At 40.6% G+C, this 72,089-nt stretch overlaps 2 long non-coding RNA genes across 2 annotated transcripts; both read right to left on the bottom strand.

The window, feature by feature from the left end:
- Positions 1-43,628: 43,628 nt before the first annotated feature.
- Positions 43,629-44,489, bottom strand: LOC110014256. The gene is made up of 2 exons (XR_002289376.2): positions 43,818-44,489; positions 43,629-43,742 (listed from the first exon to the last, which is right to left on the bottom strand). It is a non-coding gene; the product is annotated as an uncharacterized LOC110014256 (long non-coding RNA).
- Positions 44,490-50,238: 5,749 nt separating this feature from the next.
- On the bottom strand, positions 50,239-50,922 carry LOC110016579. Its single transcript, XR_002291909.2, has 2 exons — positions 50,641-50,922; positions 50,239-50,565 (listed from the first exon to the last, which is right to left on the bottom strand). It is a non-coding gene; the product is annotated as an uncharacterized LOC110016579 (long non-coding RNA).
- Positions 50,923-72,089: the final 21,167 nt, after the last annotated feature.

Raw genomic sequence — 72,089 nt, 5'->3', positions numbered from 1 at the left:
GGTCCATTCATCAGAAACTCTTACCGGTGTCTTTCTCAGTATTTCTAGGGTCTACATAAAATTAGATGGCATGGAGTCAGGTCTGAGGGAGCCGATACACTTATCGACAGAAATGGTAGATTTTGAGCCCAGGCATCAGTCTCATGTGAAAGATAGACTGATGCGCTCTTGTCTTTACTTGACCTTGTGAAAACAGAATGAAGTCATGACTTTGCCATTTGGCCCTCTAACACCAAAGCTGTCACCGGCAACACCTAAATAACACGCTCTTTGACATACGGCCGAGTCTGAATTCTTCCCCAGCCCCTATCCTTAACCCTACATTTAGCCCTCCAAACGGAGATTAATAGAAAAATACTGTCTTCTAATTCGGACTTCACTCCCACTTGACTCATCAAAAGTGGCTGGTCATCCACATTAGCCCGTAGGTGCCAGCACTCGGAAAATGCATAACAACATTAGTTTTATGTTGTTTATGATGTTAATTCCAGTAAAATGAACTTAAATGCTTGAGGATACCAAAACATTTTGGACAATTCCATGCTCCCATCCTTGTGGGAACAGTTTGGAGCGGGCCCCTTCCTTTTCCAACATGACTGTGCACCAGAGCACAAAGCAAAGTCCATAAAGACATGAATGGTCTGGTGCACTAAACTTGACTGGCCTGCACAGAGTTTTGACCTGAACCCCACAGAACACCTTTTGGATGAATTGGAGCGGAGTCTGAGAGCCAGACCTTCTCCACCAACATCAGTGTGTGACCTCACCAATGCGCTTTTGGAAGAATGGTCAAAAAAACCTATAAACCCACTCCTCAACCTTGTGGAAAGGTGGACCAACGTCAAATTGAAATCTATGGGTTAAGAATGGGATGGCACTCCAGTTTACAATGTGAGTCAAGGCAGGTGAGCTCAACCCTACTCAACCCTAAAGTCCCTTTGGCTCCCCAGTAAATAAGCAAGTTCAGACAGCACAACAGCTCCAAAAGCCCTAACATATGGAGCAATAGGGAGAAGCCAGGGGTAGGGAATGAATTTGGATTCTCCAGTGTTTGCGAATAAATCAGAAAAGTAAAGATCAGTAAAGCTGCTGCAAAAATCATAAAACTTCTGTGATATTTAGACAGCAAAAAACATTCTAAAGCAATGTATAATACAATTTAATGGTCTTGCTTTTCCCCCAACTCTCCAGCGTCAATTGACAGGCTGTTACTCACGAGATTTGATTTCATATCACAGAGGATGCTGCTATAGTCAATAAAAATGTTTGGATAAATGGTCTTTGGCAGTTATATATAGTTATATGTGCTGAACTTATGGTACTTCAGATGCACTGCAAAAACCAAATCTAAAGAATGAAAAAAAGACCCTTCTTTCAAGAAAATTTGTCTTATTGTCTGTCATGCAAGATAATGTTCCCATTGAGAAAGTTTTTCAATAGCAAAATAATCTTAGTTTTAGAAAACAGGTCTAAGATAGCTTTTTTTTTAACCACCCCATACTTATTTAAAGAAGGTTTTTTAAATTCTAATAATTTTTTACTTATTTCTAGTGTGAATTTTTTTTCTTCTAACTTTTAATAAGTCAATTTACAATAAATGGTTCTTGAGACTTGAATGTGAGTATAGACCAACTTAAGACTGTGATCAACATTTCATATATCAGTGTTAGCTGTGCATGTGACAATAAACCTCTATTCTATTCTTTTCTATTCTATTCTAACATGTTGTTCAGCCCCAGTCCTACTAACAACACACTGCAGCATGGGCAGTTCCACCAAGAGTGGCTTTTAGCAAAGAACATTCAGCACTGATTGACCTATTTTTGAGACTTTTCTTACCAACAATCTTACACTCTGCGCCTCACAGGAACATTGAAAACGTAGAAAGTTCAGCACCTGTACACTAATAAGTCATGTAAAAATTCTGCCTACATCATTCTAATTCAAGAGGTACCCAATTATTTTATCATCCATTTGTAAAAGTTCATTTTTTTTTTAAGAAATCAAAAATTTGTGCAAACAGTTTTCTCTCAATATATTGTTTGATAAACTGGCCGGAAATTCAGAAGTAAAAATAGGTTCTGGTTCTTGTTTGTCAGTGTAATCATGGGTAAATAGACACTTCCTCGCAGCAGCACAGGAAAATCCAAACCACAGCACATCTGGACAGTGTGGCATTGGGGCTGCTCTGACTGATAGTAATGACTGATAGTAATGATCCGCCTTTGAAGCACCACTGCTCTGTGACTGGAGTCAAAATGAGTTGATTTGCACTGGAGCTTTCTGTTCACACTTATTTTTTTTTGATTGCATGGGTATGCAGTTCACCAATGCATGGATCTCAAAGTCAATTGAGAAGAACATGTGTGGCCCCCAGAAACGGAAGAAACCAAAAGGGACAACCATAGGCCTTGCACTACAAGATGGATTATGCCAGTGACCAGCTGACTTATTGCTTTGAATTCAAGTCACTTGTATATAATTTTTAAGCTATGCAGTCCCAGCCTCTCAGCCACACCAGACCCATCAAACCTTTATAAAATTTAAATCTATAAAGTTGATAACATCCTGTCAAACAATCCACCAAGAGGTTACTTTGTTAACCAACCTGGGTGAAATTACTTATAATAATAATAATAAATTTTATTTAGAATGTGCTTTACATTTTGAGGAAAAATCTCAATGTGCTACAATGTAAAATAGAAATAACAATAGTTTACAAATAAGAATGAAGAAAAATAAAAACAATCAACAACAACAAAAGTACTAAAAAGCATTATTAAAAAGGAATGTCTTTAAGCCTTTTTTAAAGGTGTCGGACTTTGTGGGGCTCTGAGGGATTCTGGGAGGTTGTTCCAGAGTCGAGGGGCAGCAGCCTGAAAGGCTCTGTCTCCCATTGTGGTTAGCCTGGTCATTGGTTGGTGAAGGCAGTGAGTAAAATTTGAGCGTAGGAGTCGTGAAGTGGGGTGCGGGGAAAGGAGCTCACTAAGGTAGTCAAGGGCAGTTCCATGGACGGATTGGAAGGTGAGGAGACAGAGTTTGTAATGAATTCTGGAATGAATGGGTAACCAGTGAAGTGACTGAAGAACAGGAGTGATGGGGTCAAGTCTGCGTCTCCTTGTCAGAACCCTAGCAGTGCAGTTTTGGATGTGCTGAAGCTTTTCCAAGCTCCTGCCAGGAATCCCAACAAGGAGAGCATTGCACTAATCAAGTCCGGAGGAGATAAAGGCATGGATCAGTTTTTCTGCATCAGACTGGGTGAGTGAGGAGCGGAGCTTTGCAACATTTTTAAGATGGAAAAAAGACACTTTGGAGAGGTGACATATGTGATGATCAAATGTTAGATTAGAGTCGATTTTCACCCCAACATTTATTACAAGTGAAGAGAGCGGAATGTTGTGACCGGAAACCAGAATGCTTTTGATGGAGGATGTTTTGATCTCGTGAGGTGTACCAATTAATATGGTGTCAGTCTTGTTGTTGTTGAGTTGGATTGAGTTTTCAGCCATGCATGCATCTATCTCCTCCAGAAATGCCTGGAGGGCAGAAGAAGTTGGGGAGGGCCTGGGATCCATTTTTACATATAACTGTGTGTCATCGGCGTAGCAGTGGAAGGAAATGTTGTGTTTACAGATGATTTGTCCGAGTGGAGATATGTAGATGAAGAACAGTGTAGGTCCAATAACAGAGCCTTGAGGCTCTCCGCAGGTGATTGTCTGGGTGTGAGATTTGCTGTCCTGTTTGTGAGGTATGATTTAAACCAGTTGAACAGTTGAATTAATTAGTTGTTATTTGCGTCTCATTGCACAACTCTCTGAATCACAGGTGTCCCAAGTTTTCTTTCTGATTCCCACAAACATGTTGAACAATGGAAATTATTAAACTTTCAAAAAACAAGTGTCCATTTAGTTTTATTTTTTTATTTTTTATATTTTTTTATTTATTTATTTATTTATTTTTTCTTCCTATGTGTATAATTCAAACTGGCTTGGTCTGCATGAAAACCCCCAAGATGTACATGAAAAACTCCCCAAACTGCATATATTTCTTTAATTTAGTCAAAAAACGCAAGCAACAATGAGGGACGATCATTTGTAAGTTTCAGATTTCTTGTTGAAGTTTTGTAATTTATTAAATTGATGTCAGCCACGGCACTTCATCACAATGTCATTTCATTGTGATGAAGTATTGCAGTAATTAATGCAGTAATAGAGGATAAAGTAGATCTTTATCAGCATGTCAAGCTCCAAAAAGTCTGTAATGACAGGAAGACAATATCATTTAATTATATGTGTCAAAAACCAATAAATTCAGAGTTTCTCTTTTAACTTAATTAAACCCACACACCAACTTGGACTCAACTTGCTACTGCATACCCATCTCTGACTGCATCAGTGCAGGAAGATGCACGGCCTTGTACTAACTGACTTTGTTGAATAGTGGACTCCTCTTTGGGAATGAACCATTGCTGCTGTTGCTTTTTATTTTGCTTTTGACATTTCTTTTTTTTTCAATTAGTTATTTTTTGTTTATTCATGTCTTGTTTAAATCATATTTTTAACACGACAACTTAGGCCTCAATAGTTCCAAGAGTAAAAAATAATGTACAAGTACGGCATTTCATTTTCTTTGGTTTTCTATTGTTTTAACACAATGAATCAGATTTTTACCCATGTGCCTATGACACCAACAGTAACTTTGTGGTTTAAAAAATGTAAAAGATGCCAATTATTAGTGAACCTAAAGTTCTACAAACTCAGTGACTTAAAATTTTGACAAATGCATTAAAGATTTTTCCTATGAATTTAAGTTCGCCAAAGAGGTGATGATAGTTTCTTCCAGTCTGGGTGGCAGTGATACAGGACTTTTAAATCTGTGGGCAGCTGTGGTGCAGAGGTAGAGCGGCTGACCTCTGAGCAGAATTCTGCAGGTTTGATTCCCAGTGTATGCGAGGGTAAATAAAACAGTGGCTGTAAAGCACTTTGGACCTTCAAAGAAGGTAAAAAAGCACTATTTAAGTATACACTTACTATTTTAAATCTAAACCATAGGGTACCTTGACCAATACAATACTTTCTCATCTGTAGTTGTGTGTATTGTATTGTCTATGTTTTCTAGTTGTGTCAAACAGTGCTGGAATAGAGACAACTTTAAAACTCTTTTGAAAACTGAAGCAGAAGAACATCAAAGTGCATCTGATATTCCATTCATGGAAATGAAGTGTGAATATTGGAGTCTACATTTGTTTTACCTCTCACCTGTCATAAATCAGTTCTTAACAGCTTTCTAACTGTGGGTGGCAATAGTTCAGAGGTAGGACGGTCGACATCTGATCAGAAGGTCGCAGGTTTGGTTCCCATCTTTTTCTGCCCAAGTCTCCTTTGGTAAGACACTGAACCCCAAATTGCTCCTGGTATTAAAGCCTAATATAAGCAAATGTCATTTAACGTTTAGCTGACACCTTTGTGCAGCCTATGTTTTGAGCTTTGCACCAGGCCACAGTTTTGCTTCTGCAGTGCAGCCATTTTTCTCCGAGGTATACAGGTTTTTGTCTAGACTTCTCGTCTGCCTTTCAAGTCTTAATACTTCAGTTTTGTGGTGAATAGATGAATTTTTCTGAGGATGGATTTCATGCTGAAAGACCTCAAATTTGTGATGACCAAAAGAGTGATGTTAAAAGTGTCATTTCCCCTCTGCTTGCTTTGCAGCTCACTGTGGGAGGTCCACATTAACAACCTGGACCTTGCAAGACTACATGCATCCTTTCTGCTCGGACTTGCGAAGGCAACATTTGGCTCTAATATGAGTGATGAATCTTATTTCTCTTAACAAGCAGGAAGTGCTGTGCAGCCCCCTCCAACCTCAAAGAACGCTCACAGTAATGTCTGTACATGAGAACAGGCAAGAAAAGAGTTCTTCCACAGCAGAACGCCACACCTCGACAAGAAAAAACAAATAACTTTCTTCAGGATTCAACTCAGAAGTCCAAAATCTACTAAGTTGTTAATCAACACAAATTTGAAGCCAGGTGAGTGAAATTATCAGGCAGGAACTTTGGTGTAGGAATCAGGAGCTTTAAGGCAAATTTTCAACTGTTAATAAGTTAAAAGAGTAAGAACAGAAATTGCTAGGCAGAAGTGAAGGGTTTGAAGCTGGCATTTTAATTTAGTTTTTCACATGTTCACAAAATTAGCATAACGTCTTTTCCTTTTTGCTTTACAGTTTTACAAAGCTTTCCTCCTTTTTACAGCATCAATTACAATAACATCCACATTAAAAGTTGTACCAGTTAGGTGAAGAAGTCACTGAACTTTAAAAGCAACCAACAGATACTTGGTAACACTTTATTATAACTATCCGAATATAGCTAGTTAACAAATCAACAATAAACTGTTAGTTATTGAGTTATAAATGACTTGTTAAGTGACTGTTAACAGTTTAGTTTCTTAAGGATTTAGATAGACAGCACACAACTAACAAGCTTTTAGTTAGTGAGCTATAAATGACCTGTTACCTGTATATTAATGAGTTCTAACTTTTCCTTATCAATTAGTCAGATCATGAAGAAACTGTTAATAAATTACTTACTAATGACTGGTTAAGAATCAGTTAATATTTTAGACATGTTACTGGGACGTTATTATAAAGTTGCAGCTATTCCTCGTTTCTTAACTATTTGTAAAAGAGGATCATTTCCAACTTTATAATAATGTCCAAATAACATATACAAGCCATTACCTAACAATTAACTAGTATATTAACTCACACTTTACAGGTCAGTTGTTAATAGTTTGTTAACCATTTAGGGTTAGGGACCAATAGTCAGCATGTTTAGTTATCGTTAATCTTAACCTGAGTTAAGATGCACTCTTATTAGCACAAATAAATAGATTTAATGTTCACAAGATATTATTTTACAAATTATGAATGTGTGTCATTTCATTCAATAAAAAGAAACTTACCATGCATAGTTATCCACACAGACTTATTCCCTGAATTTCATTTTGTGTTTGCATTTTTTGCATCTCATCCGTCTTCTTAGAAGCCTTTTCTTCTGCAGCCATTTGATTAAGACTTTGTGTCTTCTTTTAGATTTAGTTTCTCCTTCGATAAGCTTTCTTAGCTCAGTGGCTAAACCAGGCATTATTTTTTTTGTCTTATTTTCCAATTTTCAGCGCATTCACCACACTATTCTTGAGCTTCAGTGACTAGCTGCCGCCAGATTTTGTTTGAATTGTAAGCTGTCATAAATCGGTGTGATGAGGATAAAACAAGACAATCATATTTGTATTCATAGGCTGGGGGCGGTGCCATGCAGCCTCCTCCATCATATCGGCTGGTTATCAACCTGTCAATCACCGTTGTAGGCCCGTTTTGATTAGTTGCAGCCGGCGACAACCTAAACAGATGCGCCCATCCTTCATTCACGAGTCACGTAGCAAGTTCTTATATTGACTTCAAGGCATAAAGATGAACACACGGTCTGGTAAAATGTCCACCCGCAGTGGGAATGCACAAACTACCGCGATAAATACAGGTGCTTTCGGAAGAAAGAGGAAAAAGTCAACAGCAGGAACTTCGAGGAAAAGGGAAACTTCAACTGTGGACAAGTTGGATGTGCACATGGACAACGACGGTGTCGCCCAAAATTAATGTATCCCCCCCCCCCCCCCCCCCGCAGTTTTTCTAGACTAAAACTGCTCATTTCTACGTCCAAGTTAATGAAACGTGCACAAGGGCACCCTTACTGTCGTGTGAACTTGCTGTAATTGCAGTATTTGCACTCTCCGCAAAGAACACGCTGGAGGAGCCCATACGTGTGTGTGTGTGTGGGGGTCAATGTTCGCCTTCGTCTCCCTGCGGCCCTCAAGATTCACCCTTCGTTTCACGTCTCCCAGATTAAGCCGGTCACTGACAGTCCTCTTTGCCCGCCTTCCGCTGCCCCACCACCTGCTCGTATCATTGACGGTGCCCCCACATTCACGGTTAGTCGCATTCTGGATGTCTGGCGGCGTGGTCGGAGATTCCAGTTTCTGGTGGACTGGGAGGGGTACGGGCCCGAGGAGCATTCCTGGGTCTCTCGCTCGCTCATTCTCGACGCCTTCGTCATAGATGACTTTTACCGGGCCCACCCTGCCTGCCGTCCTGGACCACCTGGAGGTGGTCGTTGGGTGGGGGGGGTACTGTCATGGTACCTCCGGGAGCCCAACCCCCCCCCCCCCCCCCCCCCCCCCCTTTCTCTGTTTCCTCCTAGATTGGATCCGGCTGTCGGCATTCTTCTCACCTGCAACTGTATTTAAGATGGCTCCAGACCAGTATTCATCGCCAGTTCATTTGCCCTCAATGGTGCTTACTTGGTTGACTCTAAGATCTCGTCAAGTTAGTAGTTTGCTCTTGTTATTTCCTAGCTCTCGCCTAATCCTAGTTTTCGATCTGCCTACAGAGTTCTCTCATCCATCCATGCCGACCTGGGTCCAGCCACAAGACCATCATTCTCAAGCTCATGGCCCTGCTCCACGAAACATCCGCGCTCTGACTCCATCCTGCCATCAAGCCCACTCCTCATATTTCAAGCTCCACTTACCTCCAAGAAGCCGCCCCGATTTGGCACCGAAATCCTCCTCTGCATCTGGCGTCCCCTGCTCCGGTGACATCTACGCAGCCCGTCACCAAACCATCAAAGACTTTCAATATTAAATCCATTCTCGCCACTTTCAGTGTCTGTTGTTTTGGGTTTCAGCATTTGGGTCTGTTCACGTTCCAGCCGAGCATGACAAAAAGAAGACAAAAAGGCAACACAGCAGGCGAAGAGGTAAGTGTAAAGAAAGGACAGCAAAAAGGCCACTCCCCTCATGTGTATCAGGGTGTCGAGCATGGAGACATCACATCCGTCTCTCTCTGAGTCTCTGTTTGTCTGTCTCTGTCTTATTCTATGTCTGTCTATCTGTCTTTCTGTGTTTGTATAACGTTTTTTTCCAAATGTACTTCCTGGTGGGTATAGTATTGTGAACTCTCCTATTGCCTTGTGTGTGTAATCTTCATTGCTTTTGCAACCACATAGCATCTGTGTTTGTGTCCCTGTGTTGATTCACTAATTGTATGTTTGTTGTACTTAAATTTCTATCTGTTTCAGCACGTCATCCTCAAGAGGTCATCAAGAGATACAAAAAAGTCCTAAAGGCATACAAGAAAGGAAGAAAGCTGAGTTTGGCATATCAAAAGTTCGGTGTTGACCGAAACACCATTGTCAGCAGTGGTCCGATCTGTGAATTGGCTGTGGTGGCCCCAAATACATACAAGGAGTGCCCACACGACTTCAGGACTTTTCAAAAAAATGTCTGGAAGTGATAAATAGTGATCCAAACCTTTTGAGGGATGTTGAACATTAAAAGAAGAAGGGAAAACTGATTCCTCTGTCGAAGAAAGCTTAGGTGTTGTTACTCTGTGGGATGGTTTCATAGAGTGGTTCAGTGTGGCACAGATATATTGAGTTCAAATTGTTCTAGCAATAATGCCAATAGCTTGTTATTTATTCTTTTTTTTTTCTGTGATGCACAAAAAGTTCCAAGATTCTGTTTTATTCTGCTGATCTGCCATGTGACAGCTCAGTATGTGTGGAAAAGGAATAAACAGTGTTCAACACTTCATTTGTGGTGTTTTTTGGGTCAAGTACGGTACACAGAAAAAAGCTATTAGTGAAAGAAGTTTGAGATAAAGCATCTGATATTTTAAATATTACATATTTTTGTACCTTGAGCTTGTTCCACCCGTTTGCTTTTCAAAAAAGCTTCACTAGTAGATGATTAACAAACTATTAACCACTGACCTGTAAAGTGTGAGTTAATATACCAGTTAATCGTTAGTTATTAGCTTGTATATGTTATTTGGACGTTATTATAAAATTGGAATTGATCCTCATTTACAAATAGTTAAGAAACGAGGAGTAGCTGCAACTTTATAATAACGGTTCAGTGCTGGTAAGAAAATAAGAAGAGGTGCAGGATTGCAGGCATGCTTAGTATAAGTCAGGATGAAACCAAGAATGTATGTATAGAAGCCTTCTGGGGTTGTGGTCTTCTGGTTATGACCTCAGCAGGTTCCTATGAATCAAATCATCATAATATATTTTAAAGTAAAAATTGGCCTCAGGGCAAACGTTTGTTTTTGCCAGAAATTTTCTGGCCATATAAAATTGAAAACAACAAAATATAAGTTGATATGATGCCCTGATAACAACATTGAAAGACAAAACAAGTCTACCACAAAGACTATTCCAGTTCACTCCTATGGTCAGGTTCTTAAGTATATTTGTGTGTGCTTCTGCAAGAAAACAAATGATAGGACCCAAACATTGTTTGCCCCTCCACCATTGCAGTTAAATGGACATACACTGTATGTCACCTAGTTAAAAAAAATGTACCTCCATGGGTTCATTTTAAGACATGAATGCTGTTTAGTTTTTAATAAAAATAAAATAAGAAAGGAAAATGCTGATTTTGTCACGGTGCCTCCGGCAAACCCCTCCTCCTCATCAGCTCCACCTGATGCCTCCAGCTGCGCCTCCTCATCCTCATCAGCCAGCAGACTCTTAAGGAGACCACGGACCTGTAACCGACGCTAGTTCGTTGTACTCCTATGGTGCATCTCCTGGCCTCTCATAGATTCTTGCCCTTGCCTGTCTCTTACTTACGACTAAACTACTCTTGTCTCCACATTCATTCCAGGACCTCGCCTACCGGAGGAACATACCTGATCACGGTTCACCTCTCGCCGTCTCGCTCGGACGTTCTCCAACCCCAGTCTCGGATCACGCGGTTGCTGCCAGCAAGACCCTCCAACCACTCCTTGGACAATCTGGAAGGATACTGGAGCTCAAGTCTATCCTGACCTTTTCTAATTAAAACCTCATTATACTCACCTCACTGCCTGTCGAGCCTCCCTCCGGGTTCCAGCACCTGAGTCGACCATGCTTGTTAATCATGACAGAACGAACTAGCCTTTCCTCCGACTCAGCTGACCCGGAGGGACTCCGCCTTGCCATCGCTCAACAAGGTATGTTGCTCAGTCGTCAGTCCGACGCCCTCTCACAAATGTCCGCTGCTCAACAGGAGTTATTCCGTCGCCTGGACAGCATCACGCATACCCTAGCCGGATTTTCGGCCCAAGCTCCTAGCCCCATCGCCGCTGCTACATCTCCCGCTTCGGATGACATCACCACCGTCACTTCCGTCTCCCCGGAGGAAAACATCCGGTCGCAGCCGGAACCATTTCACGGTGACATAGAAGCATGCGGTGGTTTCCTATTACAGTGCCGACTGCTCTTTCAACAAGCACCCCGGTATTATCATTCAGATCAGCGCAAGATTTCCTTAGTTGTCAATTCCCTCCGCAGCAAAGCTCTTCAGTGGGCCCAGGCCTTTTTGGCCACCCATCCACTCTCACATCTCCCCTTTGACCGCTTCATAGGTGAATTTCAACTAGTTTTCGACCAACCACGCAAACAGGAGGAAGCGACCCGGCGGTTACTCAGCCTTAAGCAGCGTAACCGTCCGGTGAGCGACCACATTATAGACTTCCGGATTTTGGCGGTTGAAGCGGGCTGGCCGGACATTGCCCTCAAGGGTGTTTTCTATCAATCCCTGAATGAAAAAATCAAAGATCACTTATGTACCCAACCCGAAGCGGATAATTTTGAGGAACTTGTGACCGCCGCGCTCCGCTCTGACATACGGCTCCGTGAGCGCCAGGCAGAACGGAGTTTAACTACACGCCGGCCTTCCTCTGACGTTCCTCACCGTTCCTTTCTGGTTCACCATCCTACGACCACTGGCGCTGATGCCTCTAGCAGCTTCGCTGACGAACCCATGCAGATAGGACATTCGAAACTCTCTCCTGCTGAAAGGCATAAACGCCGCAACGAGGGATTATGTTTTTATTGCGGAGATGCCAGCCACACTGTTTCACATTGTCCCATCCGTTTAAACTCCTGAACCCCTCGCTAAGCGACAGGTCGCGAGGGGACCTGTCGGAAAAGACCACCGAGCCTTTCCTGTTCATGCCTGTCAAGTTTTCATGTCTGAATCATGTCCATGAATGTAATGCCTTAATTGACTCTGGAGCTGAACACAACCTCATAGACTCTAATCTCGTTCGTCAACTTCAACTACCGGTTGAAGCTCTAGTCACTCCCGTTAAGGCTGCCAGTTTGGGGGGTAAATTACTCTCGAAAATCACTCAACGTACGGAACCTATTCAGCTGATTTCGTCCGGTAATCACCGCGAGTACCATTAGTTCTTTATTACCGACTCTCCTCAAACCCCGGTTATCTTAGGGTTTTCCTGGTTACGCCAACATAATCCCCAAATAGACTGGTCTAAATCCCGGGTAGTTAACTGGAGCACCTTCTGCATGGCTAATTGTTTACATTCTGCTCTTCCTACCTCAGTCGCTGCCAAATTCCCAGAACAGGAGGATGTTGACTTGTCTAAGGTTCCGTCCTGTTATCATGACCTCAAGACCGTGTTCAGTAAGTCTAAGGCCTGTGCTTTACCACCTCATAGGCCTTATGACTGCGCCATTGAACTCCTCAGTGGAGCCCCCCTTCCCAAGGGGAGGTTATTTAATCTGTCTGGACCTGAGAAACTCTCCATGGAGAGTTACATTCAGGAGGCGCTCTCTCTCGGTCACATCCGCCCTTCCACGTCTCCTGTTGGAGCTGGATTTTTCTTCGTTGAGAAAAAGGATAAGACCCTCAGACCCTGTATTGACTACCGAGAGCTAAACCAAATAACGGTAAAGGATAAATACTCTCTTCCCCTTATTTCTTCCGTCTTTGACTCCGTCCAGGGAGCCAACATTTTCACAAAACTAGATCTGCTTAACGCATACCATCTCGTTACGGTTCGAGAGGGGGACGAGTGGAAAACCGCCTTTAATACCCCTCTCGGACACTATGAATACTTAGTCATGCCCTTTGGTCTCACCAACGCCCCTGCCATCTTTCAACGGCTCGTAAACGACATTCTGCGGGACTTTCTTAACCGCTTCGTCTTCATCTATCTGGATGATATTCTCATCTACTCCAATAACCCCGTTGAACATCGTCATCACGTCCGGCTTGTCCTCGAGCGTTTATTGGAGAACAAGCTTTTTGTTAAATCCGAAAAATGCGAGTTCCATGTCGCTTCTGTAGCATTTTTAGGTTACATTCTCGAGGCTGGCCAAATCAAACCAGACCCTTCAAAACTACGAGCCGTGTCTGATTGGGAAGTTCCCCAGTCTCGCAAAAAACTACAACAGTTTCTGGGTTTTGCCAACTTTTATAGGAGATTCATAAGAAATTATAGTAGCATCGCAGCCCCACTCACTCAACTTACCTCCATCAAAGTTCCCTATGTTTGGAACAACGCTGCTGACTCTGCCTTCTATAAACTTAAAGGACTGTTTACTTCAGCTCCCATCCTCGTACAACCTGATCCTCACAAGCAATTTATTGTTGAAGTTGACGCCTCGGACTCTGGGGTAGGGGCTGTGTTATCCCAGCGTGAATCACCTTCCGGCAAACTCAAACCCTGTGCTTTTTTTTTCAAGAAAACTCAATCCTGCAGAGCGTAATTACGACGTCGGCAACCGGGAACTGCTGGCCATCAAGCTGGCACTGGAGGAATGGAGACATTGGTTGGAGGGGGCAGAACAACCGTTTATTGTGTGGACTGACCACAAGAACCTGGCCTACCTCCGTTCAGCCAAGAGACTCAACTCCAGACAGGCCCGTTGGTGTCTGTTTTTCGACAGGTTTAATTTTACCATCACCTATCGTCCAGGCAGCAAAAACGGCAAACCCGATGCCCTGTCCCGAAAATACAGCACCACCGACGGATCTGCTACACCACCCATTATTCCGGACTCTCTATTTGTGGGCAACCTCACGTGGGACATAGAAGCGAGAGTGCAACAGGCCCAAGGTGAGAAACCCGATAATACTAACTGCCCGCCTGGTACCCTGTTTGTACCCGATAGGCTCAGGTCTGATGTCATCACCTGGGGCCATTCGTCTAAGATCGCTTGCCACGGTGGTGTTCGCCGCACCCTCATGCTCCTTAAGCGCCGTTTTTTCTGGCCTTCCATGGAAAACGACGTACGCGAATACGTCTCTGCCTGTACCACCTGTGCCAGGGCCAAGTCATCCAACTCACCTCCTGCTGGTCATCTCCATCCTCTGTCTACGCCCAGCCGACCCTGGTCACACATCGCCGTTGATTTTGTCACTGGACTGCCTCCTTCTCATGGTTACACGGTCATTTTTACCATCATTGATCGTTTTTCTAAATCTGCTCATTTCATTCCCCTCTCTCAACTGCCCACAGCCACCGAAACAGCCCAGATCCTAATTAATTTTGTTTTCCGTCATCATGGCATACCATCCGACATCGTGTCTGACCGGGGTCCACAGTTCACGTCCCAGATCTGGAAGGCTTTTTGCTCCGCCCTCAGGGCCTCCGTCAGCCTCTCGTCGGGGTATCATCCCCAATCTAATGGCCAGGCCGAAAGGGCCAATCAAGAACTTGAGGCTTCCCTACGCTGTCTGGTGGCCCAGAATCAAGGGGATTGGTCGGATTACCTCGTATGGGTGGAATACGCGCACAACAACCATCCTTCGGCAGCGACGGGTATGTCACCTTTCCAGGCATCGTTGGGTTACTCACCACCCTTGTTCCCTACCCAGGAGCTCGATCTGGCGGTGCCCTCCGTGCAGCTCCATCTCCAGCGCTGCCGGGAGGTTTGGCACCAGGCTCGGACTGCTCTCCAGCGTTCCAAGGAGAGTAACTGCCAGATCGCGAATCGTCACAGGGTGGTGAGTCCCTCTTACCAGCCAGGGCAACAGGTGTGGCTCTCGTCTAAGAACATTCCTCTCCAAGCAACCTCTCGTAAATTGGCTCCCCGCTACATCGGACCTTTTCCCATCGACCGTATGGTCAACCCCAACTGTGTCCGCCTCAAGTTACCTGCTGCCCTCAAAATCCATCCTTCATTTCATGTGTCCCAGATCAAGCCCGTCCGCCAGAGCTCCCTTTGCCCGCCATCCGCTTCCCCGCAACCCGCCCGGCTCATCGATGGCGCCCCAGCCTTTACTGTTAGCCGGATTCTGGATGTGCGGCGCCGGGGTCGCGGCTTCCAATATCTGGTGGATTGGGAGGGTTACGGCCCAGAGGAGCGATCGTGGGTGTCTCGTTCCCTCATATTGAACCACTCTCTCATCGACGACTTCTTCTCGGCCCATCCGGATCGTCATCCTGGCCCGCCTGGTAGCGGTCGTTGGGGGGGGGGTACTGTCACGGTGCCTCCGGCAAACCCCTCCTCCTCATCAGCTCCACCTGATGCCTCCAGCTGCGCCTCCTCATCCTCATCAGCCAGCAGACTCCTAAGGAGACCACGGACCTGTAACCGACGCTAGTTCGTTGTACTCCTATGGTGCATCTCCTGGCCTCTCATAGATTCTTGCCCTTGCCTGTCTCTTACTTACGACTAAACTACTCTTGTCTCCACATTCATTCCAGGACCTCGCCTACCGGAGGAACATACCTGATCACGGTTCACCTCTCGCCGTCTCGCTCGGACGTTCTCCAACCCCAGTCTCGGATCACGCGGTTGCTGCCAGCAAGACCCTCCAACCACTCCTTGGACAATCTGGAAGGATACTGGAGCTCATGTCTATCCTGACCTTTTCTAATTAAAACCTCATTATACTCACCTCACTGCCTGTCGAGCCTCCTTCCGGGTTCCAGCACCTGAGTCGACCACGCTTGCTAATCATGACAGATTTGCACCAAATGAAGATGAAAACTAGAGAAAACTAAACTTTTCTCTCCGAAATCTATATTTTTTATATTCAATTCTTTTAAATGGGTTTGTGAAATAGATAAAAAAAACCTGAAATGTTGTTCCATGGTTGGCATATTTTATACCTGACATTGTGAAGGATTTGGGAACAATGAAGAGCATCTGATATGAAAAGGACTCTGATCAAACAAGCCTCTAACTGCACCTGACATTATCCAGGCATTAGCCGCTTTGCAACGGCACCATTAGGTGAATTTTAAGATATGCAAAGGTAACCAGACTTCCTGCTGTTGCATTATCTGCGTTAGCTATCAAGCACTTCCTTTGAAAGTAGGTTTTATCCAGTACATCACAGTGGCAACAGCACTCCGAAATTACATGTCCATTCTGATGCATCTGACATCCTGTAAATGATTCAAATTTATTTAAGGTTTCACCTTTTAAATAGAAAAGGTTTGTAGCTTTTGCATTTGCACACTTTAAAATTGCTTGGAAAAGAAAAGAAATATATATATATATATATATATATATATATATATATATATATATATATATATATATATATATATATATATATATTGAAGATTTAAATTTTCATCAAAAGCAACAGTTCTGGCATCTAAAGAAAACTTGCAAAGCAGACTTTGAAAACATGTTTTAAATTGAAGGGGAGATAAATGATGATCAATTTAGGAGGTAAACACACCTTGACATAAGGTTTCATAAGGTTTCATGGTGTTTGTGTCTGCCCTTGTTAATTAAATCGCAGAGCCATTGTTGTCCTTGATAAGTTCTTTTTGCCTTTTTTTTACCATAATTTCAAAAATTGAGAATAATTGGAAGGTAAAAGAAAAAAATGAAACATAAACAGTGGAGTAAACAAGCATGTTTGCTTGCAATGCCAGTGTGGTGCCAAAATAGGTTTCCCCTGCTAGAATATGTTGCGGCACGACTTCTGGCATCGTTGATTTTCTTTCGTAACTCTCATGTTTTGCCCCAAAAAGCATAAAAAGAAGGTGGATGGTACGATATACTTTATTCTGGGGCTTGTGGGAGTCAATTGTCATAATTGAATTTCTTCCATCATATTTTACATTAAACAACGAGAGGGGGCACAGGCCACTGATCCAGCCTGCCAGAACCTGTGCCTCCCAATAATTTGCAGTAGAAGCAAGGATGCTGTAGTTTGATTCTTGTTGTTATTTCTCCCCTCCTGAACCAATGTAGGAAACAGAGACACAGAAGTAGCAGCAGAAAGCATTTTTTTGCCGTTCTCATTAACCTGATTACTGATAAATTTTGTAGAGCTGTTTAAATAAATACATAAATCTGATCTCTAAACATCCTCCGTGTCTTCCATGCATTATAATGAGATGCAGTATACACAGACAGAAATGTGAAAGGATCTGCTGTAAATCAAAGTATTGTTCACATCGGTGTTTTTAAATGGCTTTCCGCATGTCTTGGTAAGTGTTTATCGTGTAAGGATTTAATGGAAATGGTGCAATTGCAAAATTGTGTTTTTTTGACATTTCTAAAATTTCGATAAAGTTTTGCGCATTTGTGTAATGGAAACACAGACTGCATTCAGCTTTCCCTTTATGTAGTTAATAACGCAGGCTCGGGAAAATTGTACAGGCCATTGAGAAAAACCATTCGAACATTTGAATCTAAGAACAGCTTGCATTTGTTAGCTTTTATTCTAATTTTAAGAGTTTTTCACTCCTGTTTTTTTTTCCTACATTGAGCCTGATAGACAAGGGAAAATTTCAAATTTCAAAATAAGAAGGAAAAGGACTTCACAGATGGCATGGAGGAAGTCTGCTGCCATTGGCTACCCAGAATCTGTCAATCAAAAGCCTCAGACGTTCAACGTTAGACCCACCCTCTTTTACTGTGGCATCTGATTGGTCAGGTAATAACTTGAATAACATGCAATAAACAAGAAATATCTTTAAAAAAATTAGGACAAGAAAGAAGATGTTAAGAAGAAGGTATTGGAGCAAGAATTATCAACCTGACAAATAATAACTCTTTATTTTTCAATAGAAGTCTATGGGATTTTTGGCTTCTTGAAACCAGCAGGTATTTCCTATGTGGGAACACAAGAAGGGAGGGTTAAGCCGTCCATTGTTTTTACAGTCTATGGTTGTAGTCCTAAAAAATAACTTGATAAACGAAAACAATTATTTAAAAAAAAACAGACTTTTTTTTTTAAGTACAAAAATATTTATAACGTTTGTGGACTAAGTTAAAGTAGGAAGAAAAAACTGTTTGTAGTTAATTACTTTTTAGTGTATAAAATGAATTTGCATGAAATACAATTATGACAAAAATACACCAAAAAATTAGAACATTCTTTAACACAATACACTTCCATAAAGACCAAAAGGCACTGGCATTAAAAAATAGTGCATTTGCACATAGGGGAAATATGATATTCTACTACAAAACTAGTCCAGTCAATTACAAAAGTTTATTACATTTATAACAGTAAATGTCAAAGTTTAAGTACCAGCCAGGATGAGCAGAAGCACACAGTGAGGGGTCACAGCTCTGAGGCCTGTGATGAATCTCATAGTTTTGTGTTAAAGGCCTTCAGCAGCTCATAAACTCTGAGGCGATGTCTTCATAGGAACTATTTGACTGTAATACAGTTTTGAAATGGAACTAGGAACATGTTTTTTCAGCTGGCTTTACTGGCTGATGCTGAATTTTCCATGAAGAGAACAAACTATAAAGGGAGTAATACCTTCATTGCTGTCTCTCTAAGTGAGGACTCTAAGGAGGCACAGCCTCCATCCAGCTCAGTTTCATTTTTCCAAACCCAGCTGTTTGCTATGTATTTAAACGCCCATAATGTAATTTATTTTGTTTGAGCGAATAAGAGAATCCAGCTAAAGACTTTCATACTGCCATATGTAACTTGCAGCACTGTTACTTTTTTGAATGAATAAATTACTGCTATCAATTTGCCTGTTGTAATTTAGTGCAGTCAAACAAATGAACCCACACCCACGCTAACACTCACAGTGGTTGCTCACACATCTTTGTCACCTAAGAAATATGTCACAAATTACTCAGTTATCTTGGGCTTGTGAGGAGGGATAACATGTGAGGTGCCTGGATTTATTACAGTCATTTGTGTGCAGCAAACTGGCTCAGAGGCAGCCTTTCAATGCATTTGTGGGAGCTTTGATCTTTTACTAATTTGACTCTGTCTGCTTCTCTCTACTTCTGGGCAGAGAGGAATCCTTGCTTTGTTTTTCTGGTCAACTTAGTAATTATCTTCTGGAGTTAGGGTTCTGCATGCTTTAGTTTTACTTCCTGTTTTATTGTGAAGGTTCTCCCTTCCTGTTTGTTGGGTTAAAACAACCTGCAACATCAGAATAACAACATAAGGAAAGAAAGACAACAGACCAAAGGTACCTTTTACGAGGAGAGCAAACAGAGATCATATCCAGCAACAATATCGGTCCACTCTAGCACATATTCTGTCGCCTCCTCTTTTAATAAGTTTGTTGGGTATTCCCTAAATTACACATGCGCTGAGCTCTAAGGGAGGGGAAACAGATAAAACACAGCTGCAGTGCTATCAGAAAACATTAATTGCAACATGTCCGTCTTTTCACAGTCTTCCCACATCTTCTTTGGACCTGCAAATTCTTTTCAGATGAATAACTGACACAGAGCGTCCTTTGATTCCGGTCTTGACACAGATAACACATAATTCTCATGCTGATGCTGGGAAGACGCTAAGATAGTCTGTTTCCCCCCAAGAGTTTACCTTCACGTTCCTGTGAAACAAACTTGGACACAGACTCTTCTGTATGCTTGATTATATTACCTATACCGTTTGGGGGTGGGGGCCTGGGCTTGCTACGGGGGGGCGACACTTTCTGGCTCCTCTCTCTCTGTGTGGGGTGGGTGGTGCTGGGCCTGGGGTGTCGGCGCCTACGGGGTTGGGGCCCTGGGCTGGGTGGGCCTGGCCCCTTTAATGGGGGGGGCTGGGGGACGGCTGTTTGACCACCGGGGGACAGTCTACTAGCTGTCCCCAACTTACCCCCTTCCTCATATAACCTCATATTAGGGTGAGGGGATGGGGGGTTTAGCCTGCGATGCGCCTTTGGGGGGGGGGGGGGGGGGTTACTTGGCAGTTGCCCCCCTCCTATGGTTGCCGTATGGAGTGGGCCCCCCCTCTTTCGGTTTTATTTGCACCTTAGACATGTAGGGCCCTTGGTAGGGGGGGTGCTTGGACATCACTGCCAGCAAGCAGCAGATGTCCTCCTAGCACCCTACCCGCCAATTTCAACCGCACCTTAGACATTTAGGGCCCCTTGGTGGGGAGGGTGAGGGGACATCACTGTGAGTAATCAGGAGATGTCCCCTTAGTGCCCTACCCACCAATTTTAACTGCACCCCCCTTAGTACACACACCCCTCCCCCTCAATATATACATTCCAACATAAACACACACACATGCACACACACACCCTCTCAAGCACACATACACGCACACACATTTTGTAAGGAAGGTGGGACCTAGGACCATCTGTCCCCTACCCCTTCCCTGGTGGGCCCCGCCAAATTTCCAACTGTGGCCGAGCCTGGTCGGGCTATATTTACAACACCCCTTGTGGGCACCCTTTTTTCCCCGGGGTTCCCCCCTTTCTAGGCGGGGGTGGCGGGCCCCTGCCTTGCTCCTCCCTGGACCAACCGTGGGCCGGGTGGGTGGCTGCCTGGAGTGCGGAGCGGGTCTCCCTTGGGGGGTCCTGGCTCGTACCAGGGGTTGGGGTGGGGGGATGCCCGGAACTCCTGGGTGGTGATGGGGTGCTCGTCTGGGGCTGTGGGCGTCCTTCTCCTGTGGGGCCCTGCGTTGGGCTCTCCCAGCGCAGCGGGGGGGCTGCTCTCTGGGTTAGTCTGGGGTGGCGCTCTCTTTCCCTCCGTGCCTCCCTGCTCTCTGGCTCTGGGGGCCTCGCGGCGGTCCTGCTGGCCCTGGCTTGGGTGGCGGGCTTAGTCGCCCGGGGGGCGGTTGTTTCCTGCCTGCTCCCGTGTGGCGTTGGGGGCATTCCGGCTGCCGCTGCTGATGCTGCGGGGGTCTTGGGGTGGGGATGGCTGGGCACTCTCCCTCCTTCTTTTCACATTCCACCATCCATTTTAGAAGAACATAAACACTCACCTGAGCACAGGTGTTAGCTCACCTTTGCACCCCGCCCTTTTTGTACTACATTTGAACCTTACCGTAATGATAAACAACCAGTAAACTTGTTGCTTTATGCTGCTTCATGGTCTTATCCCCCCTCCCCTCCTTTTATCACCCTCCTACCCCCCCATCTCTCTCTAACGTCCCTCTCTCTTCTTCCCTTCTTTCCTTTTCCGTCCGGTCCAACACCAAAGATTTTCAAACATGGTTGAAATTAATAAAGTCTGGCCTCAATTACAAAAGGGGTTTATTCAGACATACCTCTGGTTTGTATGAAGATTAATAACCCCTATTGTTAAAGTAAAATATGTCCAACACAAGAGGCCCTCGGCTCTCATCTTCCTGCCCAGCTGTTGGACCGGACAAGTTTAAAAAAAAAAAAAGCATAGAGCTGTGAAAAAAAAAAAAAACAACAAAAAAAGCCTGGAGCAAGATTCATGGGATTTACACCACTTCGACATTGTGCACCACATGTTTCTGAAGCATCGGAACACCATGTCCTAAAAGCGCGATTGAGAACCACCTTCTTGAACGCTCAACACACACCCGGTGTAAACGTAGTATTAATGTGAGTTCATACAAGGCCATCATCAAGCCGATTTTCCCACTCATTGAAAGTCTTAAGTGAACTCATTACATACTTTTTTACTCTTGTATTAAGTGTAAATATGGCTCTCATAGATGTCTCTGACTGGGCCTAATAGTCCCAAGCTAAGGGTATCAATCAACTAACAGCTATTGGAGACATAAAACTATGAGGGAAAAAAAGATCAAATTTACTACCATTTTCCTTTAGAATCAATCGATGGTCATTTACAAAAATGACACCTAAGCTCCTCCAAAGATTGTCCTCTGATGTTTTTCTTTTCTCTTTTTTCAACCAATCAACCACAGGTTGATTCTTTTACATTTTCCTACACTTAACACCAGCCTTGCTAAGTGGACTGTTCTAGACATTATTCAACCCCCCCACCCCACCCCCCAAGAAACACTTACAAAAAAATAAAAACATTGGTTTTTAGCCATTCTCTTTATTTCTAAATCAGTCAACATCAATTTACCTGCTTAAACTTTTTTTGAAATATGAAAATCCAAAATACCTCATATCACATTTAGCCTACAAAATAGTTAATATTTATAATAATAATAATAATGGATAAGATTTATCTGTGCTTTTCAAGACACTCAAAGTGCTTACAGTGTGTCCATTATTCATTCACTCACATCTGCCTCTTCACTGGGATCATTCATACACATTCACACACCAGTGGAGCCACACTGGAGGCAAGGATGGAGAAGTGTCTTGCCCAAGGACACATTTGACCAAACCATTTGATCACCACCAATGGTGAAAATTGTGTTTTGGTATCTTTATCATGTTCTTGTGGCATTTTTTTTATGATGGAGGACATGAATAAAGAGAATTAAGCTTAATTCAAATAGTTGAGATTCCAGAGCAGATCAAAAAATGCATTTTGAAAAATAGCTTATTTATGATGGAGAAAATACACTGGGTGTAACTCCCTGCTCCTCTTCATTGTGATGCATCTACTTGTAGACAAATAATCCGTGTACATTATTGTTTTCCTCGTTTCATGTTTTCATAGATTTTTTTTCCCGGTCACTTCACTTCTCCAGTTCATCACAGAAACTCAGCTGAAGATGCTTGTATGAGACTTTTGCTCCTTTATTTTGTTCCTTAGTTTTCTTTCACCTTGCCCCCACCCACTAGCTATATGTCCAACCCACCCTACTAAAAATGTCCTGGGTACACCCCTGGGAAGAGAAGAAATAAAGAGGCAGATGGATAGGAAAGGCCTCATCAAAGGCGACGAAGAAGAAGATGAATGAGGTATTTTAGTGCTCTCGGTTGTTCCTTTCTTTGACAAACAGTGACGAATGATAGACGAAATTAAAAGAGAGATGAGTGGAGAGGAAGAACTACTGTCCCACAGGCACCATAAAATGAAAAATATACGGCCCTCTTTTTTACAGATGGGTCTTCCAGGACCGCACACACCGTGTGTGTGTTAACATTGTGGTCTTGTCAGTGTATCGCTAAATAAATGTTGTCCCAAATAGTTTCATCCAATAAAATCATGTCAAAATTGTCATATATTAATAATTCATCCCTTCAAATATGAGTTTTTCTCTGTTTAGTCAATGTGTGAGGGTTTGTCTATGAGGCCTTTTGGTGTGGCCATGTGTTAATTATTCTGCTAAAACTTAAGGAGCGGCTCCCTCTGAAGGGGCGCTGATCCCCCAAATGACACTTCAAACAATGCTGAGTGCCCACTTGTTTACAACTTTCTTAGTTCTTAATTAAGTTGGATGTGAAACAGCTGGGACTTCAGCGTTTATGGATGGTCACAAAGGAATGAGTGGCATGAAGGGAACTAAAGGCTGATACATGCTACGTTCACATTGAACGCCATTCACGCATTAAATTCACCCCGGATCTCTCTCTTCTCTCGCCGAGAAGCAAATTTGCTGCTCAATGTTGGAGGAAAAACCGCCAGATGTTTTTAGCCTGATCGCTACATGGAGCGATGTCTGTGTATATCTCATTACAATGTATGAAAGACACAGATGATATTAAGAGATCAGTTTTTTTTTTTAATTATTTCTACAAAAGCATCGGAAATCACATCTCCATGTCTGGGCTCATGACATCATTCAAAGATTCTCCCAGTACAGTGAGGTTCCTCCTGCTGCGGGAGCTGCAACTGAATGACTGCCGGCTTCTGCTGTGTTTCCAGGTCTCTGTGACTCACTTTGATGACTTGCTGTCCTGCATTAGCCCAAGAAGAAAGAAAATAAAAACAAGAACAACATTAGGGGTTTTAACCTGTTTTTATTTTTTTTACTATTGTCTGAACAAATATAGCAAAAACACTAAAAAAATCAATTCCATTTCACTGGAATGGTCTAATAAGAGTCAAAATAACTCACATTACGCTCCAAATGACCCTCGTCACATATAGGCGAACATTTAACATAAACAGGCTCCTTCCGATTTGTCAACAACGTGAATGGGTCCATCAAATTGGTTAATGCATAAAGGAATTAATTTGATTCGTTAAATACTTCAAGTTGCCAAAAGATTGTTTTAGCACGTTTAAGGTAACCAGTTATCGCAATTTTGGATAATTTTGGGATTTTTTGACTCGTCTTTTGGGATATGCGTATTGCAAAGCTTGAATTCTCCATAACGGTAAATTTGCGTTTTATTGTGAAGGCCTACATTAAATGAAAACATCGCATGCCCCAAGCTGAGTCCCTGATTGGTTCACCTCGCCAAAGTTCAAATATTTGAATTCTCACCGCGCCGCCCAAATCACGCTGTTGCTGAAATGCTCTGCTGCACCTGATGTCAAATCAGGCTGCAGGACCTCAGATCGCGCCTTTACCATTGAGTTAAGACTGAAACTGGCCGCCCCTGACGCCATATTGCGTTTGGTATGAATGCAGCTTTACACTGGTCCATTTGCAGTGCGTCTCCGTTGACACAAAAAAATAGAACATTGATTATCATCCCTCCACAACACAACGCTAGCTTGATGCAGGAGTTCTATTTCCAGTTCGTTGATGTGTCAATTTCAGGGCAAAAAGAAGAAAAACAGGAAACTTTTATAGATATGTATACAATGTCATATTATTTTTAAGATGACGTGCCAACACGCTAACACACGTTAACATCTCGGATAACACCAGCATCTATTTTTGCCATGGCCAACGAAAGACATGTTTTTGGAAGTACAAAAACACAAAATAATTTTTGACACAAAATATGTATATTACAAGGAATGAGTGAGAAACGAGAAGGCATGTGGCCTGATTGCCAAGGTTTTAGGTTTTGATGATGTGGTCCCGAGGGACACTTAAATGGAGGCGCACAAAGCAAGAGACGGAGGGATCAAGGTTAAAATATAATTTATATGCAAAATCCTAAAACCAGTTAAAATGAATAGGTTAAAAAGATGGGCACAACAAACACCCGTTCACTGGGCTGAGGACCTTTTCACTTAGGAGAGGTGGAGGCTCCCAAATAAATACATGTCAACTTATAATATAAATCACCCCACTCACGGGATAAAAGCACTCACACGGTGAACCCTTCACCAAAAGACACGCCACTCCAAACCGGGGAAGGCCTCCACTTTACACACAGGACTGACACCTGGGTCCTCAGCGCTGGTGACAAAATAAAACAGGGTCAATAAAAAGTTGGAGAAAGTAATTGAATAGTTTGTCTAAAACAAACTAATAACAACGGGTCCCAGCGGTTGGGTGACCCAGAACCAACCCTAAAAATACAAGATTAAAACAAAAACACCAGTTGGCTACTCAGGCGAGGGTAAGCTGTACAATTGGACGCTGCACATTGCAGTGAGTGCCGCTTGTCTTAGCTTTGGGGTAGGAGAGGGGAGTCCAGGTCCCAAAATGTCCCGATCGCCTCCCTGGAGAATTTCCGTCGGCGAGCACTACAGACAAACCCTCCTTGAAGTCCAAACTGGATCCTTTCCCACACAGGATCAATAAAAGGTTCTGATAAAATCAGTATACAGGCCACATATAAACAAAAATGTATATAAAAGAAGCAGCTGTTCCACTCTTGGGAGCTTTAGAAATTCCCTGGTAAAACAGAGAAAAAAATAAAAACATTAACACTTCAAATTACCAGCTTTAGGCAAACGCAGGGCTTGAGCGATGCCAGCTTACCAAGGCTCCGTTCAGCACCTGGTAGAAAAAGCGTTAAGCCACGCTATCCGCAGAGCTACAAGACCTCACCCTTTGGCCGCGAGTATCCGGCGCTGAAATCAGCATAAAATCATGAAATCCGACAACACACTGTCAACAGGCTACCACCGCTACCTTACCTGTGAGGCTAAACCGGATGTACACAACTGGAAGTGGGCAGTCCCAGTGGCCAAATGCTGCACATCTTGGCAGTGACCGGCTAAGGCTTTTTATAGTGACCCAAGAGGCCACCCCTCGTAATTATTCTCCGAGCCACACCTGAGATCATTAATCCCGCCACCATCACACAGGGTTGCAGGACAAACAAGGCTTCTAGAAGCCAGGGGGAGGGGGATTGACCAGAGATGCAACAGAAACAATGTAAACTCCCTGACGATCGTGAGATGGACTCCCCACTCAATGCAATGGAGCTGCAAAGCAGACAGACCAGAGTAAATCCAGCATTACAATGACTTCCCAACATCATTTGCAGAGATGTACTTAACATTCTGGCCTATTTCAAGGTACCCGGCCATGTTTTTGTTATTCAATATCTCAAATGCAGACATGAAACAGATGTAGGAACTTAAGGAATAACAAAACAGATTACTTAAAGTCTAACTTAAAGTGCAGAAGATGTCATGCTCATGCTGCGCTTTGAAACTGCAGAAATGATTGCGCTCTGGTCTGATGAGTGGAACATTCTGTGTGATTGCTGATGTAGGTGAAGAATCTTAACGCACATGAAGCCCCTGCTGTTTGTGCTAAAACAGAGTTCTGTCGACAAGGAATTATTAGCCCATTTTTTTTCTCTTTTGCTTCTGCAAGTACATGCTTTCAGAGTTAATAATTAATTGTCCGTGGTGCAAATGTTACATTCAAACACCGGATTCCCCCGAGCTTCTGAGTCAGATACAAAATGCAGCACTGTTGCCAAGGATGTCGAGTCCTTTAGCTCTCGGTGGTAAAAATGTGTGAAGTAAATTTCAGTGTGAGGAGTCTCATTTCAAAAGATCTGTGAAGAATTTTTAAAGTTTCCTGTTTCAATTATTTAGTAGGTGGTCTGAATGCAGGTTGTGCTTTTTTTCCCATCTGTTTCAGTGTTATAACAAACTATGACAGCACATAGGGGGGTTTGACAGTCATTCACTACGACATACAAGTGATAAAACGTTGAAGTCATTGTCGTGCCTGAAACAACAAAGGTAGGCAAAACTAAATGTGAGCAGCATTTAAATTAGCCTCTCAATGAGTTCTGGTTTCAAGCCCTTTTTTTGTTGTTTTTTCCCTTTGCAAATCCTTATAAAAGCAATTTCTTTTGAAAACAAAACACACACCTTGTTAAAAAGTGAAAATGTTTCCCCTATTTTACAGCGGTGATGTAATCCGTCCATCCATCCATCCATTTTCTATTCACGCTCAGTCCCATTTGGGTTCATGGGGTTGCTACCCACCTAATCTTGGGCAAAAGTGGTGAATACCCTGGACAGTTTAGTGGTGAAGTGATCAAAGTCTTCTGGGAAAGTTCCTCTGGTTAATAAATAAATAAATAAATAAATAAAGAGGGCTCATGTCAAAAGACTGTGACATCTGCTTTGAATGTAAAAAAAAATCTTGATAGTAATAACCTAAATTTGCTCTTTTCTCTCTTATTTTGTACATTTACACCAAGCTGTTTAAAAACCTAGAACCAATCTGGCAGCAAAACGTTGCAGTTCTTCAAGTGACCACTGGAGGCATGTTTCAATGTCCTGTTCAGAAAAAAAGCCCATCTTTGCAACAGAAATAAATATATACATAATTTAGTGTCAAAACTTTTATGTTGTCTATTGGTTTTTCACATTTTCATACCAAATTGGGGATTGTGTAATACAGTGACACAACGTTGTTGTTTTTTGTTTTGTTTTATTTGTTTTTAATGTCCACATCATGTAACCATTACATTTTATTGACAATATGACAACAGTAGTTTACAGATATGCAGCCATAACCACCACAGCTTATGAGAGAGGCTTCAGTATCAAGTAATAACTGTCTATATGTCCACTGGGACACATAGAAAGCTTCATAATAAAGCTAAAGCACTTCTGAAGATCTGACATGATACAATGTGTAATTATCAAGCAGTTCACCCCAAGGATTGGAAATTTCACAGCACACCAAATAATAAGAGAGAGTTGTTTTCTAAGTAATGGACATAATCAACAGTAATTTTTAGAGGTTTAAACTTCCTCAATAGCAGGTAGGAGGAAAAGACCTGCTCAGATTTTTGAGCTGCCTGTTGGCTGGTTTTTCTGTGCTTTACGGGGCATTCGGTGAGATAACTTAACAATTTTAAAGACAGGTATTTGAAAACACTCTTGTCGGCCCTGTCCTGTGGGGGGGCATTCTGGGGGAGGGGGGGGGGCACTATTGATACGGGGCAGGGGGGGTTGGCGGGTCGGGGTCTCCGCTGAGGCCATTGAATCCAGAAAGGATTCAATGGGTTTAGTTAATAGTGTGGCATGTGTACTTATTCTTCTCCTTACTTTATATTAGATTATGATTAGAAATTAGATTCTCCTTTTTTTCTGTATTTTTTTTAAAAGAATGATTAAAGGAAGGAAAAAGACTCCAATCATAAAATCATCCTTGTTAATTATTTACTTGTCAAACTAAAATAAAGATTCTCCTATAACTGCAGTGATGCCAGACACAGGTTTGCAGATTTAGGCTTTAAAGAACTTGGTTCAGCACTTAGGCTCTTGTTGTGTTGGTCTTTTACATATATGAATTGTGAGAAAGCATTGGATGTAGCAGAGAGCAGCAGGACACATGCACTCCCACAGAGTTTTGGTCTTGGCCATTTTAATATAGTGCTGCTGTTATTCATCACCTATTTTAAGATATATTTTATTCTTGTTCCATGAGACTGAATTTTACCATGTGTGGAGGTGAAGGACTCAAATGAAAACTCGTGGCAGGAGGCAAATAGAATAATTTATTTTTATCCATCCATCTATTGTTTAGCTCAGACACCTCCTCCTGCTCTTTGAAGCTACAAGCTCAGGAAAAACGGACTCCTGTAATGATGGACTCCATTTCAAAGGGTAATGTCAGTACCACAATAGTGCTCTGTATTCAAGACTATTATTAGTACTCAGGCACGTACACACATAAGGCCCTTTTTGCCTCATATTAAAAAGTGTCCTAGTGCCCTCTGTTTTTTTTGTATTGACATTAATACATTTCTGTTAGATATAGAAGAAAGAAAATGTGTCTACAACTCCCCCCAGTATTTTATCAAACCCATTTTCTTGTAACACAGAGGTTCTGAGTTGCCATTTCTGTCACTATGGCTGCCCTTAGGACTAAGAGCTGCCAGAAAGAGATTTAGAGACGCAATTCCAACATAGATTTTTTAAGTGCTAACCTATTGACGAAGGGATGCTGAGCCCTCCGCATAGGAACAGAACTTTTCGTCACTTGTGTGCTCTGATACACAAACATTTACATTTAAATGTACTTAATGACTTTTTGTTTTAGCATGACCTTTTTGGAGTTAGAAAACCAATGTTTTTATGTATTTCTGAGCGCTAGCAGCTCTGCGCTAACATAGCTGACCCACAACTGTTGATGACGTCACCGAGTGGCAGTGACATCCGAATTCGGAGACACTGTTTTTTCCATTACTATCCATTGGGAGGCCTTAATGTAGGGGCCTTAATGTAGGGGTAGAGAGAAGTTGTAGGGGAAAAACTTGGCATCGGCCTTAAGGACAGCAAGAGAAACTGTTAACCCTTCAACTTCAGAGAACTGAAGTATTACCCTATTGAATTCTATGCATTTATGATCCTTTTTGATTGTATGTTTACCTTAATTACCGGTACGAAGCCCATTGAGACGACTGTTGTTGTGAATTTAGGCTATATAAAAAAATTGAATTGAATTGAGGAGACCTGACAGTGAAGCAACTTGAACATGTGAGTTCTGGTCTAACTAGTCGCCGTCTGCCTTTTCATTGAGCTTAAATATGGTTCATATTTAAGAAAAAAACACTATTTTAGTCAGTGAGTTGGTTTCTTTTACTTTTGCCAGACATCTGAACACGGCGCATCAATCAAACAGAGCTGATCGTACAGGGACAGGGAGTTTGATACTAAGTACGAACATAAAACAACAGGAAAATTTTTAAAATAATTTAACTGTATTTATCATAGCTTCCTCGCTGCGTGTCTGACGCTAAATTTAAAAATGTAAAATTTTCCCATTAGAAATGCCTTCATTAAAACTCTGTATTGATCAGTTTCACCATCTTTTTGTATTAAAACCTTTCTAATCACAGCAGAAGCCAATGTTTAGAGGATACAATGCAAAAAGGTTTAGCTGTGAATCCAAACATAGAACAAAAGTCACATTGGAAGTAGCTGTCAGGACCTGGAGGTTTATAAGCTAAAATGCAGGAAACTGGGCTTGGAGGCAGAAAGATAAACACTTAATAAATAAACCTTAACAGAAAAGCAGATAAGGGAAATGACTTGACAATGTAGAACTGAAAACTACACAACTATACAGACTGAAGGCAATTAACAGAAATGAGAAAGGCTGTTAACATGAAAACTGGAGTGACGGACAGAACAGAACATGACCAAAAACACTCCTGAAAACCGAACTAAACTGCAGAATCCTCATAGAAAGAGTATGTTAACACTGAATATTATTAATAATTTCAGCACTTTGAGGATAAAAGTTCTGCGATGTCTGTGCTTAAAATATTACCATCTGTATTAAACTTGATTTATGTTGATCATTCCTACAGCAAATTGTGCCAACATAAATAAAGCCTCCAGTGTTTTATTGCTTTGTTGTCATCCAAGACTATGATAAAGTGAACAAAGTAATGTTTTCAACAATTTGTTTAGATGAAAAATAACATTTGTTTCACTTTTACCTACATAGATAAGATAGTTGAGTATCTTTTTGTAGTTTTTTTTTTTTTAAAGTGTACCTAATTTCCATGTTGTTTAAAGGGCAAAAAGAGAAGGGTTTGCTGCCCTTTTCCATCTTTGAGCCCCTGCCCCTCTAAAATCCTGTCTGTGGACGTCAATGTTAGTACTTACAGATTTAAAAAGTCCCCTTGCATTCATGCATATCGTTTTTCAAGGAATTTACCACAAAAAGCCTGTAGCCAAAGTCGGTGCCTCCGAGTTGTCTTAGAGTTGGAAAAGAATCCAAGAAAATAACTAACATTTACATTTAATGAAAAACTTGTTCTTTTAAGAGTCAAAGGTAAGATTTTATCACATAGAATGATATTGTTTACCCTAAAAGATTTAAGAGTAGGATGGTAGAGGCCCTTAAAAGTTACTTTACCCTGGAGAACTCACTCGGTCAAATTTGGCTCTTTTTTTAAGTTATATCTTTTTATTTTTTTAAATTTTTGGCTGTTGCTAATTACTGATTTCCAAAATGAACAAACGAACCAAATGTGTTTTTTTGTCAAGGATGAGCACGTGGATAAAAACGCAGGACAGCAGCAGGTTAAGTCGAAAGAAGTACTGGAACTCGTAGTACTCGAGAGTAAGTCGAACAGAACGATCCAGTGACCAAGACAGGGGAGACACTGGTTATATACACAAACAGTGATTAACAACAGGTGACATCAGGGAAGGCAGGTGAAACCGAGAAAGGAGAACATACAGCGGAGGGGTAAAACGGCATGAGAACCGGAAACAACAAAATAAAAGCATAACAAACCCCGGAATGGGAACACCAGCCTAACAAAAAAAAAAACGCCCTGGCCCCAGTACCTGACATTTTTAACTTTAAAAGCCCTGAAAAATGTTTGGCTCTCCAGGGTTTACCAATCTTAATTTAAAAAAAGGCAAAATAAAAGTTAAAGTGATTTTACATAATTTTCTGCATCATGTTGACATGACAGGTTGGCTGTTGGCTAAAAAGATAAATAAAAAAATTAAAATATGTATAGCCTTATACATTAAAATCAAAGTGCTGAAATATTGAAAAAAAAATTCTGAAAAAAGACAAACATAACTGACATGGCTTAACAGATAGGAAGGTACAGTGAGGAAATGTGTGATGCATTTTATTAGGATACCAAAGCTGCTATTCAAATGGTTGTCTGGTGTAAAAAAAAAAAAAAAAAGCAGAAGTATATTTTCCATGTCACCAAAAGAGGCGGCTGTATGGCTCGGTTTGCTTCCTGTAGGAATAGTGCAGGATTAATCTCCCAGGGGGCATGATGAACTTTATCCAGTGTGGGTCCTTGTTAACCTTCGTATATAACAGGGGTCAGCAACCGGCGGCTCCATAGCCACATGCAGCTCTTTCCTCCCTGTGCTACGGCTCTGTGTTTTTCTAAAATAAATATAATGTTCTAAGATTGTCGTGGTGCCTTTAACACCGTCAGGTAAAATGAGCTGTCAGGAGGACGAGAGCAGCGTGAACGCGCAGAGGGGGCGTATCTGCAGCTGTGAACGCCGACCAGAGTCTGTTATGGGATGGAAAGTTTTTCTAGAAAGACAATCAGTGGTGATCTCGTAGGGGACGCATGAACGCCCCCAAAAATGCCTTTTTTTCCCCCTAGACTAAAACCACCCATTTCCGCGTAAAATTAATTAAATTTGCATCAGGGCGCCCCTACAATCCTGTCACCTTTTCTGCTACGATAACTGTATGTTGCGCTGTCTGTGTAGAACATGCTGGAGGGGGGGGGAGGGGGGGGGGTTTGCACGCAGGGGAAAACAACAAACAGGTAGAGAGGCGGGGGCGGGGCTTAAACTCACCGCTTAAGATTCCAGACAAACTTAGAGCTGCTTCCTAATAAAAACAATGTTGTCATCTATAAAATTACTATAATTTATTGGCTCTGCTGGATTTAAAGAAAAAAATTGAAAGGATTCTGCATCTGTCACGGTGCCTCTGTCAGCCCCGCCCCCTCTGCTCTGCTTCGGACTCCACCAGCTGTGACCACTTCACCCTCATCAACCTGCTGCTCTTAAGGAGACTCAGCTCCATCATCCGTCGCCAGTTCGTTACCCCTAATGGTGACTACGCCTGGTCTGTCTTCTCATGTCTTGTGTCCTTTCGCCTTGTCTTGCTCTAATCCTATGCCTCCTTGTCTCAGGATTCATCACCACGAAGGTCGCCAGTGTGGAAGTCCTCAATTACTTACCTGCTGCCACGACGAACTCCGGAGAAGCTCTGCCACAGTACTTCTTCCAGCCACGCCACGAGCCACACTCTCGCCAGGATCATCCTAAAGCAACAAACAAACCTGCCATTAAACTTACTTACCAAGCCAGCCACTCTTGTGATCATTCTGGGTTTCAGCGTCTGGGTCTGTCTCGCCTGAACATTATGACAGCATCAAAGGGAATTTATTTCCATCATGTCATTCATCTTAACTCTGGTTGTTTGACAGAAGGAAAAGTCTATTCAAGGTTGTGGAAAATGGACAAAAGATCACATGAAACATCACGCTCATAAAGAATAAAAATATTAAAATAAATATCCTGATAGCCTTTTGAATCAATACAAGTATTGCCAAATGAACTATTGTGATATAGCGACAAAAAAATTTTCTAACACATCTAGTCTTGCGGCTCTCTGTGCTTTCATCTCAGTGGGAAACTGATCTAAATGGCTCCTTGAGAGATACAGGTTGCCGACCCCTGGTATATACTGTATACATCCTATATACTGCCTAACTCTGTAGCCACAAGGGTGCCCTGTGCCGGTCCCCAGCCCGGATTAAATATGGAGTTGTGTCAGGAAGGGCAGTCTGTGCAAAAACCACCTGTGCAAATCAGTTAAAGCTGACCCCTGAAAGGATATGCTGAAAGGTGAACAACATGGTTTCCATGTCATTGTGAGTTTATAATTGAGATTAAAAGTCAGGAAGTGATCTTTATTCACTCCTACCTACAACCCCATTGCTTTTAAGCACCAATAAAAGAGCAGCTACTCAAAGGAAAACAGACATCATTTTAAAATGTCAGATCTCTATCAGAGAAAGCTGTTGTAATCTGTCTCCACCATAACTATGCAATGATGTAAACAAGTCTAAGTCTGTTACAAACCAAGTGGAAAGACACAAGGACAAAGGAAAGTTTAAAAGATCAACATAACACAACTGTACTTAAATAGCAATAATCACACTGTCAACCCAAAATGACCTAATGTACAGATCCAAGGCAGTTCTAAAGGGTTTGATCGAACCATGTGATGGTAGGATCAATTACAGTTTCTGTGACTGTCTGGACGGTAAACATATGATTCTGCTCACTTGGTAGAATAAAAGAAAAAAAAGTTAGTGTAAATTTGAAAGTAGAGTGAAATCCCATGGATTACATTTTTTAATTCATTTTGAGAAAAAGACAGACTGACAAAGAGTCCATATAAATATGTTTTTTTATGGGTTTTAGAGAGAAGGATCATCACATTAGAGGCCGACACATGGCCTCCAGCAAACAGATTTGTTTTTGAAGGTTAGGGGCAGAGAGCAGAAAATAATGTGTCAGAAGTGCAACATAGCTTTGTTGCAGAGAGACAAGAAACCAGGAGATGGGCTGTGAAAAGAGCTGGAAGGATATTAGAGGTGGTGCTTGTTGTTAGTTGAAACTATTTATCTAGCTGAACCTCAAATGTAATCTGAGCTTTCCCTCCCTGTTCTCTTGTCTCTATTATCAGTCTTTGATGCAATTAATTCTACTGGAGGGCCAGCTCCCCAACATGAAATAATCTTGTGAGTGAACAACCAGGGAAATATACTATGACCCTGAAAGACAAGAGATGGGAAATTTAGAAGTTAGGGCAATAACACTAGAAAAGACGAGCATTTGCTTAGAAACAAGAGACTGAGCAGAGACAAAGGTAATACAGGTTACAGGGAAAGAGAAGAAGAAACAAGAAATAGGTGTAATAAAGACATTAAGGTTTTTTTTTTCCATTAATTTATGTCTTAAATTTTGTTAAATTAGGCCAAATGACTGATTAAGTTAGTTGGCTGTGTGTTGATCACATTTACAGTATGTTTGCCTGGCTAAAGGTTGCACTAACAAACCCTACAGTTTCATGCCTGCTGTAACACTTTCAAACTATGTTTTCTTCCTTTTAGACAATTAACGGCAATGACAGACGTCTTTGGATGTTATCTTTTATCTTTTAGTTTTTTCGACAAACTGCTATGTAATTTACAATCTGACACTTCTGTCACAGAAGTTAGTCTTCTTAAAAACCTTTCAACAGAAAGTGAATTCTTCAGTGGTAAGATTCTGACCCTGACTGTATACATTTTGTAGTAATTTAAAATTTGAAAAATACAACACTAATATGGCATATATGGCTGAACTATGCACGGCATTACACTGAACTGTGTTCACACCAAAAGGTTGCCCAATGACATTATTGTTCTAAAGTTTACTGTCAGTCAAAGTTAGTTTGAAAGTGTCTATGCCAATTGTTTAACGTCCATCTTTTCTGAGCTGCATAGTCTGCTGGTTTTTATTTGTTCCTTTTCAAAAAAAAAAAAAAATTATTGACCTTCTTTGCTGTCAGAGGCATCAGCTGGGCAGGCGGATGAGGAGAGCAAAAACACACATTTGAGGGAAGATGCAGATGAACAGGCAGTTACTTTAGTGACAGAAGTGGAAAGGAGACCTGTGGCAACATGACAGAGCATGTTTACACGAGCAGGAATATGGTCATGCATCTTGTGGTACCTCTAAGCTTCTTGGAATGGATATTCCACCCACTCTTTGTTTTCTTGAGTGTCAGGAAACATATTAACTCTGAGAAGCTGTTTTATATGGTTCTGCATGACGTTTAGAGATCCAGCTGCATGCTTCAGGACAAGCTTCAGTTATTAAATAGTTTCATATCTGACAGGCCCAGTTGTGATCAAATGTGCTTTGGCTTACTTGCTGCGAGAAAAGCATCTTTGCTTGCTATTAGCTCTGCTTTGAATGTGTGTACTGCAGATCCATGCAGTCATGCTGGCTGAGTATTTAGGCTGGTCATTCACAGTGATCCAGTAAAATCTCATACTGTAAAAGAAACAACAACAAAAAAACGACACAAGCTGTTGGGTAATACATTGACCTCTTAGATAAATGCTACACAACCTGTTTCAACCAACACAGAAACATAGATAAAACTTGTGTAATTCTCTACTTTCTGAATTGTTTTTTAAATGTTATTCTTGGCAGCAAAATCTCTATATGACAATGATCTAACAGTTATCAGACAGACGATCTGTGTCTGCAGTTAGCTTTTGTGTTGAACCTATCTTCTTTCATTTTCTTCTTCTTCGTATTCATCACCTGTCAGTGTTCTCAGGATTATGGGTTAAGGGTTACTTGTCAAATTTTCCATCTTGTCTGTGCTTCTGCTCACAATGCTAAGTTCCTATACTGTAGTTTCAAAACTATCACCAGATCTTATGACACAGTTTCTTGTGCCAGTTGTAGAAACGTCATATCAGGAACAACACTAGGGAAAGAAACCTAACATATTTTGGACTCACTTGAAACATAATGAAGTGTATAAAAATACAGACATTGTTATTTGGACCAACTGCTGTTATTGTGTTTGTGTAAAAAACAAAAATCACCTGCCAAGTATTGATTTGATTCTTTCTGTCTCTTTAAATATGTGACAGTGAGGAAGAACAGGAGGTGACAAAAAGACATCAGTAAAGATTTGAATCTATTTTTTCAAAGCTCTGTGGCAACAATCTGTTAGCCCTTTATTTTACAAAGTAGGTGTAGTCTGTGCAAAGTATGTCATTTCTGACAAGGATGCAGTGTAAGTTTTAATTCTACTGCAGGGTGAATGTTAAAAAGGGTAAAAGCCATTTTATTATTAGCTACTGGGTGTTAAATGCTGTATAAGCCAAACAAGCAGATAAACTAGCTTTGATGTCGCTTATCTCATGTGCTTTGTGAGCCAGGGATGGTGTTAGGCTATGTCCCCTAACCCCTAAAAGCCTATATTTCAATAAAGAGAGTTTTTTGGAATGTGAATAATCACAATTCCTTTTTGATACAAAAATTATGCATGAAATAGTCCATGGTCTTTTGGTGGTTAGGCTCTGGGCTGATGATGTCTTTATACTGGTGGGATAAACTCAGACTGCAGATGGATAATCCTCAGAGCCTAGACGCTGCTGGTAGTTGAGGTCAGTCCCCATCATGGTATTGGTCCAAGTGGAGACTAGGATGGAGGAGGTGTGCCAGTAAAACCTTGAATGTAGAATTAAATGTCCATGAACTTAAAGCAATAATATAATTGGGATTGGCTGAGAAAAAAGGTGGGTAATTATTTAGTGATGGCTTAATTGATGAGTACCCTATGAGTGACACAAAAAGCTGCAATAAATATAGTATAGTCCCTATATATTGCACTAAAATAGTGTATATTGAGAAAATGTAGACAAAAACATTTCAAAATAATGATGTTTGGATACTTTTAGGATATGTTTAAGTGAATATGGACGAAATAGAGACTAAATGTTTCTTTTTGAATATTTATTTTTGTGTTTTAAATGCTGAATCATTTGCTTGGAACTTGTTTCAGGATGTACTAAAAAGAAAACCTCAGGTGATTTGGATTGACAAAGCATCTTATTTAGTGATGCTGACAGCATTCAGGGATTTACTTGCAACAAAAAGATTGAAGAGCAGGAAACATTCATAATCCATTTTGAGTGGCTGCTCATGGCTGGTAATCACAACCACTGGCACTGGTACTTAATATTCAGCTTCTCACAGGAAACAGATTCACAGACCTTTGAGCAGAATACAAATCATGGGTGTTCTGTGACCACAAACATGTAGATTAGTTCGTGGCTGTTATGTGCAAAAACTGATTAGGCTATTTTACAATAAGGAATACAAACATCCAGCAGGTAAGTTATTTGCTCCAGAAACAACTCTGAGAAATACTTAGTGCAGTAATTTTACTTTTGAAAATATGTTCTTTATAGAGTCATTTACAGGGCAAAAGACCCAAGAGCACCCAAAATGCTAAATGGTGTTTACTTGTATAGCGCTTTTCTACCTTCCTTGAAGGCCCAAAGCACTTTACAGCTACATTCCCATTCACCCATGCACACACATACATACACAGGTGGCGGCTCTTCTGCCGAACACTGGCGCCAGCCGAAGTCCAAAAGTGTATAAAGTAGCAACAGATTTTACTCAAAGGAGGCTGGGCCCTCATGTACTTAAATTATATTACCAAATTTAAAGTAGAATGTAGTAGAGTGTAGTGGTAGAGTGTCATACCAAAGACTCTAAAAATGGGACTCAATGCCTCCCTGCACACTCAGCATTAAGCGTTTGGATTGGGGGGGGTAAAACCACCAAATGTTTTCCGAGCGCGGCTGTGTCTGCAGCTCACCACTGCTCCACGGGATGGGTCAAATGTGAAGAGCAAATTTCACACTCCTAGGTGAAATTTTAGTACTTTAACTTATAAGGTAAATATTGCTGCACGTAAAAAAAATAATAAATCACTGGTGAAAGAACATTCACTTACAAAAATGTTCTCTCAATGTAAGATTGTGTCTTAAATTCCAGATATTGAGCTAGTGTTGAGGGCTGACAGACACTATACGTAGACGACTCATCGACTGCCATTTGGAACTGACGTATAAATGCGGCTGCCGTCTCGGATGGGTCCCAATGGGCCTCCAGTGCAATTTCTTCTACTGAAAATGCTGTATACTAAACTACAAAAAACTATATTACAATGTTCTTCTAAAACATGACATGATGTATGTCCTGTTAATAAACATAACAAATACATTTTATATTCTAATGAGACGAAGAAAATTTTATATTCAAATTTGTTTCTTTACTTCTCTCTGTCTTTTTGAAAGGGGCTGGCGAGCTCAAAACCTTTGAAAACAAACTTTTAGAATGTGTTTAAACAAAATCAGACATGGTATGGCATCCTAATAAAATTGAGGAATTTTTATTTTTAATAAACAGAAAGTATAATCTCTTTTATAATTTTCCATCAACAAAATAACACACATTGATATGCCATCCACTGATCTAAGTAGGTGGATACATACAGTAGTCAACAATATATTAAAAGGCTTTTATCATGCTAAATCAAATTGTTGAGCTTTAAAGTGTATAATAAATGTTAATTTCTCACAAAAAAACAACAACCCTGATGCGGTTTCTGAGTATTCCCCTAAAAACCTGCGCTCTGAGCACCAGCCCTTCCTAATCCACGAAAACGAGTGGCTCTTCACATTGTGACTTCACAAAGTGAGAAACAGCCTATTTCAAGAAGATTCTGCGCTGCCAGCACCACTCCCAGGCTAACCCACACACCCACTTTCTCCGCTGAGCTAGCTGCGATTGGCAAAAACACTCCACACTATGCACATCTATCTTTGCAAAAGTTCTGTTGTTTGTTTGTTTTTGTGGGCAAAACGCAGACACGCTGCTCTGGGTTGATGTCATTAAATGGGCGGCACCCTGAAGGAGCGAAAGGCGGTGCCTCAGAGATTGAGTCTTTTTCTATTCTTCCTAAGTATAAACTGAGCTCGCGAAAATAACTCATATATATTTAAAAATTCCCTCCTTAATGTGCCAAAGGTAATATATTATCACATATATGTCAGGATGGGTGTTTGGACACAAGCGCAGGACGCCAGAAGGTAGGTTTTCAAAAGATTTAATTATAATTAAACTCGAACTCGAAGTAGTAATCAAAACGATCCGGTGACAAGTACCGGACAACACACAGAATATATACACAACAGTGAATGGGAAACAGATGCGTAACCAGGTGCGAACAATGAATGAACGTAAAGACAAGTGTGATGAGGAACCTGTAACCGGAAATGTCACAATAAAACCGGAAGTGAACTGAACAAAACAAAAGCCGCCCTGGCCCCGGTACCTAACAATATATGGATATAATTTAAGCATAATATAGGCTCTTTAACTAACTAACTATTTTGAGGTAACTTTTTGTGTCTTCTGGCACTGTAACTTCAGGACAGTTAATTTCGTGTTGTGATGCAGCTTAACTTTAAAATGATAATACATTTTATTAGAAACTGAAGGTCCAAATGTCAACATCATAAAAAACATCATACTGAATAATAAAAAATGCATTCATAAAAGTACAATAAAAATGGATGAATGAAAAAATACAAGAAACAAAAGACAATAGACATAAGAGGCAAGTACAATGCAATTTATAATCTTAAAAACCTAAAGAAGCATCCTTACCAGTACCTCTAAATTGGGGACTGGGATGAAGATTACTGTGCTTGTATCGGTGAGGTTTAAAATGATTCAATTCTCAGAGCTTGGAGAGTGTTAACTCCTAATAAACGCTTCACTCAGGCTGCACCACCGTGGTCTTTTTAGTAAAAACCTTGAGGGTATCTTCATATTCCACCTGCAGCCTTTGCATGCTAGATGCCCTGTAGTTAGTCCATAAGCATGCAGTGTACAGAGCTGAGCAGTGGGATTCAAATAAAACAAATATAGACCAGGTCATATTCCGCAAGACCACCAAAACAGGTGGGTAGGTTTGGTATCTGTGTTCACAGATGAATGTGGAAATATTTTCTGAATGGGGAAGGGAGACAGCGGCGGTGCTAGGACATTTTATAGGGGGGGGTAAAAAACTTTGGAAGGGTAGCAAAACACTAGAGCAATCCAAAATCTAACAGATTTTCTATTGTTATTGTTTTCATTTCATTTAAAAATATTGCTTTTGTTATTTTTGCATTGCTTGAATAAGCGTGTATTGATAACTTTTGGAATCTTTGTTAATAATAATAGTAGGATTAGCTGAAAAAATGGAGGGACGGGAGATCTTCCTCTGACATCAAAGCAGATATCTTATCTTCAGCTGAAAGGGACACAGTCTCCTCTGCACGGCCACCTTCCCTGACCCACTCGGTAAGACTTCACAACAGACCATCAGATGGTGGAAAATGTCTGGAAATGGAAATGCCCTGTCGTGGGACTTTTATTCCAGCCTCCTAAAAGATAATATTAATAAAAAATAAACCCAAACATTGTTAGATTGCAAATATTTGTATTAGGGAAAGTCAGAATCCTGAATATGATATGTTCTAGTAGGTAAGCAAACATGAATACCACCTTCTGTGAGTGTTGCTAAAATATAAAAAAAACAAATGTTTGCATAAAATGTGTCCTTTTGTGAATTTGTTGTTCATGTTTTTCATTCTGGTCTTTAAAATACCAGAATTTGCCCTCAGCGCTATATTGTTAACTGCCCATTAACATATTTAAAAAAAAAATCTGATGTTAGTTTTTTTTACTTTTTATCAAGCACTTTATTAGTCTCATTTAACTTTTCGGACAGGTACTTTTTGAATTTAAAATAGTTGTAGTGCATCTCTTACTTGAGAACAATTTTTGGATAGTCTACCCACCTCTGGTAATAAATCATTTATCAGCAATTCCAACACATGAAGAAAGAGCAGAAGGTTAACACATGTTTAGCAAAGTATAATATTACCTCATGTTTCAAATATGAATTACAGGCCTCACTGTTTGCATGCAGGGTAAAAGAAAAAAAATCACATACTGTTTGGAGGTGAAATGACAAGTTGAAGACGATGATGAAGTTGGACCATCTCTAAGTCTGACAATTTGACTCATCCTGTCAAAATCCTCTGGCTTGTAGTGCTCACTATAAATCACCTTTCCACCAAAACCCTTCATTCTTACTACAACTTCCCATCGCCTCCGTAACCCTATGTTCCTAGGAAGCAACAAAAACAGCAAGAGATAAGAGGGAGTAACAGTTTCTGCCGTTAGCATTCGGTCAAAAATATTCTTCAAACCTACTTGTAAAGGATAATCCCACTTGATGTGCTTTCAACCATGAGCCAGTTGTAGAACCCGTCGTTAGCACAAAAACAAACAGAATTTGTTCATTCATTGTTACAAAGTGGAACTAGCCTAGAGAGAGGACCCATCCAATATGGCGGCGATGCTGGATCACTCTCAAGTGCGTAATGAGGCGTCTGCACGTGTAGAATGTCTATGGGCTGACATCCAAAAAACCCGTTTAAAGATACAGTACAAAGTCTATGGATACATTTTTTTTTACATTTAAAATAAAAGCTGAAACATTTTGGAGTAGTGTCAGTCAGGTGGAGCTTGTGCACACTCTAAGTGAAGCTTTTCTACAATTCAATGTGATGTTCTTAAATCAAGCCACCCACTCAACAGCTTGTCAAGTGGACACTTAGGATGCATGTGAGCGCTCAACAGCCTTTGTGTTGTAGTTTAAATTGGAGATTAACACAATGAACACTTGAAACAGCAAATGTAATTCAGAACTGCTTAAAACCTGTTGTCTATCTTTAAAAACTAATGTTGCGTGGCAATGATGCCTGCATCTGGCATCACAGGTTGGAGCGTTTTAATGCTCAGTCAGTACAACAAGATTTTTTTTCTTAAATACTTTAACTGTAATTCCATCTTTAACCATTTAGCGTCTGTTTTTCAGTATCAAATTGCTCAAAAGAAATAGGGAGAATTTGTTTGTAAAGACAATCAGTTATAAAATGTTTCTTCTGAGCAAATGTGAATGGAAAAGGTAGAATTAAAGTCAAAAGAAAATAAATCCCAGACGTGACAGAATTTTTCCAAGACTATAGTGTACATGGATTTTATTGTTCTGAAACAATTGCAACTGAGCTAGCAGACAATCTTGAGTTGGACACAGGTGCATCACAGAACTAAAGAAATAAAGTTTGAATATAATCGAATAGAATAAACCCGCTGAACTGCAGAATGCAGTTTGTTTTGCAACTAGTTGATGCAACATTGCTCACCTTTAAGGAGAGATTTTTGTCCTCACTCATATCTCATCTTCATCTCAAATGCTGTATAACATTTATAATAAAAATATCTTTGATATCTCTCCAAATCTTATGATAAATTTCTAATAAGATAAGATGAACAACAACAACAAAACTACTGTGAACTCCTACTAAAAAGTAAGTGGGGAAAAAATTGGCGCATTCAAATAATTAAAATTATTTTTAAAGGTAATTTTGATTGAAATACAATTGTTTAACATTTAAATGTGCTTTTGCTTTATATATGAGTATCATATCATTTGGATTCTTAATTAATGCTGTCTTAAAGTAGACCAGTGAATAAGTAATTTGATGGATGTTTTACCCTAGGTTAGGATTTCTAAAAAAACATGGTAAATTCAACCGCTGCAGAGAACCTTTGTTATTGTTCGCCTGAGACCCCCAAACTGATAAGTCTGCCACTGTGTCTGTTAGTTTGTGTGTGGTTGTTTGTCTCTGTGTGGCCCTTCAGTGGCAGACTGTCCGAGGGTGAATCCCACCTTCTTACCTTAGTCACTGGGATTGCAATTTTTCAATTTATTTTAAATTCAATAATTAATAATAGTTAATTATAATAATTTGTTTTTTTTTAAACAAGCATGACTGTAAGTTCAATTGACCATAGGCTTAAAGTGCCAGTCTTTCAAAGAAAAATCAAAAAAGAAATAATACTTTAATCTTTAACTTTTGTTATAGTATTTCTATACAAAGAAATAAACCAAGCTTTTTTACCCCCTTGTTTTTTTAAACATCATTGCCAGTATGAATATAAGTTGATAACATTGGGAGGAAGACAAAAGAATAGATAAATATGATAGATTAACAATAGATTACAATAATGCATTGTTTGAAGTGTACATTAGTTTTTGTATTTTGAGGTTTTGGTAAAAAAGCTAATTCTGAAGCCTTCTTTTATGTTGGAAAGATCCAGATCAGAGCTGTGACTCTTCTCATGACAACACAGGTCGGTTTACAACGGGCGTTTATTTGTACTTCTGCAGGTCATCACACTTCTTGTGGGACATTGCGTGCCTTCGCTTTCATTGCGCCTTCATTACGCCTTCATTACGCCGTGAAAACTATAACAAAACATTATACATGTTTGAGGAGAAAATAAACAATACAAAATAACACAAAACAAGCATAACAAATACCTCGTTTCCGCTTGTCAAGTAAAAGAGTCTCTTTGAGTCCAAGGTATTTCTTTTTGCAGCTCTTTCTCCCAGCTTGAACTCCTAATTATTGCAACCTCGTGAGCAAAAGACCGTGCTCACCTGCGGCCAACATAAAAGGCTCAAATTCTCGCGAGAATAATACAATTCTTCTGAACAAAATCAAACAAAATTCACTGTACACTCCAAAGGAATAAAAATTAAATCACCAATTATTAAACGTTTCACAACCCATGAACTTCAATAAAATATATAAATTTCAGCTGCATTTACACTCCCACCAAAATCACTCCTATGAAGAATAAATGGGATTTTCATGTCAAACCACTACTGCTTTGGTTACTCACTCTGCTTCTACAAGCGTTACAACCTTATGAACAGGTCTATCTAAATGCAGTAGTCTAGTGTGTGAATTTCCTTTATTCTGTGTAGTCTCACTGACAAGTAGAGTTAACTTTCGTACGATGCCATCTTGACTAGGATAGGTTTGTAAGACTCTAGCAAGCTTCCACTCATTTCTTGGTGTGCTTTCATCTTGTAGAATCACAATATCATTCACTTTCAGGTTTCGTGTTGAGTTTTGCCATTTCTGACGTTGTTGAAGGTTTAGCAAATACTCTCGCTTCCATCTTTGCCAAAATTCATTGGCCAGGAATTGCACCCTTCTCCATCTTTTATGCAGATATAAATCTTCTCTGCAAAACTGTCCAGGAGGAGGCAGTATGACTGAAGATTTCATAGTCAGTATATGGTTTGGTGTAAGAGGCTCTGGTCCGGTGGGATCATTCAGGTGCTCCACAGTTAATGGTCTGCTGTTGATTATAGCCATTGTTTCATAGAGAAAAGTTCTCAGAGATGTAGTGTCAAGTCTGGTTCCTGTCTTGTCAAGCATGACTGCAAGAATACTTCGGATCGTTCTTATTTGGCGCTCCCAAACTCCACCCATGTGACTTGAAGATGGGAAATTTGCCACAAACTCACAACCAAGAGCCCTTTGACGTTCTGGGTCCACTTTCTTGAGCAACTCAGAAAACTCCTTTCTGGCTCCCATGACATTGGTGCCTTGATCACACCTTAGTTGGCGAACTGGTCCTCTGATTGCCACAAAGGTTCGAAATGCATTTATGAAAGCATCAGTCGTCATATCATCCAGTGTCTCAATATGAACAGCTCTCGAGCACAAGCAAGTAAACAAGAGGCCATATCTTTTTAATTCTTTCCTTCCATCCTTTACTATAAAGGGACCAAAACAGTCAAGGCCACAATATGTAAAAGGAGGGGTTGTTTCCGTCCGCTCTCTTGGCAGATCAGCCATCTTCTGAACTTCTGTATTTCTCCTGTATCTCCTACATTTCACACTTTATTAAATATGTGAGGAGACCATGTTTCCACATCCAATTATCCATATCCCATTTGCTCGCAGTTCATTCATGGTCATTCCTCTGCCCTGGTGACAAACACGCTCATGATAGTGTTTCACAAGCAAGGATGATACATGAGACCTTTTGGGAAGTATAGCTGGATGTTTTACACTAAAGTCCAGGGTTGATCTGCAAAGCCTTCCTCCAACTCTGAGGACTCCGTCGTCATCAAGAAAAACATTTAAACGGTATAACTGATTGTGTTTGTTAAGAGAGTTGACTTTTCCTTGTTTTAATTTCCTTATGTCTTCTGCGAAGGCTTCTCTTTGTTCCAACTTAATTATAAGCAGTTCGGCTTGTCGCCTTTCCTCAAGACTGCTTGTCTCATTTGATCTTGGTTGTACTCCCTTACGTTCTTGGACAAATCTTCTCAGCCTGGCAACAGCTTTCACAACTCTAGACCAGTCTGAAAACTTGGTGAAGCGGCTCAGAACTGAACCCGTTTCTGTTTTCACAGTGTTGACACAAGACTTGCGAAGCTCTGGGTCGGATATTTCCAAAACTCCCACCATCTCCTCTTCACCAACTTGCATTTCAAGTGTCTGTTGCCAGAGATAATCTGGACCCGTTAGCCAGTTAGATTCTCTTAACTGTGATGCAGTTAACCCCCTTGAGGCATGGTCAGCTGGATTGTTTTCTGAACTGACATAATGCCATTGCTTTGGTTCTGAGCTCGACCTTATGCGCTGAATGCGGTTGGCTACAAAGGTGTGGAACCTCTTTGCATCATTGTTCACATATGCAAGAACAACCTTTGAGTCTGTCCAGAAGTACACATCCAAATTTTCAATCTCAAGTTCCTCTTTGACAGTATCACTGTTCCGAACTGAGGTTACTGCCGCTGACAGCTCCAGTCTTGGTATGGTGATCTGCTTGGTGGGGGCCACCCTTGCCTTTCCCATTACAAGTGAACAACACACCTTTCCTGATTCACTTACTGCTCGGAGATATGAACAGGATCCGTATCCATTACAACTTGCATCTGAAAAGTTGTGGAGTTCATACTGTATGAACTTGCCAAAGCTTGAAGATATGTAGCACCTTGGTATCCTGATTGTTGGCAGTTGGGATAAGTCTCTCAGCCATGACTCCCATCGAGACTTGATTTGCTCTGGGAGGTCTTCGTCCCAGCTCACTTTCTCTTTACAGAGCTCTTGAAGAATTTGCTTCCCAAGCAATATGTAAGGAGCTACAAATCCCAAGGGATCAAAGACTGAAGCAACTGTTGAAAGAACTCCTCTTCTTGTCATGGGCTTGTCCTTGACAATAACTCTGAACTGGAATTCATCAACTTCAACACACCACTGGACACCTAAAGCACGCTCGATGTAAAGTTCACCAAGAGCCATGTTTATGTCTTCACTCTGTGCACGTTCTGCAGGTGGTATTGCAGCACAGACTTCTGGGTGGTTAGAGACAAACTTGTGGAGACGAAGATTCCCAGTTCTACATAGAGCTCTTGCCTCATTCACCAGATGTATGGCTTCAGATGGAGTTTCACAGCTTATTAGGCCATCATCAACATAGAAGCTTCGTTGAATGAAATTGATAGCCTCTTTGCTAAAGGTTCCGTGGCCCTGTGATGCCAAATATTTGAGTCCAAAATTAGAACAGCCTGGCGATGAGGCAGCTCCAAACAGGTGTACTCTCATTCTATACACTGCAGGTTCGGAGCTTAGATTTCCATTTTCCCACCACAAGAACCTGAGGTAGTCTTGATGGTCTCTTACAACATGAAATTGATGGAACATCCGTTCAACATCACACATGATAGCTATTGGACCTTTTCTGAACCGGCAAAGCACACCAACTAAGGTGTTTGTGAGATCTGGCCCAGTAAGAAGATGGTCATTTAGAGAGGCATCTTTGTATCTAGCTGAGCAGTCAAACACCACACGGATCTTACTTGGCTTGTGTGGATGGTAAACCCCATGGTGTGGAATGTACCATACAGGCTGGTTATCCAACTCAGAATGTGGAACCTTTTCAGCATCTCCTCTTGATATTATGTCATTCATAAAATGAACATAATCTTTGAAGTACTGTTCATTCTTTCGCAGCCGTCGCTCTAATGAGGCTAACCTGTGCAGTGCATAACCTTTGTTATCTGGAAGCTCAGGCTTGTCCTCCCTGAATGGCAGTGGGAGTTCATAGTGGCCATCTTCTTTCTGCCTGATGCTTGCCTTTACCTTTGACAAGAAGAGAAGGTCATCTTGAGAGACTTGATTAACATCTGATGCTTGATCTGAGAAATCTGACTCTAATGCTCTGATAATTTCTGTTGAAGTGATTTCTCTTATTTGAGTTTGACATGCAAAGCTTACTTCTCTCCTGAGTTCAACTGATGACTGTGCAGACGGTGTTACTTGGCAGACTATTATTCTGTGGCTGACTCCTATAGAGTCAACGCAATCACTTGAGGATTGTGAGCAGCCAACAATGCTCCAGCCCAGATCAGTTCGTTGACCATATGGCTGAGTTTCTTTACCAGGCAGAATCTCCTTTGGTTGAAGGGCTTGGTGGCAGTTATACCCAATAAGAAGGCCGACTTCACAAGACAGCAAAGGTGGGATCTTGTCAGCCAACTTTTCCAGATGAGTCCACTTTAGAGCAGTAGCTGATGTTGGGATGTGTGATCTATTTGCTGGAATATATTCTCGTGTGAAGACTGGTGGCAGTGAGATTCTTCTTTCCAAGTTGTATCCTCTTACTTGTAGGTTTGTTAGCCTTTGACATGAAATACTTGCTAACTTGGATGACATTGTGGACAAACGCAGACTTACATTTTCCTTGTGGGTGTTGAGATCTTGTGCTACTTCATCTAAAATGAAAGTAGTATCACTTTGGGTGTCTAATAATGCGTAAACAAGAATCTCTCGATCTGGTTCCTTTGAGGATGATACCCAAACTGGTACTATGGAGGAGGTTTGTGAAATTTGACTTTCTTGTATCACTCTGTTTGATGTTGCTGCTTCAGTGGTTTTCTTCGTGTTTTCATTTTCTGTTATTTTATCCTTTGGATTTTGAAGTGTTGACCTTTGCTGCTCTTTAAAGTCATCATTGTGCAAACAGGTGGGATGCTTCTTCTGACATTTTCCACATGTACTTCTTTTGTAGCACCTTTTTGACTGGTGGCCAGCCTTCAAACAGCCAAAACAGAGCCTTTCTGCTTGCACAAACTTAACACGGTCTTGCAAATTCTTTTCACAGAACTTTTTACATTCTGCGATGAAATGTCCTGAATGTTTACAAAATGCACATGGTGGGTTACTTCTTTCTGTTGTGTTTGTGAACAGAGTCTTAGCTTGAACTGGTATATATTTTGGTTGTTTGGGTTTTTCTCCTTCCACACTCTTTAATGCTTGTACTGAAAATACAGGATCACAAGCAAGATCTGCTTCTCTTGAGAGGAAGTCCACTAGTTCTTTAAACCTTGGATACGTGTGAAAGGTTTCTCTGGTTTCCATAACCTTGCGGTTCCAACTGGAAACTAACCAATCTGGAAGTTTGAGCAAGATCTTTTGGCACTCATTGCAGTCATTGAGAACTTCCAAGGTCTTTACATGTGACATAGCCTTTTCACAGCTCTGGAGGAAGTCTGCAAATTCTCTAAGTTCATGTGCATCCTTTGAACTTATTTTTGGCCAACTGTAGAGTTTATCCCTGAAAGACTTCCCTATGATGAATGGATCACCAAATCGTTTTTCCAAAATCTGCCACGCTGAGTCATATGCAGCCTCTGTTCCGAGCATGAAAAATCCTTCTACAGCCTTTTTTGCAGAACCGCCTACGTACTTTTGAAGGTAGAACAGCTTTTCATTCTTTGGTATATTTTTTTTGTCTATTAGTGTCTGAAAAGACACTTGCCAATCTTTGAATTTCAAAGGATTTCCAGTAAAAACTGCGGGCTCAGGTGTTGGAAGACGATTAGCACTTATGGCTTCTGCTAAAATACTAACAAAGTTTGCACTGTCTTGCATATGAGTCGTGGTTGTTAGGGGTGTCGTCATTTGGTATGTGATTGCTTGTGGAATAAATGGAGGACTTGAGGCATCAAGTGTTTGAACAGGGGCTGGAAAAGACTTAGGAATCACAGGAGGTCTTGGTCTTTGAAGCATAGATGATGACTTTGTCAAAGGAAATTTTTGAGAAGTACTTACTCTTTCAGTGTTACCTTGTATGAGGGAAACTTCTGCTTGGTCGTAGACTTCTACTCTAGCTTTAGCAGCATTTAGCTTTTTGACTTCTTCGAGTCGTTCAAGTTTTCTACGTTTGTCTTGTATAGCCTGAAGTCTAGCTTGTTTCTCTGATTCAAACTGAACAAGACGCTCCTTATCTTCAGCCTCCAGCCTTTGAAGTTCAACTGCTTCCTTTTCTTGTTCCTCCAACACTGGCAAAACCTCTTGACATGCAGCAGCTTCTGCAGCAGCTTCTCTTCTTTTAGCTGATTGGACACTTGAGTGAAAAGAATCACACTTTGACCTATCAGACATTGACTGAGATGACGAAACTGTTGAATTTAAGATTGATCCAACATCTGGCCAAGGTTCCTCATCTTCATCTGCTGGTGACCCTTGAAGCTGTCTTTTAGCCCTTTGGATAATAAATCTTGACAGTGACATACAGGTATCAACCTTGCGCCGCAGGTCTGACTCAGGCGTACATACTTGGCGCAGCTCATCGTACATTCCCTGTACAGCAGAAGAGGTAACTTGAAGGTCCTCAATTATTTCATTTAGCTCCTCCTTGGAAACTTTATCTGATAACATTTCTTTACTGATTCTTGCATGATATCTCCACTTTTCATATGTCATTTTGTACTTGCGTTCCATTGTTTTCAGTTTTTCTTTTTCTTTTTAAATAAATCACAAAAACATTTTCTTGATATGTAACAATATAGTAGAAACGCCTTAGAATTCCAAAGATAACAAATAACTTATTTCCTTAGCTGCAACCTTTAAATCCCCTTTTTACACTATTTCTTTACTTTTTGGAAATTAACTTTCTGGGATTCAATGGACCAGCTGCGCTTCCGACAGTCTTTTCATCTGCTTGCCTGCATGCGGTAAGGAAATGGGCGTCGGCTTCCTCGTGCCTCTCGGCTCTGCTTAGCGGGCTTCACGCTGCAGTCTCCTGTCTCCTCCCCGTGTGGAGCAGTCGAGTTTTCACTGTGACTCTTCTCATGACAACACAGGTCGGTTTACAACGGGCGTTTATTTGTACTTCTGCAGGTCATCACACTTCTTGTGGGACATTGCGTGCCTTCGCTTTCATTGCGCCTTCATTACGCCTTCATTACGCCGTGAAAACTATAACAAAACATTATACATGTTTGAGGAGAAAATAAACAATACAAAATAACACAAAACAAGCATAACAAATACCTCGTTTCCGCTTGTCAAGTAAAAGAGTCTCTTTGAGTCCAAGGTATTTCTTTTTGCAGCTCTTTCTCCCAGCTTGAACTCCTAATTATTGCAACCTCGTGAGCAAAAGACCGTGCTCACCTGCGGCCAACATAAAAGGCTCAAATTCTCGCGAGAATAATACAATTCTTCTGAACAAAATCAAACAAAATTCACTGTACACTCCAAAGGAATAAAAATTAAATCACCAATTATTAAACGTTTCACAACCCATGAACTTCAATAAAATATATAAATTTCAGCTGCATTTACAAGAGCCACTTGCTTAATTGACGTACTATCAGAGGAACGTTGTTTTGTATTTTTTTTAACCTTTTCAAGTGTGCAAAGCAAGCGAGTCCACATCGCTTGCACATCAAACAACCAAATAAATGTGGCCTGTGATTATCCAGTAATATCAGCATATATGTATGAAACATCATGGTTTTTTATCATCTATTTGAGTGAACTTGTGATGTTAGAGAAAGTCTAATTTGAGTTTCGATTCTAAATACAGCCTGTATTTTTGCTGGAACAGATGTATTGTATGTTTGTGTTTTGAAAAATGAGCCTTGTAAGAACGTTTTAAAGCATAACTTATAGCTATGGCCAATTAATATGACCTATGTCTGTAGTTTGTTTAGTGTCTATTCATCGACTTTTATTACTTGATGAAAGGATGGATGGATTTTGAGTAAACTGTCGGCCTCCATTGATAATCCATATGTGTCTCTACAGGTACTATTTTATAATTACTGTTGTCTTTTTTTATATATACTCTATTGTTAAGAGTGTTGCATAGTTTTTGATGAAGCAGCTTGTATACGTGTTCTGAGCGAAGGACATTGATCATTTGTTAGAAGAGGCTGTGTTCTGTGAGCACAGACTGTGCTGTACATTGTAACAGTGACGAACAGCCATAATGTGATAAATTGAAGGTTTCTTTTCTTCAACTAGATGATCTTTGCAGCAGGGACTCTGTATTTTCTGACATCTGTGGTGCAGAAAGGGTCAGATCACAAAGATTAGGCCGGTTAGGTTGGAGCTCGCTGAGCTGATTTACAGGGACTCTCCATTGCACCCAGATGGACCATTAGGGGTCAGTTTTTCAGTGTTGGCTGATGGCTGTTAGGCAACTTTGAAACTTATATTTAGAACTGATTTCTGTTAATGGAAGTGCTTTGCTTCCATTGTTTCACATTTACACATAGTTTTAGAAGAAGATCATTGAAAAAATGAATGAGTGAGAATTGCTTTTGCGAAAGAACAAAATGTTTTCCCTTTCGGCTTTTCCCATCAGGGAACGAGTCGCATGGTAAACTTGGCAATGTTTTACGCCGGATGCCCTTCCTGACGCAACCCTCTCAAAGCAACCGGGCTTGGGACCGGCACAGAAGTAGAGAAGGGAACAGGGAGCAGCCCGGAGTCGAACCCTGGTTCCACGGATGGAAGGCACCGCAAACCAGCACGAGCTAAACCGGCTCCCTGCGAAAGAACAAAATAATTCCTATTAATATATAATCTGCTCCTCAGGACTGTGTCAAGGGCTGCACTGTTTTAGCAGTGTAACCCTTGTGATATCCTAGGCACTTTAACATTGGGAGTTGGGTCATCTAGACCCCACAAGACAGTGTACTGAACCTTTTTTCTTCAATGATTTGTGATCTTCACTGTTGTTCATTACAGGAAATCCTCTCCACCTTTATCCACCTTTGTCATGGTTGGGAGAATCTTGTCAATGTAAGGGTGGGGTCATAGGATAGCACAAGGGTTAAGAAGCAATCTCAGTGTAATAGTAATGCTTGGAACATAATATTTTGGAGCATCTTCGCATTTATTTTGTTTCATTTTAGAAGTCTAACTTTGAGACCTGCATTACCATACCACATGTATATTAATCCAGTTCTGATTTCCTAATAAATGACAGGTACATTTTTTTAGACAGAACTATTAACTCATTGGATACCCTCAAACCTCTTTCAGGAAAATGGTGTACACATTGACTTTACTGGAGAACTGGACTGAGTGATTTTTTTCCCCCCTTGGTTCCTCTCTGGGTCCAACAAGCCATTTATTGAGAAATAAATAGCTATTAGTCAGTTATTATCTTTAAAAAAAAGACATGATTCCTCTGATACCTTTTTTTAACATGTTTCTTGATAATCCTATTTTTTTTCACATTTTTTTCTTTAGTGCAAGTTATTTAAGTTATGAACGGGGCAATCAGATGCCTCAATAAAACATATGCGGTCTCACACCAAAACATTTATTAACAAATTCTCCTAAGCCCACTTTTAGGTGGTAGGGGTGTGGACTTCCAACAAGCTGACTACTGATGGTGAGGGTGGTTGCCATAGAAACTGACCAAATGACTCTGACCAAAAACAGCTTACTGATGATGTCTGGCTCCAACTTTCCAGTAGTGAAAACAGTCGCAGCGGATTTAACTTCATTTTCTATCTGCAACATCTCACTCACTTGGTCCAGTTTCTCATGTAGAGTCAATGGGTGTACTTTAATAACTGGTAAATGGTGTATACCAATATAGCACTTTATTATCTTCTTAGCAGACCCAAAGTGTTTTTTTCAGTCTCATTCACCCATGTACTCTCACATTAATGGTGGCTCAGCTGAAAGACCCTGGCGCCAACCTCTAACCTGGGATCTTTCGACCAGAAGTCAGCCATTCCACCTCTGCATCATGGCTACTCACTAATTGATTGATTGCTCCTATAAAAGGCAGACCTTTGGGGAGCTCAAGTATTTGGTCAATAAAACGCCAACAAGGGGGTTTTGTACCAAAGACATCCATTTTGGTCTCATGACATCCACATGGCTCCTCCTACATCCACATGATTCTCCTAATCTTCCTCAACCAGATGGTCTAGAGAACTTCGGACAGACATGGATATGCGCTGGTTTAGGCAGGGGTTCTAGTTCTTTTATACAGATAAGCAGTTCAAACAGGACTGCCTATGCCTTCATAGGTAACAAGGGGAGGAGTGAGGAACTTGGAGGAAAAAAAAGAGAAACAGGTCTGTGAGAAACGGAATTATTGCTTTATTCTCTGAGATAAAAACGCATTTGTTGCTTCATTATGAAAGTAGATAAACAAATAATAAATTTAAAAAAAACTCAAACAATGTGGAATCTGCAATTTCATTATGTAATTTACATTTGAGGTGTATCTTTGATGAACATTACAGACCTCTCAATGTTGTAGTTGGAACAACTTGCAGAATCAGTGACTGTCAAATGCGTATTTTTCCCTAATATGGATTTTCCTTTTGGAAAGGTAGTACATGTACACGTATAGTTTAAGGCACTCTTACAATATTCTTTCTATTCGTTTATTTAACAGGGACAGTGCACATTAAAAGCATCACTGCAATGCGCCAGAATTAGCCCAAAGGCTATTTTTCATCCGTAGTCCCCGGACAGGTGTTAAAAATTGTCAACCTAAAAACCTAAAAACATCAATACATTAATTAAAAATATACATTTACAATTAAATTATCATCTAAAATACATATACTAATAAAAACATGCACATAGAGAAAAACATAGAAAACAAGTATAAAAAACACAAAGGTGAAAGAGGGGAGGAGGAAGGGCAGGTGTTAATCCAGTTCAATGTGAACATGTTTGCTGTGATATGAGCCAGTTTTTTAGGTTCTTTTTAAACAGAGTGTATGTGGTGATGTGTCTTATGATGTGAGGGACAGAGTTCCATTCTTGTGCTGCTGTTACAGAGAAGGCGCTTTGGCTGAAGGCACTTCTCCTCAGAGGAACTATACAGTCTTGTTGACCCGACCCTCGAGTCACTCTTTGGGAGGATCTTATTTTAACAAACTGACTGAGTGGAGGGGATGATAGACCGTTAATGATTTTATAGAATAGGCATAGTTTTGTATACTTAATGAAATTCTCCCAGCTTAACAGTTTGTGTTTTTGTAAAATGTCACAGTGATGATGTCTTATTGGTTTTCTATCCAGTACTTTAATTGTTTGTTTGTAAAGTGACTCCAGAGGTTTTAATGCTGATTTGTTTACAAATACACGTACGAGAATAATAATACTTTACAAAAACTTGTATTTTCCGTCTGAAACAGTAAATTATGTCTTTTAATCTTTGTTAGGAATAAATTAGTTATGGCTTTCTTCGGGTTCGACCAAAATTGCTCTTTGAAGAAACATTAGTTGTTCAGCAATTTTCCTAACATATATAGGCTTTAGGTATCCTCCTCCAAAGCTATTGCTTCTGAGACAGAGCAGTTTGCTGAAATTGGACTTGTTCTTTTAAATTGCCACAGCATTTATAGTTGACCTGTAGACTTGAACCATGAGTGGCCCTATCTAAAAAATCCACCTCTTTGTTTTTAAAGGAATACTGCTGTGGTTATAGCTATGCTTCCGATTATCTTTCAGCTGCATGTCCTCATTTTGCATCACATTTGGATGGATTGAGCATTTATATACTGGAAAATATTTCAGTACTCTGAGGAATTTCCATTCAACTTATATTAAGATTTTCATCATAATATGACAAATTCCTTACAAAAACACCACTGTACTTGACAGTTAACTTTAGGATCTTATTTTGAAGTACAATGTACATTTTTAATCCTCCCATATGTGTCAAAGTGTCTAAAGATCTGGAAACATCTTAAACTAAACATTTTAGCCATTTTTCAGTTGAACTTTTTAGTGTGTTTTTTTTTAAACAGTTACCTGGTAACCATCTCCAACAAAAAATGTTAGTTTTGACTTCATCTAAATGTCCAGGCAGAGGTGGTTTATCAACATGATCAGAAGCCCAGGAAATTGATGGTTCTACCTATGGAAGGGCTGCCAACTATAGTTAGTGTTTTGCAGTTAGTAATTATCCATTCCGAGTTAACTGATTAATAAATGTTCCCATTTTCCTAATATACCGTGTCAGGTTATGCAGTGAGACAACAAAAAAGTATTAAGCACTCACCGTTTTCACAACTTTTCAAAAGAATTAGACATGTTTATAACGTTCAGATGTGAATTTCTTCTGTGAGAGAAAAAATGTATAAAAGCTAATTAAAAAAAATTCAAGAAATTATATTTTATGATTTTTTTACTTGTATAAAGTTAAATAAAGTTCAAATATGTATTGGTGGCCTTTTATATTAATTCAGAAGTCTGAGAACATGAGAGCATAATCCCGATATATTTCAGATTGAGTTTTAGTGGTATGAAATGTGATGTGTCTGCTATTGTTGCTGTCACAAAAAAGAAAAAAAACGAATTAAAAAAATAGACGAAACATTCACTTCTTTTCCTTAAATGACAAAAGACTGTGAATCAGAGATTAAAAAAAAAACACTCTGCCTGTCACCAGATTCTCAGGACTTACTTATCATGTTGAAAGACTCATTATTGATTGTTCCTGAGTTTACATCCTTCTTAGCAATTACTGTTGAGAAGTGAGACTCAATGAAAATTCAGACAGCGTTTCCAGCTATCGATTTAATAAAGGACTAGATGAAGGTGAACAGCCATATCCCATAACAGCCATAACCACTGACAGAGTGTGAATGCTACATTACTGGATTGAAGCCTGCCAGTAATCTTATAACGGTGTGAATCAATGGAGCTATCAGATTTGTGCTTCTTCATCACAAAGGTGCACATGATAGATGTCACCAGCTGGGAGATGCACTCCAATCGGATTATGGTCTGCAGTGAGTGGGAGAGTTGCTGCAACAGGGTACACATGTTTATGTGTGTTTACATTAATAAATGTCAACATCTTTTTCTTTTGAAAATTTTCGAACAATCACAAACACATGAATAAATTAATGTTAACTTTTGGTAATATTTATGTGATCGTTCATATGTGGAGTTTTTGATTCCTATTGGGTACAGAAAATGGGCCATTACGTTTGTAACCCCTGTGCTATTTTAGATGACCCCCCCTTACATTTACGTGTTCTCCCTACCATGACAAAGGTGGATAAAGGTGGAAAGATTTCATGTAATCCATAGACACCAGTAAAGATCACAAATTATTGAAGAAAAAAGGTTCAGAACACTGTCTAGTGGGTCTAGATGACCCAACTCCCAATGTTAAAGTGCCTAGGATAGCACAAGGGTTAAAAAGTATGCTTTTGTGGTTTGTGAGTGCAAAAAAACAGCTCAGCGTTATCTAAAGTTAGATTCACACAGTCCTCGGCAACACGCGTTCAGGTGGCTGCTTTCAATGAAAGGTCAATGTAAACTCGCGTTTCGTACTTCCATGTTAAAACTATCGCGTTCATGTGTAGCTATGCAAGTTTCTACAAACGTTTTCCGCTCTAGGTACAAAACCCGCAGGCATCGACCGCCAACTGTTTTTCAAAATTGATCATTGAGGAGAAGTGAATAGTTGCAGTTTGAACCAGAATTATGATCATAAGACTTTCATACAGTACAGACCAAATGTTTGGACACACCTTCTCATTTAAATGAATGGGAAGGTGTGTCCAAACTTGTCTCTAAACTTTTGGTCTGTACTGTATATCAGAATAAAGCTGTGAGAGAAAAGCCTGGAGCTTTTTGTCAAGATTTGCACCGCTTAGATATTTCACAAGCCTCTTCCAACTGTAGGTGGCAGAAATGTGCTAGTATACTGTAGCAAAAGAAAAAGAAGCCCTTCCCTGCATGTCCAGTGTGAACACCATGGGTTAAATGCACATTCAAGAATGTACAGTATGTCACAGGTCCGGTATGTCCATAGCTTGACAATTTCCGTTTATTCACTTGATACATTCACAGATGTTTCATTTATGCAGGTAAGTTAATTGATAACTACTTTTCATTTGCAGTGACTTTCTTGACTTATGAAACATGTTTTTGGACCGTGGGAGGCAGAGCCTGGAGAAAGCCTACGCTTGCACAGGGAAAGCATGCTCCACACATAAAGAACCCAGCCGGGATATGAACCAGTCCTTTCTCGCTGTGATAAAAGTCCAAATTAGACGAAGTAGTGGTAAATACTTCCTCACATCACTGAATAACTAATATGATGAATGGAGAACATTTAAATTTTTCACATAATTTAACTGCAGCAGTGAAATTTGGAAAAAGACCAAAAAATTCTGAAGTACTTTGTGTTTGTGCTCCAATTTGGGGCGATTGGAACAAACTCTTTTGTATCTGCACTCACATTTGTCACTGTCCTCATATCCAACTTTCTCTTTCACAGTTTCTTCTCTTCTCTTTTCCTTCTAAAAAGGATCCCTCCTGCTGCTTTGTACTGTTCTTAATCTGTTAACTTCTTTTAAATGTTTCCAACTTTTTTTTCTGCCTCTCACTTTGCTCTTCTCTCCTCCATGTCCCATCCACAACTCTCTTTCTCTTCCGATTGCCTTTTGTTTCTCTTTTCCTTTGCTTTGGTATTGCCTCGTCTGTTTCACTGTCTTGGAGTGTCTACCACCCTCATCTCCTCACCTCCCTCGATCCTAAATGCATCACTTTAACCACCCTGCCTTCACCTGCTGGTAAAAAAATTCCTGCAAGAGATCACCTGCATGCAGGGGGTGGGGGGATGGGGGGTCTGCAGGAAAAAAACAAAACACTGACATGTTTGCCATAAATTCACAGGAAAACTGTTTTCTTCTAGAACACAGATGTGGGGGCTGTTAGCTTCAGACATCTGACACACATTTACTTACAAAGTTGTGGTGATTATAATAGTTTTGACTAATAACATATGTGTGGCTGGGACAGGCTCCACCAACCACATGACCCCAAAAGGGGTTTATTGGGCTCAAAAGTTAGATAGATGATACAATTTATGACCTATAAACCCATGATATCATTTTATATTGGGTCAGAAGATGCAGATATTTTCCCTGTCAATTATTAGTTAGGTGCTGCATCGAAAGTTTTACATATTTTGTTTGACACACAGTTAGAAAAACTGTATAAGAACGGACTTGTATGGCATAAAGGTTTTGAACTTGTCAATAGGATTACAGTGTGCATTATACTCATTTATTTTTACTGAATAAAAAAACTAATTTTGCCTATATTGCTGATAACATATATAATTTCAAATAAACTTGAGCCATGGTAAAGCTGCTTGGAAGTTTATTTTTTCCTGTAACAGTTTTTGTTTTTTGTTCAAATGATCTGCAAATATGAAAGGCAGTTATTTTGGCAAGACTTGTTGAGATTTATGCTTAATGTCAAGGGAAAAAAAATAGCAATCATCAACAAGAGTTTTCTGCATGGCGACAAGATGACTCGGTTGGCTGTGTGTAGGATTGGCCCATGGGAAAACAGGGTTTGTTTCCCAGGGGGTGTGATGAGTTTCATCCAGTGTGGGTCCTCGAGCAAGACCCTTCATGCTACTACCTAACCATGTAGCCATGAGGGCGCCCAAGTCTGGGCCCAAGTCTGTGCCGGTCTCCAGCCCGCAAAAAATACAGAGTTGTTTCAGGGAGGGCATCCGGCGTTAAAAACTCTGCCCAACCAAATGCGCAATTTAGTGAAAGCTGATTTGCTGTGGTGAAACCTGAAGGGATATGCCAAAAGGTGAACATCACATTTTTTTTAATAAAATATAATGATAATAGTTAAGAAATATGTGTCTGGGTAGCTGGCCCTTGTGTATTTTTACCAAAACCTTTTACACAGTCCTATGGCCTACATAGCCTAACACTCCTCCTTTTATCGCTTCTTTCTAATCTACAGCCAGCCTCTGAACTCTTTTTCTAACTCTGTCTTTGAGTCAGAGTGATGTCCTGCTGCTTTCTGGGTCTGAGCCCCAATACTGTTAGTCTTTACACATTCTCTGTGTAACTTCTAACTTTAGGGTTTTAAAGATACATTTCTAATATTAATTTTAAACCATTTTTTTATTAAAATGACTTAGATCCTGCTTGCACAATGTATTCTGTTTTATGTATGTATACTCACTTCCTTTTTTCAAATGGTAGACTGTGTGATCATTTTGAGAATCAGGCCAGTATAACAGATATGTTGTGCTCACATGAACTAAAAAAGATCCTGTGCCATTGGTGGATTTGCTGCACCTGAGCTGTTCTGTGCATGAAGTGGTAACAGTTGGATTTGCAGATGCTGATGCAGCATTCTCCTGTGTTACTTTTAGTCACTAACATGGGCCCTTGTCTGCATAATGCTGAATATTTTTTCCAAATGAGCTGACTCTGAAGAATTAAATTTAGAATATCTGCTCAGAGCAACATGATATACGACATGTAACAGATGATGCACTGTTATATCTACAAGCTTGACTTGAAAAAAGTTATTCAGCAATTTTCCTAACATATAGAGGCTACCCACAGGAAAGAAGGTATCCTCCTCCAAAGCTATTGCTTCTGAGACAGAGCAGTTTGCTGAAATTGGACTTGTTCTTTTAAATTGCCGCAGCATTTATAGTTGACCTGTAGACTTGAACCATGAGTGGCCCTATCTAAAAAATCCACCTCTTTGTTTTTAAAGGAATACTGCTGTGGTTATAGCTATGCTTCCGATTATCTTTCAGCTGCATTTCCTCATTTTGCATCTCATTTGGATGGATTGAGCATTTATATACTGGAAAATATTTCAGTACTCTGAGGAATTTCCATTCAACTTATATTAAGATTTTCATCATAATATGACAAATTCCTTACAAAAACACCACTGTACTTGACAGTTAACTTTAGGATCTTCTTTTGAAGTACAATGTACATTTTTAATCCTCCCATATGTGTCAAAGTGTCTAAAGATCTTTACTTTGGTCTTACAGATGTGGAAACATCTTAAACTAAACATTTTAGCCATTTTTCAGTTGAACTTTTTAGTGTGTTTTTTTAACAGTTACCTGGTAACCATCTCCAACAAATAATGTTAGTTTTGACTTCCTCTAAATGTCAGAGGTGGTTATTCAACAAGATCAGAAGCCCAGGAAATTGATGGTTCTACCTATGGAAGGGCTGCCAACTATAGTTAGTGTTTTGCAGTTAGTAATTATCCATTCCAAGTTAAGTCTCCTTGTGCTTCATCATAATTAATAAATGTTCCCATTTTCCTAATATACCATGTCAGGTTATGCAGTGAGACAACAAAAAAGTATTAAGCACTCACCGTTTTCACAACTTTAATAAAGTGAGACATGTTTATAATGTTCAGATGTGAATTTTTTCTGTGAGAGACAGAACGTTTAAAAGCTAAAAATAAAAAATAAAAAGAAATATTTTATGATTTATATATATATGAAATGCCCCCCTTACCCTTCACGGGTGGCTTCTTACCCAAGCTCGGGTCCTCTACCAGAGGCCTGGGAGTTTTTGTTTTACTTCCAACTAATCGATTAATAAATTCACGTGTCATGCTATGGTTGTATTAGGTCAAAAACTAAATGTCTAGGGGTCCGAGAGGATAATAATGAAAGAAAATGTTTTTGCCCGTTTTAAATTAACAAAAACACAAATGAATGTCTCCATACAAATACAACACATTTATTTACAAATGAATGAAGAAAAACCAACAAGGACTTAAAGTGAAGCAAAAAGGCTGAACACAAAACTAACTAAACTAAGTACAAAACAACATACCACAAAAACTACAACATGCAATAAAGTGCAAAACAAGAGGAGAAGCGCGCCAAGCTGCAGTGGAGACATGTTGCAGGCAAGCTCCCTTCTCACAGGCTGGAGGTCCATCAGTTTGGGTTTAAATGGAAGCTACGCCTTCATGCACCACACCTGAAAATAATCACAAACAAACAGACACACAAAGATGCCCAAGAACACAGAGATCCACTCTGTTACAGAAACAAGATACACAAAAAACATCAAAGTCCCACTCTGATAGACATAAAGAACACACAAAACAAAAAGAAATCCAAACAAAATATGGCCACAGCCATGACACCCCCCTACCCAAGATAAAACTTCTTTCCCAAAGAAGGGTTTATCCCAGGAAAGAGCACATACACAAAGTGGTAGCGCTCACAGAGCACATCCCACAAACTCAACACGCCCCAAACTCAAGATACGTGCCCCTCAAGACACGTCACACAAACTCATCACACAAGATGCACCACACAAGACGCATCACACAAACTCAGGACCTGGGCCCCGCAAGGCACGTGCCCCTCAAACTCAGGGTGTGCCCCCCGAGAGGCACGCTTTACAGTCAATGTCCCATTCAAACAGATTTAAAAAAAACATCTTTTAAAAATTGTCAAGGTCTCCACCCATTTTGTCATTTGTACCCAAAGTTCTTCAAAGATTTGTTTATTTTCAGATATATTTTCTCCTTTGAAAGTCATGTTTTAGCTGTGTTTACTGTTGCTTTTTTCCCCACCATCTACAGGGTTTATGTGCAGGAGAGTTTGTGCCTGTGTGTGCCCATCGAGGCCTAATTGTCCGACTCCCAGGATACTTGTAACACAACCATAGTTCATTTAATGACTCTATCTGCTCCAATTAGAGAAGAGTAGGAAGGGATTTTACACAACTCCTGATGATACCCATATTAATATCTGGCTATGTTCCAGAACAAATAGTCTTAATTATCTATCTGTGTTTGCGGTTTTCTGCAAGCACCTTCGTTAAGCAGCTAAAAATAATGTTGCTAAGGATCTATCTATTTTTATCTGCTGTTGCACAGCGGAGCGCTTCATGTCAGGGATAAGAGAGAAGATTAGGACTATGGAGACTTCAGCAAACCTCATATCATTGGGAAAGCCAGTAGCAGACATGCACAATCCTAATTATAAAGATAGTAACTGATAACCTAGCTGTGGAAAACCCAACACTTCTAATTGGACTGCTCCCATATGAATGTGTCCGGTTGAGTCTGGAGCTTGATAAGGTCAGGTTCTGAGTTAGATGTTCCCTAATTTTTCATTTTGAGTGTACTCAAACCAGCATTAGCTGTGGTTCTCAGTAAGTCAGGTCAACACTTAGCCGGACTAAGGATCCATCCTCTGTTCGTTTCTGAATTCTCTTTGAATAAAATGGAGAACAAGACAAGCTTTTTGCCTTTTTGAAGAAGATGCATAAAATATAAATCCTTTGTTTAGGATTTGACGTCATGCTTTTTCTGATGTTTTTCTTCAAAGTCATGAGCTGAAGTATTATTACATTCACTGAAGATAAAGCTTGATGAACTACAAAGTGTATTCTCAGAACATGCTGATTGCATGAAGTATACTTCTAAAAATAATGATAGAGGGCTTTCTGCCCTTTCTCTGTCTTTTTATTTTTTTGTATCCATATGTAATATAATGCTGCAGAAGAGAACACGTCACTCCTGTGTTTCACTTCACTGGCTCCCAGTTGAATCTAGAATTAAGATCAAAATCCTGCCACTAACCCATAAGGCCTTAAATGGTGTGACCCCATCCTATATTAAAGACCTCATAGTGCCTTACCATCCAATAAGAACACTTCGCTCACAAAATGCAGGACTGCTTGTGGTTCCCAGAATTTCTAAAAGTACAGTTGGAGGTAGAGCGTTTAGCCACCAAGACCCTGTTTTATGGAATAAGCTCCCAGCTCGTGTAAGAGAGGCCGACACAGTTTCTACATTCAAAGTTAAAACATTCCTCTTTGGACAGGCTTATTGCCAGACTAGCTGGTATTTAGAGAATGTTTGACTTATAGTGATAGATATCTTGTTTTGCAGACTCTGCAAAGCAGCTTAGAGGCCATGTTTTTGAAACTATTAGTGATACTTTAATACCGCGAATGTAATGGCAGGTATTCTAACAATAACCACAACTATACCATCCGTGTGATCCCCTGCTAGGGTGCCCCCAATAGCATGACAACTTGCTTCTGTAAGGACAATATTAGGCGCTCTGTGTAGAAAACACTGAAAGAAAGCGCACAAGGGTGGGTCGACCAACTTGCAACTGCACAGGACGTGAATCGTTATTCTGACCCAGAAAGGAAAAGCAGAGGGGCGGGGGAGAGGCTTAGACTCAACGCTTATGATTCCAGACCCAACAATACAAAAACTGCTGCTTCCATGTTAATAAATAAATGGATTTTATTCTTACAATTAACACATTTTTACTGAGCCCGTGTCCTGACATTAAGATATAAAAATATATCTTGTTCCCACAGATTAATATCTTGTTCCCACAGATATTTATCTCGTTCGCACGAAATACTATTCTGTTCCCACAAGATACTATTGCGTTCCCTCGAAATACTATTCCGTTCCCTCGAAATACTATCCCGTTCCCTCGAAATGATTAACTCGTGCGAACGCAATAATTATGTCGTTCGAACGCAATAATTATTCACGTCATAAGTCATCAAGCGGATATGCTCTCTGTACGCCGGCAAAAGCCGCTTTCAGTGGTAACTTCCGTGTCTCTGTGACCCATATTCGTTCAAAAAAGGAACATGAAAAACAAAAATGATCACTTTATTACCGTCTCAATGAATAAAAGAAACGATACGATAGCTCCTGCTAGGCTACTACTAGCTCCGCCGCAGAGCTCTTTGATGTATGCCGGCATTTAGGCAACTGGCTGGTCGGTTGACAGACAGCTGATATTGTAGTTTAGGGTCGAATAGGAATAATAATATTCAGGACTTGTCTTTTATTAACTTTAGCAGTCAGTCGCTTTACATTCGAAGGCTATTAGGCTACATGCTAACTGACTAGCCGATCATATCCTATTATTAATTTACGTCATAGATTTACAGCAGATACCTTCACATTTCTGTCTGTGTGTGTCTCATTACATTGCATTGAAGACACGGAGGATGTTTAGAGAACAGATTTATTTATTTTAAAAAGCACAAAAGCATCCATCGTATTCACGTTCATTCACATCTGGTGGGCCCTCCGTCATCTTGCTGCAAAAGCCGCTTCCTGCCGCTACTTCCGTGTCTCTGTGAGCATTCAATATGGGTAAAAATAAAAGCAAAAATGGTCGATCTGTTATTGTCTCAATGAAAATATGAAAAATATCATATTAAGCTGGCTGCTTCGCCTAAACCACTTACCTTTAGCTCGTAGCATGACAACAATAGCAGTACGTCACGTTTCCCAGCATGCTCAGCGGCCAATCATTGGTCTTTTTGTTAAACCTCGGTCACAGGGACACGGTGATTGGCCAATGATGGAAGGAGCAAGATGACGGAGGGCGTACCAGATGATGTGAGCTTGAATACGATGGATGCTTTTGTGCTTTTTAAAATAAATAAACCTGTTCTCTAAACATCCTCCGTGTCTTCAATGCAATGTAATGAGACACACACAGACAGAAATGTGAAGGTATCTGCTGTAAATCTATGACGTAAATTAATAACAGGATATGATCGGCTAGTCAGTTAGCATGTATCCTTATAGCCTTCGAATGTAAAGCAACTGACTGCTAAAGTTAATAAAAGACAAGTCCTGAATATTATTATTCCTATTCGACCCTAAACTACAATATCAGCTGTCTGACAACAGACCAGCCAGTTGCCCAAATGCCGGCATACATCAAAGAGCTCTGCGGCGGAGCTAGTAGTAGCCTAGCAGGAGCTATCGTATGACAAAGCAGCCTAGTTATCATAAATCTTATGATATTTTTCTTATATTCATTGAGACGGTAAAGTGATCATTTTTGTTTTGCATGTTCCTTTTTTGAACGAATATGGGTCACAGAGACACGGAAGTTACCGCTGAAAGCGGCTTTTGCCGGCGAACAGAGAGCATATCCGCATGAATGACTTATGACGTGAATAATTATTGTGTTCGAACGGATTAATTATTGCGTTCGAACGACATACTTATTGCATTCGCACGAGTTAATCATTTCGAGGGAACAGGATAGTATTTCGAGGGAACGGAATAGTATTTCGAGGGAACGCAATAGTATCTTGTGGGAACGGAATAGTATTTTGTGCGAACGAGATAATAATCTGTGGGAACAAGATATTAATCTGTGGGAACAAGATATATTTTTATATCTTAATGTCAGGACACGGGCTCCGTACATTTTATTGGGTTTACTGGATTATTTAAAAATGAGAGAGGTAAAAAAAAGAAACAAATCTGCAACAAAATGAATTTGTTTACATCTTCTGAATCTTCTTAACGCCGAGTGTTACTCAATCTTGTAAGGTTGTGGGTAATGGACAAATGATCAAAGAAAGCATGTATTTAAAAAGACGAGAAAAGAAGAAGAAAAACACTCCAAAGATAAAGCTATACAGGCGGTGTTCAAAATTAAGACATGTTCCAAATGCCATTTTAAGAGTAAAAAAGACAATTTGCAACTTGGCTAATAAATGTTTGCACCTTGTTTTAGTCTTGGTAATTAGCTTTTGGTGTGATAGCTGGGTCCTGAAAGAGCCATCTGTAAACAGCTTGTTTGTGAGGTGGGCAGTGAGGTGTTTCTTCCTCAGCGGAAAAAAGATTTTCCTGCGTCCCAGGATCTCCGCCGGAATAGGGTAGTTTAGGCTGAAGTATATTCCCTTCAGCTACCAGCTCATTTTGCTTGCAGTGTTCAAATTTAGCAATAACTGGTCACGGACGCTGGCTGTCAGATCTCTTTCCTCCGAGCCAGTGAACCCTATGGAAGGCGATCTTCTGATCTGATCTTCAGATTCCAGGTGCCTCATCTGTGCTCCTGTACCTGGTCGTGGACCTCGCCTCTGGCTCCTCTGTGCCCCTGTACCTGGCCGTGGACCTCACCTCTGGCTCGTCTGTGCTCCTGTACCTGGTCGTGGACCTCGCCTCTGGCTCCTCTGTGCCCCTGTACCTGGTCGTGGACCTCGCCTCTGGCTCCTCTGTGCCCCTGTACCTGGCCGTGGACCTCACCTCTGGCTCGTCTGTGCTTCTGTACCTGGCCGTGGATCTCACCTCTGGCTCGTCTTTCCTCCTGTACCTGGCCGTGGACCTCACCTCTGGCTCGTTTTTCCTCCTGTACCTGGCCGTGGATCTCACCTCTGGCTCGTCTTTCCTCCTGTACCTGGCCGTGGATCTCACCTCTGGCTCGTCTTTCCTCCTGTACCTGACCGTGGATCTCACCTCTGGCTCGTCTTTCCTCCTGTACCTGGCCGTGGACCTTGCCTCTGGCTCCTCTGTGCTCCCGTACTTGGCCGTGGACCTCGCCTCTGGCCCGTCTGTCCTCCTGTACCTGTCGTTAGCAGTGGACCTTGTCTCTGGCTCGTCACACACCCCCAGCCGTCCCCCAACTCATTCTTGATGAAACCCATCTGCTGCTCTATTCAAACATTCAGTTGCAGAGATAGATAAGCTAATTCTTCTCTAACTCGTCCATTTTTTCAGGAACTTTTACCTACTAAGAAGAAGGGTCTAAAGGCAGGGATGCCCGAGTTTAGCTTAGTCAGTTCATCATAGTAGTAGGTTTAAAGGTTGCTATCTGGACTTGGTTTTAAAGTTGAAGACGTTTCACCTCTTGTTAATTCTGAAACAGCTGGTAAAAGAGCTGGTTTATATTTGCTCATGGGGAAGGAGTCAGACCTGGAACTGGATAGTATTGTCCACTAAGATTACATGGTTTTGGGTTGTTAGGAGTCCTATGTCCTCAGCTCGGGTTGGGGAGACAGTGGAGTCAGTTCAGTTAAGTTTATCAATTACCGATTGTATCTTATGACTGATTTCATGGTCTTATACAATTACCAGTATGAAGTACATTGAGACAATTATGTTGTAATATTGGGCTATATAAATAAAATTGAATTGAATCGAATTGAATGCTGTATGTCTTTTGGCTCCAAAGTGGCTGGTACTTTAAAGGTACTGCATCATCATGGAACAAGCTTTTAAAATGGCAAATACCCCCAACAGTCCATTGCAGAGGCTTAAAGACATCACAAATCCACTCTCCAAAACTTTTATTTGTGTTATTCTTATTGCAAAGCAGTGAATTCCTCTCCTGGATGATTATTTTAGTCATTTGTATTATTTTGAGCATCGAAAAGATTCTAATTGATAATTGATACTTTATTTATCCCACAATGGGAAATTCTTCTCCGTATTTGATCACCCCATGGGTGAACGGGGAGCTGCAACTGAACTGCGCTCAGGAGGCAGTAGCGTTAAGGGTCTTGCCCAAGGATCCCCACTGGGTGATGTGCATTGCTCGCCATTGATATGGTAATTGCCCCCAGTACCATTGTTTATTTGGTACTTTAAATTTGAACGTTTATCAGAAGAGTTATTGAAGCAGAAGGTCAGAATCTGAGAAGATCTTTCTAACTTTACGAAGTCCTCTAAGTGCTGCACTCTGATTGGTTGACTCCGCCTCCTCTAACCCTCCCTCCCCCCACTTCCATTATCGGACACAGATCAGTTTAGACACAAGTTTCTCGCAAGGAATGTGTCAGAATTCAGAGCGCAGTTGTAGCGCACTTGTGATTTGCGCCAGCAGATTCGAGCACACGCAGAAGCACATTTGAGCAGTTGTAATCACAGATTTGACGTTGTAACTCTAAATGAACACATGCAAATGGAAATTTATCAGTTCACAGCAGAAGATTTTTACACACAGATGCAGATTTTTGATGCACAAGTATTCACATTCTATATTACAAGTTCTCAAATCAAATCTACAAGTGCGTTCTTTTTGGAGCATTTTTACCTTCATATGCAACGCCCCCTGCTGCAAGACACTATAGTGCATAGTCAGAGCTGCTGAGAAGGTCGTTGGTGTGACCCCCCCGGATATTTGCAGCACCCGTCTCAGCTGCAAAGCCTGTTGGATTGCGGGTGATCCCACCCACCAATCACATAGCTTCCTGACTCTAGGAGGAGTCAACAAAGTCTCAGTGGAAGGACCACCAGACCAAAGGACGCCTTAATACATCAGACTGTCAGGAAGCTGAACCCTCCCCCCCTTAAGCCTATGACCTCCTCAAACCCTGGTCCAAGCTCTTCACACCACACTGTGACCACAAAGTTCCCTTTATAAAGCTTTAAACGTTATGCCACTTTAAAAAAATTAAACATTAAACAAAATTCTATCTATATATATTTTTTTTTCGTCTTAGCAGAAGAGTTGTGTACCAGGGGCCTGAGGGAAACTCATTTTAATTTCTCTGCGTGCATATCTGTACTTGTGGGAGATTTAACGATAATCTTTACTTTGACTTTTGTCTTTGAGCTTTTCCAGCCAGATAAGTTATTTTCTATATCTATCAAAAACACATATTAACGTAAAATGTGTTTGCAGCAAAGCAAACTTGTTCTTCATAACAATAAAATACAATTGTGTTTGAGAAATAAATTAAAAAAACTTCATAATATATGTTTCTGATTTTTAAAAAAAGTTAAAATAGGAGAATATTGTGAGACTGGCTTTGAAAAATGTACTGAATCTTCCATATAAAGATGAAGTTTAAATGACATATAGACAAAAACTTCCTTTGTTAATCTGATCTGAAAATGATGATAATGCTCCAAATTGAGTGATATTTGGGAGTGATAATTGATAATGCTAGTGATATGGCAGTGATAATTGCTCCCAATTTTGGTTTGGTTTGGTCAAACAAAATTTGATGTAATCTTAAAATACATTTTGAGGTAAGAATAACAGATTGTTTTATATGCCCCCCTCCACCCTCATGTTTAACACCCTGCTGGGGAAACGGGCTCTGCTGCATGGAGTTCCTCTTGTCTTCAACCTGACCTGCGTGATGGGAGCTGACAGTGGATCAGAGCTTACAGCTGCAGAGAGCAGGAAGAGGGAGAGCAGAAAGCTGATGGGCTTCAGAGACAGTAAATACCTGCTGGAGGAGAGCTTTTTTTCTCTTTGAGATGGATTGAAAAACCTTGTTCTTTGTGGGCCAGCAGATTACATGAAACTGAAGTCCCGTGGATGGATGGGTGGAGGTGTTAAAAATGACAGGACATATTAGCTGCTACATCTGCCCAGGCTGTCCCAATGGGGTGCATACAGGAAGGGTAGACAGAAATGAGATATACTGGAGTCTGACTACCATATGATATGTTGGAGTTTGATTTTTTGGACTTACACAAAATGTAGATCTTTCAAGGTATATAAATCGGATGTTTCATCTTTGAGGGTTTTTTTTCAACAAACCTCGCAGACCTCTTTCAAATTTTTCAAAAAGGCCACAAAAGCTCAGCAGACCTCTTTAATTTCAGGCCGTGAACACTGACGTTTAAGTGCACTGAGTCAGCTGCATTGCAAAGCACCACTTTTGCTCATTTGAAGCCATTTGTAAAGAATGCAGACATTCAGAGTAAGCTGGAAGTACTCAGATGGTATTTCGGCTCTCCGGAGAACTTGCAAAGTGGTAGGGGATCAGGGCCAAAGATGAAGAATGGTCTTGATGAATTATAGATCACCTCTAGCTTGGGAGTACCTTTGAAAACCCCAGGAGACCTGAAATATGTGACCAAAAGACAGTGAGCCACCAAAAAATGGTTGAACCCCTTCTAGTCCATCTATTCAGTCAACCACAGCAGCAGGTCACTCATAAAATGAAAATGCTCTCATCTCACCCAGTAAGCGACGGCTCCTCTGTCTTTGGCGCTTCACTAATTCTTCCTCTAAAATACATAAAAAAGGAAAAGGTTGAAAGCTAAAAGTTCAGCAGTATTATTTGCAGGGCAGATGCAATCCTCATGTTCTCCATCAGGTCACGGCACATTACTGGCCTTGCCTCACCTGCCACTCACCCACTCTTTCCCGCACATAATCTCACACGCTACATGTAATATGGCCCTTCCTCTGCCCTGCCCCAGCTAACTTCATTACACAAGACAGAATGAGAACCACATGAAGTCTATCATCAGGAAGTAGTGGGCAGCATGAGTGTGTTTTGCTGTGTGCACGGCAGTGGTGTTTGGAGGACCCGGGTTAGGGAAGTTCATAGGGAAATCCAAACCTTAGAAAAACATTGCAGCCGTATTATGTCTGGCTACTCTATGCATTTGAGCCTTTTGTATTAAATTTGAGGTCACAAGACTTCATATTGGTCACAGCCTGTTTAATCTTCATGTGGAATAGATATGTCACTGCAGGGCTTTTCTGGATACTCTGTGTATACTTCAGACAAATTGCAGGGTTACCTCCTCTGAGGCCTCTGCTTTTCTAACATTTGGGGCTCAGAAATAGACAAAGTGATCTAGTTTCATTTGACCTAAGCAGTTCTTTGGTTACATTGCATAATCTAAAGCGGCAATTAAGTCTGTTATAAAGAAAAGGCTGCTGAGAACTACCTTTAACATTAGAGACCCACTCTGATCTGATTTTTAACAATGCTTATTTTGTCAGAGCAGCAGGAGTTTATTCGAAATTCACCTGTGCATTGTGGGCGGGAATGTGTGTATGGAGTATCCCCATCCCCACTTTTATTTACGCTCTTCTGCCAGGTTCCAAGACCTCACACCCGGACCTAACACCAGTAAAACAACAAAAATGGAACTCAATCTTGGAGCTTTCCACCATTTTGATCCAGATAGCAGCTCAGATAAGGAAAATAAAGACGCACATGGATCGATTTGTCTACAAGTGGATGCAGAGCCTCCAACAACTACAAGCTGAGCTGTATTTTTTTCATTTGTTCTTTATTTTAAACTATTTGAATAAAGAAATAGTCAGGAACAAATTTTTTATCAAATATTTGTTAATATGCCTAATTATCTTAAGTTTGATTCATCATTGGATGAATGTATAACTGATGATTGTATTGTTTTTTGTGTATTGCCCTTATTTGATTGCTTGAAATAAACCATTTCAAATCAAATCAATTGTGTCCTCTATCATCAGAAAAAACAAGTCATAAACACCAAAAATATAATTTTCATTAGCTCTTTAGCATTAACAACATATACAGAACAGAAAAGAAATACTTAAAATCAGTCATCGCCTTGCTGATAACTTGAGAAAACAAAAATATGTTTGGCACATAAGGAACAGTGACTTATCAGGAGGAAATAGGTTTTACAAAAAAACAAAACAACAACAAAATAAACCTGTCAGCTGATGTTATCCGTATCTCATCTTTGCAGCTGCAGCCAATATAACCAATGAGGACAGTAATTCGATGAATGACAAGCCAGTGAAGAGAGGAGACAAAGTGATAGCAGCCACAGTGCTTACCCATATCACTAAACCAGCTCTGCTACACTTAAGATAGCCGTTAACTGTATTTTACAGCTCTGGAACAGCAGCTATTTTTGTCGCAGAATGCAGCAGACAGGAAGTCCTATACAAAAGATAAAGCATGCGCTTGATTTTCAAAATAAAATACCAGGTGCACCTTGGAGTACTTTTTTCTCTAAAATTCCTGCTAATTTGTCAACAGCTATTATTAGACGCAGGGGCCCTTGATGTTGTAGGCGGAGCAAAAACAACACAACGAATATATCCTTCCTCAACACACATTTCTAGAGCGCGACTGGCTTCACCACGGCTAGCAAACACCAGGCCCTGCTCCATGGACAGGCTGAGTGGTCTC

Source organism: Oryzias latipes, chromosome 15 (assembly GCF_002234675.1).
Source record: "Oryzias latipes chromosome 15, ASM223467v1".
NCBI classification, from domain to species: Eukaryota; Metazoa; Chordata; class Actinopteri; order Beloniformes; family Adrianichthyidae; genus Oryzias; species Oryzias latipes.
The sequence above is the reverse complement of the archived record's forward strand: the minus strand, read 5'-3'. Positions and strand labels throughout refer to the sequence as shown.